This window comes from Strix aluco, chromosome 1 (genome assembly GCF_031877795.1).
Source record: "Strix aluco isolate bStrAlu1 chromosome 1, bStrAlu1.hap1, whole genome shotgun sequence".
NCBI lineage: Eukaryota > Metazoa > Chordata > Aves > Strigiformes > Strigidae > Strix > Strix aluco.
Window position 1 is genome coordinate 168,789,269 of NC_133931.1, and position 65,988 is coordinate 168,855,256.

The 65,988-nt window shown below is 58.2% G+C and overlaps 6 protein-coding genes across 13 annotated transcripts in view; 5 read left to right on the forward strand and 1 right to left on the reverse strand.

Moving 5' to 3' along the window:
* The window catches only part of LOC141931723 (uncharacterized), a 4,117-nt gene extending 342 nt beyond the window's left edge, over positions 1-3,775 (forward strand). Inside the window, exons 1-5 of one of the 4 annotated variants that reach the window (XM_074844262.1) lie at positions 347-481; positions 635-745; positions 1,300-1,413; positions 1,819-1,923; positions 2,215-3,775. In XM_074844262.1, coding sequence (XP_074700363.1) covers positions 718-745; positions 1,300-1,413; positions 1,819-1,923; positions 2,215-3,401 — 1,434 coding nt within the window. In that variant the 5' untranslated portion in view covers positions 347-481; positions 635-717 and the 3' untranslated portion in view covers positions 3,402-3,775. Of the gene's footprint in view, positions 1-81; positions 482-634; positions 746-1,299; positions 1,414-1,818; positions 1,924-2,214 lie in introns of those variants that run through there. The other 3 variants (XM_074844233.1, XM_074844243.1, XM_074844253.1) reach the window with 3 other exon arrangements.
* A 16,594-nt stretch (positions 3,776-20,369) lies between these two features.
* Positions 20,370-29,029, forward strand: LOC141931768 (uncharacterized). The gene is made up of 7 exons (XM_074844322.1): positions 20,370-20,419; positions 20,948-21,244; positions 21,504-21,630; positions 23,076-23,297; positions 24,419-24,772; positions 25,488-25,601; positions 26,070-29,029. Exons 1-7 carry the CDS (start codon positions 20,396-20,398, stop codon positions 27,134-27,136), a joined length of 2,205 nt encoding a protein of 734 aa, XP_074700423.1. The 5' UTR covers positions 20,370-20,395; the 3' UTR covers positions 27,137-29,029.
* A 1,273-nt stretch (positions 29,030-30,302) lies between these two features.
* LOC141921005 (uncharacterized) lies at positions 30,303-41,386 on the reverse strand. Its single transcript, XM_074818797.1, has 11 exons — positions 41,131-41,386; positions 40,479-40,605; positions 39,167-39,280; positions 38,729-38,857; positions 38,502-38,639; positions 37,069-37,979; positions 35,784-36,287; positions 34,023-34,152; positions 33,636-33,737; positions 33,136-33,255; positions 30,303-31,839 (listed from the first exon to the last, which is right to left on the reverse strand). Exons 1-11 carry the CDS (start codon positions 41,230-41,232, stop codon positions 30,779-30,781), a joined length of 3,438 nt encoding a protein of 1,145 aa, XP_074674898.1. The 5' UTR covers positions 41,233-41,386; the 3' UTR covers positions 30,303-30,778.
* Positions 41,387-41,641: 255 nt separating this feature from the next.
* Positions 41,642-48,507, forward strand: LOC141931796 (zinc finger protein 783-like). Of its 4 annotated transcripts, XR_012625668.1 has the most exons (7): positions 41,642-42,180; positions 42,747-42,873; positions 43,312-43,398; positions 43,579-43,680; positions 43,896-44,006; positions 46,364-48,000; positions 48,178-48,507. XR_012625668.1 is itself a non-coding variant. In XM_074844371.1 (6 exons), the coding sequence occupies exons 1-6, from the start codon at positions 41,800-41,802 to the stop codon at positions 47,281-47,283; spliced, it is 1,728 nt and encodes a 575-aa protein (XP_074700472.1). In that variant the 5' UTR covers positions 41,642-41,799; the 3' UTR covers positions 47,284-48,507. The 4 variants fall into 4 exon arrangements, 3 of the variants coding, with proteins under 3 accessions (XP_074700472.1, XP_074700484.1, XP_074700491.1); XM_074844371.1 differs by having other exon boundaries at positions 46,364-48,507; XM_074844383.1 differs by having other exon boundaries at positions 43,582-43,680; positions 46,364-48,507.
* Positions 48,508-53,281: 4,774 nt separating this feature from the next.
* Positions 53,282-59,822, forward strand: LOC141931783 (uncharacterized). Its single transcript, XM_074844345.1, has 6 exons — positions 53,282-53,645; positions 53,784-53,897; positions 54,824-54,919; positions 55,851-55,967; positions 56,134-56,244; positions 57,696-59,822. The coding sequence occupies exons 1-6, from the start codon at positions 53,282-53,284 to the stop codon at positions 58,706-58,708; spliced, it is 1,815 nt and encodes a 604-aa protein (XP_074700446.1). The 3' UTR covers positions 58,709-59,822.
* An 807-nt stretch (positions 59,823-60,629) lies between these two features.
* LOC141931815 (uncharacterized) overlaps positions 60,630-65,988 on the forward strand; it is a 7,796-nt gene continuing 2,437 nt past the window's right edge. Inside the window, exons 1-5 of one of the 2 annotated variants that reach the window (XM_074844403.1) lie at positions 60,630-60,681; positions 61,764-62,419; positions 63,590-63,710; positions 65,370-65,456; positions 65,684-65,988. The exon at positions 65,684-65,988 is cut by the window's right edge and continues 2,437 nt beyond it. In XM_074844403.1, coding sequence (XP_074700504.1) covers positions 62,051-62,419; positions 63,590-63,710; positions 65,370-65,456; positions 65,684-65,988 — 882 coding nt within the window. In that variant the 5' untranslated portion in view covers positions 60,630-60,681; positions 61,764-62,050. The remainder of the gene's footprint in view (positions 60,682-61,763; positions 62,420-63,589; positions 63,711-65,369; positions 65,457-65,683) is intronic. The other variant, XM_074844414.1, reaches the window with a different exon arrangement.

Sequence of the window (65,988 nt, forward strand, 5' to 3'; positions counted from 1 at the left end):
TTGTCCCCTGCAGCCCTCTGCGCTGCACCCCCCGGAGATGTTCCTCCCTCCAGCCACCCCTCTCGTCCCTCTCTTTGACAGCCACGTGGCGCCCTCAGGGCGTTGGTGGGACGTGTGGAGCCACTGTGGGCAGCCCAGAAAATACCCCCGAGCTCCGGGCACATCTCACCAAGACGTCATTCCCTGAAGAGCCGTGATTCCCCCCCATGGTGCACGGCCTCCTGGGGAGGCACTGTCCATCGGCGCTCTAAATTCCTAGGGGTGGAAATAGGACCTGGAAAATAAAAAGTATATGAAACCCTTCTCCCCTGTGGGCCTTCGCATGTGATGGAGGGTGCAATCCTTGTGTGGCAGGAACCGGTGACCTTCGAGGACATCGCTGTCTATCTGAGCCGCGCAGAGTGGGACGCCATTGCGGTGGAACAGAAGGGCCTGTACTGCAGCGTCATGCTGGACAACTACAAGCTCTTGACATCCCTAGGTAAACCTGCAATTTTAATGCCTGGGCTTGGATGTTGGCCCAAGGGGGGCACGGCTGGGGCGGGGGAGCTTCCGTCGTATTTGACTCTGTCAGAACCGTGCTGCTTCCAGCGCTTAGCAGGGCTGACCAGCGTGTTTTGAACTCTGGCTACAGGGCTGGGATAACTGCTCCGAGCACCTGCAGTCCTGGGGGAGTTTAGTGCTGGAAAAACGCAGGATTGGGGGCTCTTTGAGCTGATGGCTGCCTCTGAAAATGTAACCACAGGTGAGCGGCCTTCCCCGAGGTTAGGCAGGGGCCTGGCCATGGGCCAATGACGCTGTCCCCTCCCCTGGGTAGTCCGGCTGCAGTGGGGCAGGACTAGCAGCCCATACCTGACGAGGTGCAGGGGAGCGGACCTGTCAGATGACAGCAGAGTTCCCTGAACCAGCAAGGTCCCCTCAGAGGACTTGCCCACTGCCACCAGGACAGGATGGAGATCTCTGATTACCTGCATGAAGGGTCTGAGCCAGGCACCTGGGAGGAAATCCCACACCCAGGAGCTGCTCCTAGGCTGAGCAGCAGATAATCCCTCACTGGGAGAGCCTGCCAGCAGAGTTGGGAGTTGGTTCTGCCCTTGTCTTTGTGAATAAATTAATCTCTGGCAGCAGCTCCAATGTCTCCTTTGTTTTTTTCCATGTTTTGGTGTCATTTCTGCTTGGGGTCTTCTGGTCACGGAGAAGTGCAGCTTGGGGTGTCACAGAGAAGACCTTTATTTTCTCATGTTAACAATTTATTCCTACAGTTTGTATGTGAGTAACACACTCTGCTCCACCCCCCAGGTTACCCAGGCCCCAAACCTGACATTTTATACAGGCTGGAGCGTGGGGAAGAGCCATGGGTCTGCACACCGCAGAGCCCAGTGAGGTGGGATGGATCCGCCAGCCCTTCTCCAGGTGAGGAGGAACAATCTAACCCCTGTAGGACCAGTTACCTCGACGGGGAGTGGTAGCACGTTCCAAAGGCCAGCCCAAGCTCCTTCTCTGTAGCTGTGACCATATGTGTCTGGGGTTCCCACTTGCCCTCCTGTCCAAATCCCTCCCCTCCTCACTGCCTGTTTTGGGGCATCTCCCCCATTTCCCTCTGGCCCTACAGCCCTTCCCGCACAGAGCAGCAGCAATGTCAAAGGGAATCTGGAGGCTGTTGCTCATCCCCCTCAACCCACACAGAATCCTACCCCCATTCAGTCACCTGCAAGCAGGGTTGTGACTTTCTGGCTGCTGGGCAGCAGACAGGGCTTCCTCCTCCAGCCCCACGGCTTCCCCTGCCAGGAAGGTGACGTCCACCTGGTTTCCCTGCAGGACACGAGGGGGATGTGAGCTGGCAGGAGCAGCCTCTCTCAGGCTGGTGGCCTGGTGACGGCAGGTCCTGTGTGCTGGAGGAGAGGACGCAGACGCCCCGCCAAGGTGAGTCCTGGTCCCCCCCCTTCCTCACCGCCAGGCTCTGGAGCAAGGGCCCGAGGTGGGCTGCAGCCCCATCCCTGTCCCCAGCGTTGCGCCGTCATCACTGTCAGGGCTTCTCCCACCCCTGTGCAAGGCAGCATCTGCAGGCAGAGGTTGGGGTCCCCCTGAACTGGGGAGAATGGATTTTTCTTACTGTCAGCACCTCCCCAGTTCCTTCAGCACGGTCCCTCTCTCCCTGTCCCATCACAGCACCCCAGTTAGGAAGAAGGCAAACTCTTTCCAACCCTCTCTCAGCAGGAGGGCGGTGCATGCACTGGCGTCTCCGGTCTAGAAGACTGCTGAACAAGTTCAAGTGTCTCAGGGGTAGGAGCGAGATGCTGGCAGAGGCGGTCGGCAGAGGAATGGGGCCACTGGAAAGCCGAGACCAGGCACAAACGGTCTTCAGGCCCAGGAAGGGAGGAGAAGTAGAGAATAAACAAGGGGTCACGACAGACGTAACCCCACTTCATCCAGTGATGGGACAGCAGAACAAAGAGACAGATCCTCAGGAGCATCTGCATGGTGACCCTAGGAAGAAGTTTCAAATGACTGCCCAAAAAAGTCGACACACTTTGGGAGAAGTGACATTTCTCCAGGGAAATAGGAAAGTGTTTGTCAGGGATCTGAATGAGATCATTTTGGAAGAGCACTGTTACTGCACGATGGGTGAGACGCAACTCTTGCGTTACACCCAATGTCTGTGTCCTCTGACAGAACACAACTACTACAAGAACCAGGAGGTTGTCTTGGCACTTAAGGATCATGAATACTGTCAGATGCCAGGGTTACGTTATCAGGACAGAGTTAGTAAAATTGTTCGTCTTGCTCGTAAGGCTCGGACCACATTTCACAGGCTGGCAAAGCGAAAATCCCTAATAGGACGAATCATCAGGAAAGCCAAGCGAATTATGTGGCGTTTCCAGTCTTGCATCAGCAAGCGGTTGGAGTTTCCTCAGGGTTCCTCTAGCACCAGCTGTCTTTCTGAACCCGCCATCCCTCCTGCTAAGGCAGAAGATGGCCCCGCAAAGGGAACGTGTGGGGCGTTTTGTGCTCCTGCAGAGCAGGAGGCTGTGCCCCCCCAGCCTCAGACCAAGAGTGTGTCCCAAGGAGTGACATTAGCAGCACTTCACACCCCTGTGGCGTGTGTTGAACCCACAGCTGTACCCCCACCCTCAAATGCAGCAGCAGAGGTGAAGATGGAAGCGACGCACCTTGAGGTGTCCTTATGCCACAACGTGCAGAGGGCACAGCTGACCTGGAGCCCTCACACTGAGCGAAATGTTGAACTTCTTAATTCTAATCATGTTTCACTGCATGATGCGTATAAAATGGTGATGTGGACTGTCGACCAAATGTTGGACTCTGTATGCCAGAACTTGGAGCATGGTGGCTACTCTCAGTGTAAGGATGCTTGGCCCATCGTCGTTCAGATAGACAGCTGATCATCAGCAGAAGGTTGGCCGTGACTCTTCCGTCTGTCGAGGTGAACAGTCAGGACCTTCTTCCCTGCAGCAAAACCCACTGAAGAGAGAAGAAATGCTGTGAAAGGTGTGTGGAGGCAGATTAGTGTGTATAAAACTCAGCACGTGGTGCCTCCTGGGGAAACTGGGATTGTCTGGGAGGCTTCAGGGAAAATGCCAAGGGAAAGGGAAGGATCAGTGTGGAAAAAAGGAGGAAGCACAGGAAAACAGAGTGAAGGGGGACTGGCAGGCAGCCGCCTGTGAGCAGGCAGCTGGTCGGTGCGTTTTCTGGCAGGGCTGTGCTCGACCACTGCGATCTTTCCTGTCTTCTCATTAAACTGCTTTAAATTATTGTCCATGTTGTCACACCCTCTGGTCATCCATGTGTGGGCTGCGCTCGCAAACAAAGGAGCAGCCGCTCAGCGGGCCCAGGCAGGGAGGAATCCCCCAGGGTCTTCAAGGCACCGGACTCGGCTGCCCTTAGTGCTTTGTTCTGCCTGATGCAGGCAGTGTGCCCAGCTTTCTGGGTTTTCCCACTATTAATTTGAGCAGAGTGGATGGAGAAATTTTTAGGGTACAATATGAAAGGGGGACCTTGTTTTTGTGATGAAACTTTGCAGCTATCACTTATCAAAGGAGGTGGGGATGTACCATGCAGAACCCTGCAGCGTTCTCTTTCTAAAAATACTGAAAAAAAAGCACTGTTCAGCAGATCCCTGTAACGGGGACGTTGTTAGAGCTGTCAGTAGGACGTGGGTCCGTGGCTAGAGGTGAAGCTCCCTGAATTCAACCACAGGAGGTGCCAGGAGGAATTGGTGGGTGTGTGGGATGCCAGTGGGGGAAGCAGCTGCAGGAAACGCAGTGAGGGGGGCTGGGCTTCGCTGGTGTTCAGAGGGGAGCTGAATCCCCCAGGTGAGGAAAGCAGGGACTGGGACCTCCTGGAGAGAAGAGTCTTGCAGGACCAACACTGGCCAGGGAACCACAACACTCATTCCAGACAAGGCTGAGGTGCTTCTGGTAGTGAAATGGGGAGTAAAAATAGGAAATTGAAATAAAATATAGAAGATAGACATTTAGTAAATAAAACTTAGGAATTGGAGATCTAGTAGTTAAAGGATGACCCAGTTAGAATGGGGTAGCAAGATAGGAAGATAGCCCTGGAAACTGTTTGAAAGCAGCCCTGTGGTTTAGACTAAGCCCAGGAGGCTGCAGAGACTGCGCAGGAAACAGAGGTGAAAAGCTCAACAGTGAGGAAGAGGAGATACTTCATCTCTGAGACCTGTGCCCACGACCACCAGGAGACACTGCGCAGGTGTAACTAGGAGGAGACCAGGGCGGAGCATATGGAAATGACTTCTTAGAACTCATTATAATAAAACCCGCCTTTTCATGGAAAGATTATGTACAGGCGTTTTTGAAACTATCATGAATATGTAACACTTCGTTGTGTAAAGCCAAGACAAATTACCACGGTGGGTGCGCACGCTTGCGGCGGAGAGATCCCCCGTGTGCCTCAGCGCTGAATAAACACACCATAACCCTACAGGTTGTGCAGTCGTGATCCCGCAGGCCAGTACTGTCAGAAAAGCCAAATCTGGGTATAAGTGTAGCAAAACTGGGATTAATTTGTAATATTTTGTATCAGCAGTAGCGTGACCAGCAGGGACAGGGAAGGGATCTCACCCCTGTGCTCGGCACTGGTGAGGCCGCCCCTCGATGAGTGGGTAAGGCCATTGAATGACTCGAGCGTGTCCAGAGAAGGGCAACGGAGCTGGTGCAGGGTCTGGAGCACAGGTCTGATGGGGAGCAGCTGAGGGAACTGGGGGGGTTGAGTCTGGAGAAGAGGAGGCTGAGGGGAGACCTCATGGCCCTCTCCAACTCCCTGAAAGGAGGGTGCAGAGAGGGGGGAGGAGTCTCTTGAGCCAAGGAACCAGCGCCAGGCCAAGAGGGAATGGCCTCAAGCTGCGCCAGGGCAGGGTCAGACTGGCTCTTAGGAAGTATTTCTTTGCAGAAGGGGTTGTTGGGCGTTGGAATGGGCTGCCCAGGGCAGGGGGGGGAGTCCCCATCCCTGGAGGGGTTGAAGGACATGCAGGTGTGGCGCTGAGGGACAGGGTTTAGTGCTGGGGTAACGGTTGGGCTCGGTGACCTCAAGGGCCTTTGCCAACCCAGATGAAATGAAAAATGACGCTGTTCCACGCGCCGCCTCCTGCTGCCCCTGGCACCGCAGCGACGCTCGCCGCGTACAGGGGCGCGGGAGGGGACGAGGCGGGTGTGGGGCTGCCGGAGTCCCTGAGGGCGGGCCGAGGTCCGGGATAAGGGCGGTGCCCCCCGGGGGCCGCGCTTGGCGCTCTCGGCCCTGCGCCCCCCCCGCCCCCGCTCCCGTCCCATCGCGGCCTGGCCGGCGGGCGGCCCCACCCCTGCCCAATGGCAGAGCGCCCTCGAGGTCACGTGCTGCGCGGAGCCAATGGCGGGGGCCGCCGCGGGCAGGCCGGGGCCCCGCGGGCCGAGCGCGGCTGCCACAAAATGGCGCGCCCCCCCCCCCGCGAGAGCAGCCAATGGCGGGGCCGGCCGGCGTCACGTGGTGCGGGAGCGCAGGGAGCGGTGCGGCAGCGGCGCCACTTCCGGGTCAGGGCAGCGGGAGCTGCCTCGCGCGGGGGGCGGGGCGCGGTCCTGCCGGAAGTGCGTCACCGGATGTTTACTCGTGGGAGCGCGCCCCTGCCCCCGCGGTTGCCGTGGTAACGCGGGACGCGGCCCCCCCGCAGTGCTCCTTCCCTGATGCGGTGTGCTTCAGTCCGCCAGAGCTGCGGGCACCGCCCCTGTGGAGCGGTGACAAACCCGTAACAGATGTGAAATGCACCTCTCGAGAGCCCTGACCTTGCGAGCGTACGGAAACCAGTAACGCTATTTTCATTTTTGTGTGCAATTGTAGCACTGAGGGGTCTGGGGGAGTTGGGAACGGTCGGTGTGAGGTTCATGGCTGGGCTGGAGGAGCTTCAAGGACTTTTCCAGCCTCGATGATTCTGGGATTCTGTAACTTCATTCATATTCTTTTCCAAGCCCACCCCCTGTAGTCTTACCCGTTTGTAAAATATCTCCAAACCTGTAACCCCTGGCCTAGCGGAGATCAGACAGGCCTTGGACAGTCCGGCAAACTCCCTGAGTGCATCCGTGATAACAGGGACCCAAAAATGCCAGACCAGCGCCTGAGGAGACGCCAGTGTCGAGGTAAGCGACTGGAAGTTTAAACCAACCCCCTCGGAACAACCAGGAGCTGAAGGAGGATGAGCTCACGCCGTAACCGTGTACGGACACGGGGAGCCCAAAGTCCAACCAGCAGACAGCGCGAGGAGGACAATCTAAACCCCCAGGAGAGGGGGAAGACCCTCACTCTATTTTTAATACTCCTCAAGACTATGTAAATTAATTCCATTAGCATAAGACGACCTTTTCTGGGAAATCTGATGAATATGTATGTTCTTTTGTGAATATTAGTCAGAGCGTTTTGTTAGTAGTTGGAGCACTCATGGTGGCGTGATCCCCAGTGCTGCCCGGCGCTGCACTAAAGGATAGCTGCTTAGCACTTATGTTGGCTTCTGTCTAGTTAACCTCTTTGTTCCAAATAGGCTTTGATCTCCAAACCCTAGAAAATAGGCAGAACGTCCTGGGCCATAAAGAGAACGTCTGGGCTTTGCTGAGGATGAGTTATTGGACAGCCTGGCAAAGGGACTATTCGCTTACTTGGCAATGAAATGAACTTCTGAGTGTCCTTAAAGTGAACTGCCTTCATCATAATCCTAAACCAGGTATGTTCATTGTAATACCAAAACCCACAGGTCAAAGAGACCCTGCCCAGGTTAAGACCCTTCCCCTGCGCAAGGGTAATAATTATTATGTAAGCCATGTTATAATTGTATGTTAATCCCTAAGCAATTGTATCTAATAGGCGTGTCTGGAAAAAGACTAACCTCTGGTTTTTGTGTATAGAAGCAAGAAAACCTGCTGTTGGTGCTTGATTTGTGGAAAAGTCCACTGAGCACCCAGGCCTGAATAAATACAGCATCTCTCCTGAGCGTGTTAAGACGGGTTTAGTGCACGCCAGGCACAAATCCGCTTCTCAGATAACACCCGCAGGGCTCTCCCAGCCCCCCGGCTGCCCCCACCTCGCTCCTCCCCGGCCATGCACAGCCTGGGCTGCCCCACGGACCCCGCAGCTGCTGGGTCGGTGCCAGCCCCAGGCCCCACCACGCAGCGCCGGGGCCGGTGGGGATCAGCAGCGGAGCGGGACTGCGGCAGGTGATGCCCCGCTGGGGTGCGAGGCCATCGCCATTGCTGGCACCCCGCTCGCCCTCTTATGTGTGAGCCCAACCCAGCCTGTCCCCGGCCTATTCACTGCCTGTCTCTGCCTGTCCTGCCCGGAGCAGCGGGTCCCACCGAACTCAGCTCCCCCGCGGCTCTGGGACTCCACCGGTGGTGCCTCTTTGGTGGGAGCTGGTGTCCCTCAAGGTCTCTCTGAGCCGCGCGAGGGGATCGTTGTCGCAGAGGGAGCTGTACCAGAGTGTCATGGAGGATGATGGGGGACAATGACAAGCTCTTGACACCGCTGGGTAACGGGCAGATTCAAGTCCCAGGTGCGGGACAGCCATGGTGGGGGCTCCCTTGCTGTTTGAATCTGTCGGGACCAAGCTGCCTCCAGCTCGTACAGGGTGACTGGTGTGTTACAAATGGCTTTGGGGTTGGGATAACTGCGCCCAGCACCCCGGGGGAGTTTTGTGCTGGGAAAACACAGGATTTGGGTCTCTCTGAGCCAATGGCCACCTCTGAAAATGTGACTGAGGTCAGGCAGGGAGCTGGCAGGGAGTCCTGGCCTGGCCCTCCTGGACATCGGGCAGTGACGCTGCTCTCCTGTGCAAGAGGTAGTTGTGTCCTGGGGTTTGGGGTTTTTTTCCTCCACCTTAACTAGAAACAAAAGCAGTTGAATGTTTAATGGTGCCGGGAAAGCTGCTAATACTGAAACGGGAAGAAACAGCAGAAGCGCTAGTGGAAACCCGGCTGTTCTCTGTGCGCACAACGGACGGGGGGTGCAGGCAGAGATCCGCAGAGGTGTCAGCCTGACCTGCTCATGCCTCACCAACCCCTTTTATTGTCTTTATTCTCTCTTCCTTCTGTTTTCCCATCCTTCTTCCACTTGTTCCTTTGGGACACATTGCGTGCAATGGAACCACTTGGCATCTTGACTTCTCCTGTTGTTGCCAAACTTAAATCTCAAATCACGTCACACTCCCACAATTATGAGGTTGAGTGCAAAGATATTAGTTCAAAAATGAAGAGCATTCTTCGTTTCTTTTATGTGCTGTTTGGTTTTGAACCTTCGTGGTGCACTTCACTCATGTTTTTAGACTTTTTACCATGATTGTAAAGACTAATTTTTTTAGTAAATGTCCTGGTTTCGGCTGGGATAGAGCTACTTTTCCTCGTAGTAGCACAAATCGTGCTGTGTTTGGGATTCAGTGAGGGATCTGGTATGAGAAGGATGTTGAGAACACACTGATTTTTCAGTTGTTGCTGAGAAATCAACTCCCCGTGCTGTGCCCGTGTGCAGGGGCACAAGGAGCTGGGAGGGGGCAGAGCCAGAGCACCAGACCCAAACAGGCCACTGGAATATTCCAGGTCAGACAGCGTCATGCTCAGTGCATGGAGGAGGGTTGGCTGGGAAGCTCGCTCTGGCTTCTGGGGTTGCAGTTTGGGGATTTTCTCTGGGATCACTGGCCTTGAACAGGCTGGGCATGAGTCAGTGGATGGTGAGCAATCACCTTGTCTATTACTATTATCATTGTTATTTCAATTTTTATTTCATTTCAATCATTAAATAGTTTTTATCTCAGCCTGCAAGTCTCCTTACCTTTACACCCCAGTTCTCTGGGGCGGGGGGAGGCTGAGCGAGCGGCTGTGTGGCGTTTGGCCACCGGCTGGGTTTAAACCGTGACAGTAGAGCAGGGGGTTGGGCTCGATGATCCTTATGGGTCCCTTCCAACTTGAGATACGCTGTGGTTCTACGATTCCCTGCCCCTGGGCCTTCCCCTAAACATCCCACGGTAAATCTCCCGCCACCTCAGAATGGTCTTGTAGCCAGTCACCCCCATTGGTGCCATCTCGGTGGGGTCCCCCTTTGGTAGCCCAGGGAGTCACTGAGTTGGGGTGCTCCCTTCGCACTGCCGAGGTGGCGGGGTTCCTCCACCTGTCTTTGTTCCTCTGCCCCTTCGTGTTTGTGGAGGTTAGCCTTTAATCACACAATCTCACAGTAAATATTTCTGGAAATTGGGAAATCTAGGTGATGAGGAGTACCGGGCCAGGAAGGCCTGGCTACAATCACCCAGCTGCAGCTGTAAACCTCTGTGAGACCCAAAACTCAAAGTAATAAATTTGAATGAGGTCAGGGGAGATGTGTGCAGGGTCCAGCCCTCTGGGGGTAGGCACAAGTGACGTGGGACGATGTCCCATATCAAGAGATGCTCTCCTAGAGTTTGGGAAGTGGGGAGATGACATCCCTTACAGATGTCAGCGCTCTGTGTATTTATCTGAATAAACAATTATAGACATCAACTACAAAGAACCAAGAATAAGTCTGGAAATAACTTCCTTTGCCTGAGTCAGTGCTTTAACGTCTCCCAGGTTTTGATTAAAATGGCACATAAGCAATAAAATCTCCTTTCCTGAGGCAGCTGAACACGCTGCAGCCTCCTTTTAATCTAAAAGGTAGTTGATGCTCCTGATAATCATGAAATCTACGGTTTCTAACTACAGATAATCTTAGATCTAATGCAGCGAGACCTCCAGGCTCAGGGGGTTTTCTAACTTATTTTCCCGGTTCCGCAGCGTCGTGCACTGAGGCCGGTGCTCGTGTTTCCCAGCTGGTCTCTCGGCAGCCCTCTATGCCGGCTTCTCTTCTCTGGATTTCTTTGTTTTCTTTACTAAAGGTCTCATGTCTCCCATGTGTGGTTCCTCCTTCATTCAATTCTCTTTTCCACGATGCTGGGTGAGTTGTTCTCTCAGTTTATCCTCTCTTTAATTCCCCTTGCTGGTACTTTTTGTTCTGCCTGTAGCATTCCCATCCCAGCACCAGCAAGCGCAGAGCAGTTTTTTGGGGAGCTTGAGGCTGCACCGAGACCTGGGTTGTTGGATGGATTGCAGGTGGGATGAAGAGGTGGATAGAGGAAGAGGAAGGTGCCCCAAGACACCAGTTTTGGGGATATGTTTCCTCCAACCCAACCTTTGGGATCGCAGAGGGGGATCTGCCACATCCCTTGTCCAGAAGGGACGGTGCTGCCCATCCCTCCATCCCCACCGAGCTCCCTCGCGCTCCCTGGTGTCCTGCAGCAACAGCTCGTGCTGATCGACCGCGGTGGGCAGCCGGACACCGGGCTGGGTGCCCCAGAGCAGCCTCCGCTGCTGACATCAGGGGCCAAGGTCCAGGCAGGAGAGCCTGCGGCAGCACCGGGACAGCCTGAGCAGGGTGGCCGTGCCCCCACACAGCGCCATGAGGCTGTGGCTGCTCTGCAGCTTGGCTGCTGCCGTGGCCCTCGTGGCTGTGGCCACGGCCGACCACGGCGACTCGAAGAAGGTCGCACGGGGGAGAGAGGTTGGTCATGTGCGGAGAGGGGTTAAAGCTGGGGAATAACAGGGCCAGAAGCGGGGAGAGCACCATGGGGAGGGGGAAACTGCACGGCTCTGGCAACGCGGGAAGTAAATGTTGTCCCCAGGGGACACCAGCTGCTCTGTCACCAGCACCCTGCACCAAGCCCCCAGGACGGCTGCAGGCCAAATCCCGGGAGAGCAGCTTTTCCCTCCCTATTCCCTGTGCCGCTCCGGCTGCCAGTGGGGCTGAGGAGGGGCTCGGCGTACTGAGGTCCGGCCAAGCCCTTCACCCCTGAGGACCGACAGGGTGAGGCGGCTGCGCTCTGTGGGCATGCCGGGGGCCGTGTGCTCTGCCAGGGCCCCTCTTGCAGCTGTGGCTCTTGCACAATCAGCAAATATTTCATCAGGGGGGTGGCGAGGGGCTGAGCGGGGGGAGGAGGGAGGCGGCGGCGACCGCCGGTGGTCTGGGCACTGCACAGGGGGATGGGGGCTGCAGGGTGGGATGGTGGCTTGACTGCGCCGACGGAAAGCAGGGGAAAGAGGGTGGGAGCACACTGTTCAGCCCAGAACATGGCCAGGGACTGGGTGCCTGAGCAGGGACAGACCAGGAGGAGCTGGGGAAGGCCTGGGCACTGCTGGAGACAGCAGCAGTCCTGTCCCCATCCCGGCCTGCCAGCAAAGGGAGCTTGCTGGCCATTTCCCCCTCAGCCTCTGCTCCCCAGGGTGCTCCCTGCCCGCACCTTCCTGCCTGCACCTCCCTGCCCAGACTTGGGGGTGCTTATGCAGGTACCAAAGTGACCCTGGGCAGCAGCAGGCTCTGGCAGAGCCAGTAACGACCCTTCCCTCTGCAGGGGACGAGCAGCGGGGGCCGGCGCCAGCCCCACAGACCCTGCTCGGGGTGCTTCTCTGTGCTGAGTGAGGTGAGCGGGTAGCGCCAGGCCAAGGCGGCCGCCGTGGGGGCCTGGGGAAGCGGCGTGTGGGGAAAGGAGGAAACGTGGTGCCGCTGACTCCTCGGTGTCACCCCGACGGTGTCCGACGGCCCCGTGGTGACACTGGCCGCTCCCACACCCGCGTCTCTTCCTGCAGGAGTCGCGGTCCATGTCCTGGCATGGCGGTGAGGATGACGAGGTTCAGCCGGGCAGGCGGGTGCGTACAGAGCCAGCGACGGAGGGTGAAAGGTCCGGAGGTGCCATAACACACCAGGCAGTGCCGGGGGGGTGGTCATCCCACCCAGCCCTGCCCGCAGGCAGCCCCTGGCCATGTCCCCCTCCCCGGGCCAGGCTGGCCCCAGGCCTCCCCATCACCCGAGGCTTGGAGTGACGCTGTGCTCGCTCCCACAGGAGAGAGCCAGGAGGGAGCCCAAGGAACCGGCACAGCCCGCGAGACGCCCCGGCAGCGTCCCACTGCCGCAACAGGTAATGGCGGAGCCCCGGCGGGATCCCCAGCCCTGTCTGCTGGCAGCAGCGAGACCCAGGGACGGGGACCCTGACGATCACGGGGACCCCCCAGCAGACCCCGCTGTGTCTTGCAGGAGGTGCTGAGCGCCCGGACGGCGCGGCGAGGAGCGGTGCCAGCAGCCGGGCACAGCCCCACGCCAGGAGAGAGCCGCGGTCCCGGCCGCCCTCAGGATATGCCGTGGGGCCCAGCTGCCCCCTCCCAGCCCTGAGGCAGCCAAGGGGGGGCCTGCACACCACCCCCCCCAGGGCATAAATGAGCCTGTGCCCATGCAAGCTCAGCCCCACTGCCCCCCTCCACGCACCCCCAAACTGCTTCTCAGGGCAGCTGCCCCCCCACTTTGCCAAGCCACCAAATAAAGCCAGCGAGGCAGAGGATGTGGTGCGTTTGGGTGGGGGGACACAGTGGGTGGCCCTCTGACAAGGCCACCCTGGTGCTGGGGATGCTGCTCCCTCGACGGCCCAGCCCACCCTGCACCCCTCTCCTCCCAGGGGATCCCCTCGTCAGTGCAGCCAGGACCCAGCCTGAGCTCGTGCCCCACCAGCACCAGCACACAAGGCTGCAAATGCACAGCACCCCAGGGAGAGGGGATGAGGGGGACATGCAGGGGCAGGGGAGCACTGTCCGTGTGTCCTGGCCGTGTGTCCCTCGGATCAGCAGGTTGAACCTGCAACAGGAAAGGCCCCCCGCTGGGGCAGAGACCCTGGGCACTGGGCACTGGGCTGGGCCCCAGCAGCTGGGCAGGAGCATCCTGGCTGGGGCAGCTGGTGACAGCGGCTCCTGACATCCCGTAAGAGCAGCCAAGGGGCTGTTGACTCTGACTGATCCCGTCCCTGTCCCTGTCCCTGTCCCCACCATGGGCCAGGGAGCTCCCGCCGGCAGCTGTGGGGTGCAGTGTGGTGGTGCTGGCGGCGGGGGGGACCACCATCAGCCCAGGGGAACACATGGGAAAGGCCACCGTGTCACTCGTCAGCGAGGGCTCGGTGCTGACGTGCCAGGCAGTGCCACAGGCCCCAGGGTGGGGACAGGGATGGGGACAGGGATGGAGGCAGTGGCTCCGCGGCTCCACGGCTTCCCAGTCCTCCCCAGGGTCACCGGCCACCTGAGCCAGCGAGGAGATGGCGGCAGCATCACCATCACTGTTTTACTGGAGAGTGTGGGCTGGGGGGAGGCGGGGGGGGGCTGAGCTCCACAGCCACGAGCAGGGGGTGCAGGAGGCATCACCCCAGGAAGGCTGGGCTCTGCCAGGCTGGGCTCTGCAGAGCAGCCCGCAGCGGCGCTGGCCCCGTTGTCCTTCAACAAGCGTTTGTGACCCGATGGGCAAAAGCCAATGTCACTGAGACATCGCCGAGGGATCACAGAGGGATCAGGTTTATTCCATAGCTGCGCAAAGGTGGGTGCTGGGGGTTAATTCCACAACGCTGGCACACCGCACAGAAGAGCTTCAAGTATTGATACACTCCAAACCTCATGATTGCGTATTTACTATAATGATTATTGGTTAGTTACTTATCTCTTCTATCCCTCATTGGTCAGTAACTTGTTCGCTTTGGTTTAAAGTTACAGTGGGTTTTTAATCTTCTGCACATGCTCAAGGGGTGAAGGTCTTATTGGGGCGGGGGCCTTCAAAGCAGTGGGTGTGATTTTTCCTATTATAATGAGGATAGTTCTTCCAAAGGACCCTTTAATCTCTGATTAAACTGATTTATGTTAAACAATTTTAACAAGCTTCCATGTTCCAGGATGTTTCTCTTCTTCAAGGACGGTAACTCCTGATTAGAAGTTCCTTACTAATTATTGTTGATGGTTTGAAGAACGGACTGACCTAGCTGATGCGTCCAATCTGTCCTTGTATTTCATGAGAAACACTTGTATGGACAATAATACATCCCACGTGTCCTTGGGTGTGATGAGAAACATTTGTGCGGCCTGCAGTGTGTGATGAGAAGGTCATGTGGCCTACAATTCCCCACTTTGAGACTACCTAGAGAACTTAAATTCATCTAGATAAGTCTCATCCTCGTTCACCCATACATGAGCAGCAGGTCCATGTACGATGGATGAGTACATAAAGACGTACAAACACAATTATAATCGTAACTGAAATTCCTAAGAGTTTCTTTATCCATAGACTCAAATCAGGGAACCGGGAAGTCATCCATTAGCACGTTTCTTTGCATCCATAACAAGTGTCGTCTTTTTGTATTTCATGAAGCACTTGAGTCTGTTTCCAAATTTCATTTAAATCAGTGGAAATCCTTCCTCTCTGATCTACATGTACACGGCAGCTCGTATCTAAAACTGTCCATGCTCGTCCTTGAGAGGTCAACATCATATCAAGAGCCGTTCTATTTTGTAAAGCGATTTTAGTTAATTCTGACACTTCTTCTTGCAGGGCCTTTATAGCATCGTAAGTCTCTGGGTTTGTGTGGCGGGGTTTTCGGTAGCAGGGGAGGGGACGACGCGGGTGGCCCCTGTGAGAAGTTTCTTGAAGCTCCCCCGGCTCTGAGACAGACCCGCCTCTGGCCAAGGCTCGGCCATTGGTGATGGTGGCCACGGCCCTGTGATAATGTGTTTAAGAAGGGGAATCTGAGAGGGGGTTGGGACTTTGAGGAGGAGTTATGAGAAAGACACCTATGTGAACACCGAGGTCAGTGGAAGGAAGGAGGAGAAGGGGGGGACCTGTGCCGGAGCAGAGACCCTCCCTGTATCCCGTGGTGAGACGGCAGGGCTGCCCCCGCCGCCCATGGAGGGCACTGGAGGAGCAGAGATTCACCTGCGGCCTGTGGAGGGGCCCCAGGACTCTGTGGGAAGAAGAAGTCTTTTTAGACTGGATATTAGGAGGTATTTCTGTCCAGAAGGGGTTGTTGGGCGTTGGAATGGGCTGCCCAGGGCAGGGGGGGAGTCCCCATCCCTGGAGGGGTTGAAGAGTCGGGTTGACCCAGCGCTGAGGGATCTGGTGGAGTTGGGAACGGTCAGGGTGAGGTTCATGGTTGGGCTGGAGGAGCTTCAAGGGCTTTTCCAACCTGGATGATTCTGTGATTCTGCGAGGTCCCTACTGTTGTCATTCAGCACTGGGGGGAGCAACACGTGGAGGCGACCCACACCAGAGCATCTTGAGAAGAATGCATCCATGGGGAGGACTCGCGGCGGAGAGTTTGTGGAGGACTGTCTGCTGTGAGAGGGAGCCCCATGGAGCAGGAGAAGAGCGCAGAGGGGTGCTTACCCCTGCTTTTGCGGGAAGAAGCGGCGGGACTGACCGCACCCCCCATCCCCTGTCCCTGTGCCGCTGGGGGAGGACGTGGGTATATGGGGAACAAAACTGAGCCCAGGAAGAAGGGAGGAGTGGGGGAAGGTGTTTTTAAGATATGGTAACACTTCTCACTGCCCCATTCTCTCTGTTAAGTGTTGTTGTCGTTAGTGTTTTGAATTAAAGTGACGTCCTTTATCTTCCCCTAATGGGTGAGTGACCCCTTCATGTCCTTATCTCCATTCCTGAGCCTTTGGGTTCGTTTTCCTCCTTCCCAAGGAGTTTCAGAACTCCATGTTGAACCCCATACAAAATTAATCGCTGATTATCTAACAATTTACATCTTTTTCCTTATTTTGTGATTATTCCACAACATGAAAAACAAATCAACATGCGGTACTTCACCCCACTTATCCATCCTTCTACAGAACAACATCATTTGCAAAATACTGTTACAGTTCAAGGACCCATATCCCTTTCGTCATACGTCGGCCACCACTGTCCACAGGATTTGAGTAATTCTTCTTTTGTTGGAGATCCCCACCAAATTTATTCCAATGTCTAAGGATGCATCCTAAAGGGGTACAAGGGGGTGTCTCAGCGGAGGAAGCTGAACCCATACTGAAATTATTTCCTAGGAAAAACTTTTTTAACCACGGTTTTCCTCCAGCGCTGCGAAGGGAAAAATGAATCAAACGAATTAACAAAGCTGGGGAAGGGCCTGGAGAATAAATCCTGTGAGGAGCGATTGAGGGAGCTGGGAGTGTTCAGTGTGAGGAGGAGAAGGCTGAGGGGAGACCTCATCACTCTCTACAGCTCCCTGAAAGGACATTGTAGAGAGGTTGGTGCTGGTCTCTTCTCACAGGTCATTAGTGACAGAACAAGAGGGAACGGCTTTAAACTGCAACAGGGGAGGTTCAGACTGGACATGAGGAGAAAATGTTTCCCAGAAAGAGTGGTCAGACAGTGGAATAGGCTGCCCAGGGAGGGGGTGGAGTCACCATCCCTGGATGTGTTTAAGAGTTGTTTAGATGAGCTGTGGGGGGATGTGGGGTAGGGGAGAACTTTGTAGTGTAGGGCTGAGGGTTGGACTCGATGATCCCGAGGGGCTTTTCCAACCTGAATGATTCTGTGATTCTGTAAAAGGCTCAGGAGTGGAGATAAGGACAGAAAGGGGTGTCTCACCCATTAGCAGTCAGAGGCAAAAGACAGACTCGTTAGGGGAAGAAAAAGAACATCAATTTAATTCAAACACTAACAAAACCAACACTTAACAGAGTGGATAGTGAGAAGTGTTACAATATCTTAAAACCGCTTTCCCCCCACACCGCCCTTCTTCCCAGGCTCAGTGTTGTTCCCAGTATCTCTACCTCCTCCACCCCTTGACAGTGCAGGGGGCAGGGGATGGGGTTACAGCAGTCCGATGCTCCTTTCTCCTCAGGGGGAGGTCCCCTCGCGTTCCCCTGCTCTGGCGTGGTGCCCCTCTCATGGAGACATTCCTCCATGACCTTTCTTGGGCGTGACTCCTTCCCATGGGATGCACTTTCCCCCCTCCCACACTGCCCCCGGCCCAGTGCCAGCCCCCTGGTACCTTTCTCTCGGTTGCCATCCCCACGGGGCTGCAGGGGGGCACCACCAGAGCCGTCACCCCTGGGAAGTGGCCTAACACCCCGTCAGTGGGGGCAGCCACCCGAAACCTCCCTGCCCGGCAGTGCTGCCCGTCCCTGGGTGCTGGCGCAGCGTGTCCCCAGTGCCAGGGGACGAGGGGCCACTGTGCCCGCCAGGTTGGGGCGATGCCGGGGCCCGGTCACTGCTCTGCTCTGCACCGTGGGGCCCACGGGAGGGGGGACGTGCGGCCATGCCGTGCCACACCTCTGAGTGAGCATCTCCCAGCAGAGACTGGGGACGGCCGGGGTCTCCCCGCTGCCTTTCCACAGGGGTGCGGGAGCCGCTCACGGCAGGGCCAGGGGGGTGGACCCCCTCACCACCAGCTCCTCCAGGCACTTCTCCAGGCTGCAGAGCGGGGAGGGCTCCAGCGGTGCCTCCAGTTTAACTGTAAAAGCAAATTCCAGTCCCCGGCCCCCCAGCAGCTGGGACCAGTGGTCAGGGGACCTCCAAGATCCCCGGTACCAGACACCCGCACCCCCTCACCCCCGCGCCAGGGTCCCCGCCGCCGTGGCTCACCCACTGCACGCACCATCCCCAGCTCCACCGCGAGGCTCCGGCAGCCCCTCGGTCCCCACAGCAGCCAGGGTCTGCTGGGGTCTCATCCTGTGGGCCGGCAGGCCAGCCCCGGGGAGACCCCCCCCTCTGTCCCCCCCCTGTGCTGGCGTTAGCAGAAAGCCCTGCTCGGGGCTGGGTGCTCCCAGGGTGCCGGTGCCAGACCCCTGCCCGGCCCTTACCAGGCACAGCCGGGGGGTGCAGCCCCCACCATGTCACGGCTCAGCGCTTGGCTCCCCTGGACCCCACACACCCGCAGGACTCACCCAGGTCCCCGATGGCGCTGCTGGGGCTGGCGGGGTCCCCTCTATCACCTGCTGGTGCAGGTCTTACTGCCATTCCTCCAGCAGCTCCCATTCCCCCACCAAGAACCGGGCCACCACGTCTTCGAGCGTCACCGGTGCCTGCAGGGACACAAGCAGGGGGTCCCTGCCCACCTCCTGCCAGGGCAGCAGGGCCAGAAATAAACCACATGTGTCTGTGGGGCACCAGGACACGCTTGCTGATGCTGTGGGGACACACTGTGGGGCTGGGGAGCAGAGCCAGCCTCCCAGGGGAGAGGGAGAGCAGAAGGTGGTGGGTGCCGGTGACACAACGAAGCTACAGTCCCCAGGAGCACCCAGAACACCCCAGCTCCCTGCAGAGCCGTGCCAGGCGGCGGCAGGACCCCCGGCTGGGCCTGAGGTGTGTGGGGACGGCGGGTGCGAGCAACCATGCTGGGCTCCGAGGCTGGCACATGGCTGGGACAGGGCGTGCTGCTGCGCCCATCCCGCGCGGGCACGGAGGCAAAGGATCCTGACATGCTCCCCGGCAGGTCCCTGCACGCTTCACACCCCGTCAGGGACGGCGTGAGAGAACATGCCCCAACCCCCTGGGCTTTGCAGCAGGAGTCACTTCATCCAATCCCTCCGTCCCCTCACCTGGCGGGGGGGCCGATGCCACGTGCAGTGGTCATTACCGGCTTCGTGCCACCGTACCCATCCCGCTGACATCAACCGTGCAGGGAGACCTCATGGCCCTCTACAACTCCCTGAAAGGAGGGTGCAGAGAGGGGGGATGAGTCTCTTGAGCCAAGGAACCAGCGCCAGGCCAAGAGGGAATGGCCTCAAGCTGCGCCAGGGCAGGGTCAGACTGGCTCTTAGGAAGGATTTCTTTGCAGAAGGGGTTGTTGGGTGTTGGAATGGGCTGCCCAGGGCAGGGGGGGAGTCCCCATCCCTGGAGGGGTTGAAGAGTCGGGTTGACCCAGCGCTGAGGGATCTGGTGGAGTTGGGAACGGTCAGGGTGAGGTTCATGGTTGGGCTGGAGGAGCTTCAAGGGCTTTTTCAGCCTAGATGATTCTGGGATTCTGTGGGGTTTGCCAAGACAAGGTCACACTGAGCGGTGCTGGAGGGAGATGGTTCACAGCCCCCCTGCGGTGTTTGCCCCCATCCCGCTCCCAGCCCCTCTCCCCAGGGATGGGGACACCCGCTCCCCACATCCTCCAACAGGAGGTGTGAGCGGCCGTGGGCAAAGCTGGGCTTTGCTGCCAGTGCCCCCGTCAGCTCGGCAAAACCGGGCTCAGCACACGCACAGACTATTCACGTGGGGGTGCTTAATGCCCCCCAGCCTGGGGAGGGGACCCTCGGGGGGGCTGGGGCTCCCCTGGAGCTCCTGGGGGGACACACCCAACACAGACCTGGGGGTGAGGGCCAGCCCCTAAATCACAGCACCCCCCAAGTCTGGGGGTGCCTCCCTGTCACCCGGTCACAGCCTGGCAGCGCCCCGTGTCCCGTGGCAGCGTGTGGTCCCGGCTCCTCGGGGGGGCCCCGCTCCCACCCTGCCCAGGGCCACCCTGGTGGGTCGGTGCCCCCCGGGACAGGCAGCCCCGGGCAGAGCTGTCAGCGCCCCAGCCCCACGCCGCCGGCTGGACCCTCTCCCAAAACTGCTCCCGTGGTGCTCCCCTCCCGGCTGCCACCCATCCCGGTGCTCCCCCATCCCGGTGCTCTCCCGGTCCTGCTTGCCGAGGCGCGGCCACGGCTCGGTGCCACGGGTCCGGTGCCCGCTCCAGGCAGCTCCCGGCTCCCGGCACGGCTCGGAGCGGGACCTCAGCGCCGGCAGCCCCGGCCCGGCGACCCCGCTCCGCCCCGCCGCGGGGGCTCACCCCGACCCCGAAGCCAAACCCGAGGCCCCCGGGCAGCCCCGCGGGGACACCATGGCAGCGGCGGACTGGGGGGGTGTGGGGCACCGGACGAACCGGGACAGTCAATGGCGGGGGGGGGGGGGCACCGGGGAGGCCCGTCCCGCCCCGGGATCACGGCCCGGCCCCGCCGCCTCCTCCCGACCGCCAGGGGACGCTCTGCCCCCGCCAGGCCCCGCCTCCTGCTGGCCCGGGGGCGGCGCTGCCGCAGGGCGCGCGGGGCCGGTGGCGGCGGTGGCGGCCATGTCCCGCCGGGGGCCCGCTCAGGTGAGGGCCGCGCCGCGCCGCGCCGGGCCGGGTCGAGCCCAGCCCAGCCGAGCCGGGCCCAGCCGAGCCGGGCCCAGTCGGGCCGAGCCGGGCCGGGCCGGGCCAGGCCCCGAGCAACGCCAAGGGCCCGGGCTGGGCCAGGGCCTGGAGAACGCAAGATCCCGCCGGCCGGACCCGCCCGGGCCCAGCGCCACTGCGACCCGCGCCGGCCCCACAGCCCGGGGGGGCCTGGGGGTGGGGGGATCCCCTGGGGTGCCGGTGCCGGGGGATGGGGTGGTCCCCAGCGGGGCCAGTTCACGGGGAGGGGCCCCGGGGATGCTGGTCGCCGGGGTGGGGGGGCGGGGGGGCGACCCTTGGGGTGCCGGTCCTGAGGGATGGAGGAGTCCGGGGCGGGGAGGAGCAGCCAGGGCCTGGCGGGTCGGGTTGTGGGTGCTGGGGGAGTCCCTTGGGGGTGCTGGGGGGACCCACAAGTGGGTCCCCAGGGCTGGGGTCTCCGCTGCTGCCCCTCACCTATCCCCCCCCCCCCAGGACTCGGGCACCCCCAGGCGCAAGGCGGGGCAGGCCATGGGGCCGCGGGCCGCGGCGGGTCAGGCGAGGGCCCAGCAGCTGCAGGAGCTGTGGAGCCGGACGGAGAGGGCGGAACGGAGGCTGCTGGCCTGCGAAAACCTGGTCGGGGAGCTGGGCAGCAACCTGGCCGCCCTGGGCAGCCTCCTCCAGGACTACGGGCACCTCCAGCAGCGGCTGGACAACGTGGAGAATCTCCTGAAGAACAGAAATTTCTGGATCCTGCGGCTGCCCCCCAGCTCGCAGGGCGAGGTCCCCAAGGTAACGGCGTGCAGCTCGGCCCCTGGAAGCGCTGGTGCCACCGCCGTGGCTGTGGAGGGGGTTTAGGAAATGCTGGAGCGGTCTCAGCAGTGGGCTCGGGGGCTGAGCACCTGTGAGTCCTGGACTTGCCACTCACAAGCCCTGATCTGTGCCTGCCCTGAGCGCCGGCAGCCAAAGCCAAGCGCTTCCTTGCGCGTGTGTGATTTCCAGTTACCAAATCGCATCAGAAGTCACCAAGCACTTAAACCTGTGATTCCAGGTACCGGTCACGTTCGATGACATTTCAGTGTACTTCAATGAGCAGGAGTGGGAGAGGCTGGACCGGTGGCAAAAGGATCTCTACAGGGCTGTGATGAGGGGGAACTATGAGATGCTCATCTCCCTGGGTAAGGCACAGGGTTTGCACCTCCGGGTGAGCTTCTCTTGCGGGTGGGCTGGATGGACGGCTTCCCCCCGCCGAAATGGAGGGGCTGGAGCACCCCCCTGTGAGGATGGGAGAGTTGGGGGGGTTCAGCTGGAGACGAGAAGGCTCCGGGGAGACCTTGGAGCGGCCTCCCAGGACTGAAAGGGGCTACAGGAAAGGGGGGAGGGACTCTTGATCAGGGGGTGTAGGGATGGGATGAGGGGTAACGGTTTTAAACTGACAGAGGGCAGATTTAGATTAGATGTAAGGAAGAAATTCTCCCCTGTGAGGGTGGTGAGGCCCTGGCACAGGTTGCCCAGAGCAGCTGTGGCTGCCCCCTCCCTGGAAGGGTTCAAGGCCAGGTTGGACGGGGCTTTGGGCAACCTGGGCTAGTGGAAGGTGTCCCTGCCCGGGGCAGGGGGGTGGGACTGGGTGACCTTTAACGTCCTTCCCAACCCAAACCATCCCATGATTCTGTGCAGCCCAACATCAGTTGGGTCTGGCTGGGTGGGGCTGGATGCCTGTAGCTAACAGCCTCTCCTGGGCAGTCAGACCCACGTGTCCTCCCTCCTTCCTGCTTGTAAGCAATGAACAACATCTGCAAGAGATCTGTAGTAAATAATAGTAGCAATAATAATACCAGCAGTATCAATTATAAATATCCATGTGACATGCTGTTCCTAGTGACCACGTAAGTGGATTTCAGGGTCAGGAACCATCATGATCTTCCAGCACAGTTTAGGAATTAATCTGGATGAAGTTTGATAATTGCACCTTAAACTAGTTCTTGCTTTCTGTCTGTTGAGCCCCTATGTAAAGTGACAGGGACATTTCCATCTGCCTTGGTAAAGAACTTGGTAAAGAATCATGCTCGGTGTTTCTAAGGACACGCAGTGTGTTCTTGGCGGACTTGGGCTGTAAGATATTCCCCACGAAAAGCTGCGTCTTGGGCATGGCTAGTAACATGCGGCTCTGTGCAGCTACTGAAGTTGAGGCTTTGCTTTTCTCAGTAATATTCTGTAGAAACAGAACAAACTTGTTCCTCTTGTCCATCTGACACAGACATCTCTACAAAGCAGGAAGTTTTCTGTCCCTGTACCAGAACGATAGCTCAGAAGAAGTGACTGCTAAAGTTGAAATGGGAGGAAAATGTTAAAGACAAAGCCTTTCCCTCTCCTTTGAGATTTTCGTTCATGTTCTCCTATTTAGATTCTCTCTGTCCTTGAGCCACAGCTGTGCTCAGGGTGGATCCTGCCACAGGCCAAGCAAGCAGCACCACCTTCTCGTTAGAGCGTGGATAATATATTTGTGTGTGTCTGTCCTGCCTGCTGGCTCTGGGCTTAGGGAGAGAAGGGTCATGCAGAGTTTGACAGAATCAAGGTGTAGCCAGTTCCTAATAAAACCCGCTGTCCTCTGTCCCATGCGCAGACTACGCTGTGTCCAAGCCTGACATCCTCTCCCGCATCGAGAGGGACGAGGAGTTCTGTGTCCAGGATGGTCAGGAGGCCCCGCAGACACACATCCGAGATGGTCAGGAGCCCCCCCGGGTGTGTACCAGCGAAGAGCAGGAGCCCCCGCAGTCACCAGAAGAGATGGACCAGACGGAAGAGGCTTTGGGAGAAGATGAAGTCCCCATGGAAGCTGACACAGGTGGGTTAGGTGGGTGCCAGGAGGAGGCAGTTCCTGTCCCAGCTCTGTCAGGACATGGCCCAGCAGTGTCTTTGTTAGAAGTGAACAACTCTGAGGGGCTGTTGACTACTGACTAAGCCTCCACGGAGTACACTGGATCTTTCTTCCAGTGTTTGTGCTTAGTCACATGAATCCCGTGGAGAAAGACAGACAAGGCCTGTCAGGAGGGGCTGGGGTGGAGTCTGAAGCGGTGGGGCAGACCTCTCGTGATGCCTTTCAGTCCTGTTTCTGGGCAGTTTGGCAATCCTTTGTCACCTGACTGTGTGCATGAGCCCTCTGGCTTCCAGAGACAGTCCTGCTTGCCTGGGTGAGGGAGGAGGCGTGGTGGGAAGTGAGGAACCTGGGAAGCTGCAGCGCAAGGAGGAGGAGGCTGGAGCAGCTCTGCTGGTGCTGGGGAGAGCAGAAGCGGGCAGGAGAGCCTTGGGCCATGGCATGGGAGTGTTAGAAAAATCAATCGTTAAAGAGTGCAGAGGTTGGGCAAGAAGGTAGGAGACACTGGAAAGGGAGAGGCAGACCCTGACAGAGCCAGGAGAAGAAGAAATATGTGGGCAGAGCTTGATTGAGAGCTCTTCCCTGCAGGACTGAGGAGCTGGGGGCTCAAGAAACCCCAGGAGAGCCTGGGTGAGCACTGGCAGGGGCAGAGGGCACGGCAGGCTCTGTCCTTAGGGGAGTGTTACCCACAAGTGACAGGAGCCCCGAGTGTGTGTTTGGGGGTTGGCTTCATAGAATTGTAGAATACCAGCTTGGAAGGGACCTCAGGGATCATCTCGCCCATGTCAAGTGCTCCTGGGAAGAGAGGAAAAGGATGTTACATAGAGGCTCTCCCTCTCCTTCGAGATTTTTGTTCATGTTCTCCTATTTAGATTCTCTCTGTCCTTGAGCCACAGCTGTGCTCAGGGTGGATCCTGCCACAGGCCAAGCAAGCAGCACCACCTTCTCGTTAGAGCGTGGATAATATATTTGTGTGTGTCTGTCCTGCCTGCTGGCTTTGGGCTTAGGGAGAGAAGGGTCATGCAGAGTTTGACAGAATCAAGGTGTAGCCAGTTCCTAATAAAACCCGCTGTCCTCTGTCCCATGCGCAGACTACGCTGTGTCCAAGCCTGACATCCTCTCCCGCATCGAGAGGGATGAAGAGTTCTGTGTCCAGGATGGTCAGGAGACCCCGCAGATACATGCTGGAGATGGTCAGAAGCCCCCGCAGACAGACATCCCAGATGCTCAGAAGCCCCCGCAGATACACATCGGAGGTGATCAGAAGCCCCCGCAGACAGACATCCCAGATGCTCAGAAGCCCCCGCAGACCAGCATCCCGGATGCTCAGAAGTCCACACAGACCAATGTCCCAGACAGTCAGGAGCCCCCACAGGCACCGGAAAAGATGGACCAGAAGGATGAGGCTTTGGGAGATGATAAAGTCCCGACGGAAGCTGGCGCAGGTAGGTTGCGTGGGTGCAACCCACGGGGTAGGACTTACTTCCCTGGGCTGTTCCTGTCCCAGCAGCATCTGTGGGACAGGGCATGGAAAGTCACCGTGCTTAGAGGAGCGTCAGCAGGGAAAGGCAGAAGTCCTGGGGTGTGTTGTTAAGGGGTTTGAGGGCCTGAACAGAAGGAAATAAGGGGATACTACCTGTAGAGTGGGTGGGAGGATTCTGGATGGATGAGGTTGCTCTGCAGAGATGACAGCACACGGCACCTTGGTGTCTTTCCTCCCAGCCCTTCCTCTGCTCTTGGTCCTTGTGAGTAGCTTCACTCCAGTTCCTTCCAGCACCTCACGTGCTCTCCATAGAATCACAGAATCATTTCAGTTGGAAAAGGCCTTTAGGATCATCGAGTCCAACCATTAACCCAACCCACGTCCACCACTAAACCGTGTCCCTCAGCGCCACAGCTACATCTGTTAAATACTTCCAGGGTTGGTAACTCAACCCCTCCCTGGGCAGCCTGTTCCAGTGTTTGATAACCCTTTCAGTGAAGAAATTTTTCCTAATATCCAATCTAAACCTCCCCTGGCACAACATGTCATAGCTTTTTGAGCCGCAGCTTTCTCTGGCTCTTCAGCATGCTCCCAACACATCTCCGGTTAGTGTCACACCAAAGCAGGAAGATGTGAGCTCTCCACAGGTCTTTAAAATCGCTCTTCTCTGCAAACAGAACTCCCCATCCTGGTGATGAATGTCATGTCCCTGAGCGCGCAAAAACAGAAGCTGCACAGGGAAGACCGTCCTGAGACAGAGATGGAAGAGGACCCGGCTGAGTCCCACGCCGGTGAGTAACCCTGTGCAGGGGAGACACGGGGAAGCAGCTCCCAGCTCACTAACGTGCTTGAAGTGGGGAGGGATAAGAAAGTTCCAGGCCTCTTTCAGGCCCGAGGCTGATGGAAGTGAAGAGCTTGGAGTACCGCAGGCTGCTGCTCTTCAACAGTCTTTTTTCCTGCTACATCTTGTGGCTGTTGGTGGTGTCGTGGTTTTAGAGGTGGATCCCTTCGTGCCACCAGCCCTGACGGTGCTGCAGCAGACCACAGCCTGGTTCTTCCTGGGAGCAAGATTTGCCCCCTGAGACTGCGTTGGGTTGTTTGGGGCAGGACACTGGTGGCACCTGCACCTTTCCAAACCATGTTCTCAGATTTGGTAGCTCCGTTATTGCTAAAAGCCTGCTCAGAGCTTCGGGGCTTAACCACAGCCTGGGTTTGTCCTGGGAGCGCGAACGACCAACGCCTGTGTTGTTCCATTTCAGGTGAAGATAAAATGGCGTGCGAAGGGGCTTCTCCTGAAAACGCCAAAGTGAAGGAAGAGGAGCCTGCGGCGCTGCAAGAGGTTTCTGCACCCTCTCCCAGCCCAGAAATCCAGAAGTGCCCCAAAAGCGAGCAGGCCAAGGCCAAGAGCAAGAAGAAGCCGAGCAGATGCGCGAGCAGCAGCCTGCTGATGGGCAACTGTCGGCGCGGCTACGTGCGCGAGTGGGCACACCCCTGCACCGAGTGCGGGAAGCGTTTCCGTCTGAAAATCAACCTCATCATCCACCAGCGGAGCCACGCCAAAGAGGGGCCCTACGAATGCGCCATGTGCGAGATCAGCTTCGCGGACAAACGCCACCTGGACCTTCACCAGAGCATCCACATAAAAGACAGGGCCTTCGGGGCCAAGGTCTGGGGGAACGTCCACCCCGAGCTGAGGATCCGGCCGAGGAGGAAGCTCTGCGGGACTCTCTGCGGCGGTGCCCACGGCCTGGGCAACGGGACGTACACTGGGGGGTCCTGGCTGGGCCGGGCCAACGAGGAGCTGGACAGAGGGAGCCTGTCCAGCGCGTGTCTTTCCCGACAGCAGAGCCCCAAGTCTCGTCGGAAGTCTGTACCGAAATGCAGTTACTGCAAAAAGAGTCTCTCTTGCTTCTCTTCCCTTCAGCGGCACATGCAGACCCACTTGCAGGACAGACCCTACTGCTGCGCTGCCTGCAAGAAATGCTTCACCCGCAGAACTCACCTCTTGCGCCATGAGAAAATACACGACCGCCAGAAAGCCCTGGCTGCGCTCCAGGAGCCCGCGATGGCGACGGCCCAGCCCGCCGCCGTCTTGCCAACGCCCCAGAGAGTCCCGGAGGCAACTGCGGGCGGGAGCGTTCCTCGCTCACCAGCCCAGGCATCCGAGAGAAACGTTAGCCCTGCGGCCACCGCAGCCAAAGCGGCTCCTGCAAACGTGCTCCTGATGGGGCCTGTGGAACTGGGACCGGCGGGCAAGAGCTGCCAGGCCCACGGCTCGGCTAGACTAGGAAACGGGGCAGCGGTTTCGGGGGCGATGGAGAAATGACAGCGGGAGAGATCTGAACTGCTTGTGTCCCTGGAGAGAAACTGCGTGAGCGTTGATTTTGCACGTGGTGGAGCACTGGGGTTGTGAACCATCTGGCCACTGGATTTTAGCAGCTTTCCTGAATTATAGAAGGAATCACAAGCTTGGATAGCACTACAGAGAGCATACTAGAGAAGCTTCCAGTGATCCAAAATGCTTTACCATTCCTCAGACTCTCGTGTCTGCTGGCTGATACACAAAATTTTCCCAAGCTGAGCTCACCCATTACTTGATGCTGGAGCCAACCCCTCCTGTTCAGAATCACAATTACACGGTGAAGAGGACAGAGAGAAGGGAATCAAGCTGGTGAGCCAGGCAGGATCCCCAAGGAGCTCTTTGCTTCACTGACCGTTTCTTGACCAAGACGCTGGATGAAGAGAGCGTGGCATCTCCGAGACCCCCTCGCGTCCTGGCCACGCTTCTTTAATAACCCACCCTGGTGAGGAAACCTGCTGACCCCTCGATCAGGTTGGGAACGCCCGAGCGTTGTGTTAGATCTGTAGAACAACTCAAACCACAATATTTTTCTGCTTGTGAGGGTGCTGCGGGTGTTTTGAGGTCCCAGCAGCACCCCTTCCTTCAGCTCGCCAGAGCCAGAAACACCCACGAGAGTTCATTCCCTCAGGACCAGCCTGCACAGATGGAGAGTCACTTTAGAAATTCTTCACGGGTAAGATGAACCCTGCGCTGCGGCAGCAGTCCCCGCCAGGACCCGCCTCGGGGCTCAGGGGCATCGGCTGCTGCACGTCGACGCTGGCTGGTGCGCGGGAGCGGCCCCGCTGCGGCAGGAGGCCCCCGTTCTCAGAACTGCAGGTCGTCTCCGTTTAGTCATGTGCGAAATCCCACCCTAACTGTGGAAGAGTAGTTCTGCTAGCTACCTCAAATGTCCTGGGGAGCGGGACCTGCCCAGAGGGATACTGGAGCCCGGTAAGCGATGAAAACCAGGCCAGGGGTGGCTCCGGCATCCCCAGGAATTGCTGGACCCGCGCGCGTCCACGGCCAGAGCCCTGTGTGCGTCACCCGCGCTGCTGGGACACATGAATTATGTACAGGGAGAGGAGACCGGTCCTGGCGGCACCGCTGTGCAGAGCAAACAGAGCAGCTGTCGGGACGCTTTGAGTTTAGTTTTCCAGGTGGTTTTTTTTTTTCATTGTTTGATGTAATTATTTGACATTGTTAAGTCCCTGTCCCTCTCTGGGCAGGGAGCGTGCGGAACCCATTTGCTTATCCCACGTTTCATTCCTGGCCACTCACAAGCTCTGGCGGGCAGCGGGGGCGCTGCTGTGGGCCGCGTGCTTTGTGCACCGAGGAAATGGCCGCATCCTGCCATCATCCTCGGCGCTGAGCGAGGGACAGCCGTGTCCGAGCTGCTCCCGGGGCACAACATCCCGCTGCTCCTCTGGGCTGGCTTCACTCAGTTCCTGTCCCCTGGGATTGCAGTGCAGAGCGTGCCCGGACATGGTGTGAGAGGGTGACAGTGGCAGCCCCGTGTCCCCGAAGGGACGGCGTTGCCTGCCGCCAAGGATACAGGGGCGGTTGATGCCTTACGGTGGCGGTGACGAGCCATGTTCTGGCACAGGCTGCAGTGACCGAGCTGGTTATCCCTGCCTGGGTAGAGATCCCAGTGACCCCCAGTTGATCCCAGTGACAGGAAGCGGCTGGTGTGACGGTCTTGCCGGTGGGCAACACCTCTGAGGCCGGCGTGGGTGGCGTGGAGGGGCCGGCCTCTCCCTCGGGGTGACTGCCCCAACCAGGGCGTTTCTTGTAAGGCTCTTGTGACGGGGACCAGTGTTTCCTGTGAAATCCCAGATCCCTTTCTCAGGCTGTGGAATCAATAAAGTATTTGTACATCCGCTTGCTTGTGGGGGGGCTGAGCTGGCACGCCTGCGCGCTGTCGGTGAAGGGGTAACCCGTATCGGCTCAGGCAGAGGGCAGCTTCGGCCTGGGGGGGCCGTGGGGGTCACTGCCACAGCACCATCACCCTGTTCTGCCTGCGGTGGCCAGCCAAGACCCTGGGGAATGTCCCAAGGGTGAACGTGGCGCTGTCACCCACCATTGCGCCTGGGCTGGGAGGGCAGCAGGGCTCCCCCGGAGTGGGGCTGTGCCTGGGGCAACCAGACCACGAAGCCCTGTAGCCTCCAGGAGAGCCTGGGCCCGACCTCTGTGCTCCCTCCTGGCCCTCTGAGGAGCCCCTGAGACACCTCTGTGGCCACACAGGACCATGTGGGGAAACACTCTGGCCCTTTGCCACCATCCGGGGCCTTGCTGGACACCCCCACCCAGTACAGCCCAGTCCCTTGGTGTGTGCCCCAGGGCTGGACAGAGGGGCAGGATCCCCCCGCCCCCAGCAGCCACAGTGCTGTGCCCAGGGCAGCCCAGGGCCCCCCCCAACTCCCACCACCCCCGAGGCTGCACTGCCAGCACTTGACATGGCTGCCGAAGCTGGGGGGGTGCCCTCAGTGGATATGGCCTCCATGTGAGGGTGGAGCTGGAGGCAGGGGCGTCCCCGGGGTGTTGTCACGCACCTCATATCACCCTGGGTGTCACCCACGCACCCCAGGGATGTCATCACCAAAAGCGAGGGGATGCGAGCGCACCAGCGGGAGGATGAGTGGCCAAGGGGACTGGGGAAGGGCGGGCGATGGAGTGGCCCTGACCACCTTGGGCAGGGCTGCAGGCAGGAGGGGGGTATCACTGTCCTGCTAACGCGCCCTCAGCGCTGCCAGGGAGTCCCATGGGGCCCGGGTCCTGCAGAGTGGGGCTGTGATGGGCAGCTCCACCTTCCTGTGGGGAGGCTCCACGTCCTCCTCGAGGCTGAGACTCACCAACACTCAGGCTCCCGGTTTGCATTAATTACGAGGACTCGTCCCCAGGGCATCTGATGCCACCAGGGAACGGGAAGCAGCGGGTGACCCCAGCGGGTGACGGCAGGGACGTGGGGCAGCTGCCTGTGGCGTGCCGAGCGGGAGCTGCATGTCGGACTGCACCCACGGGAGACGCCTAAATTGTAACTTTTGGGCCCGCGCTCCCAAGCTCCCTTCGCCCGGTGGAGGCGGTGCAGAGCCCAGCCCCCCCACCCTGCCCCTCGCCGACACCCCAGAGCGCAACAAGAGACCACGTCAGCCCGGTGTTTTATCCGAGTCTCTTCCCGGCTCGTCTGACAACCCCGGCTGCTGCCCGGCCACAACAGCCCCTCCCCGGGCCACCGACCGCCCCCACGCCACCTCCACACTGGTTGTGTTTAAATAACCCTGAGTTCGACCGCTCCGCGTACCCGACACAGCTCTGCCTCGGCCCAATCCCCCTTCCACGGGGCAGCGGCACAACCCGGCTCGGCTCCGGCCGCCAAACCTCCTCCGCTGCCTCTTGGGCCAGTCTCCTCACCCGCCCGCGCAGCACATCAGCCTGCCTCCATCCTCCTCCTCCTCCTCCTGGAGACCCCAGCCGTGCAGAGCCGCACGGCAGCGCAGAGAGCCCAGCGGCGGTGCCACGAGCCCCGCGGCGTTGCGGACAGCCCCGTGGCGACACGGCGTGTGCCGTCCTCGCAGGCCACTGCACCTCTGCCTGGAGAAACGCCGCCCCTTCCCTTCTCCAGCCCTCGCGCTACCGATTATCCTGGGTCAAAGCCTTGCAGGAGCTGGTCTCCAGCTCCCGGTCGCGGTTCGGCAAGCCGACAGCAGGAGAGCTGGCCACGGTGTGGACCTTCTGGTGGTGGTTCAGAGATTGCCGGTGCCGGAAACTCTTGCTGCAGCCATTGCACTGGAAGGGCCGCTGCTGGGTGTGCCGGCGCTGGTGCTCCTCCAGCGAGGCTTTCTGGGGGAAGCTCTCGGCGCACTCGATGCAGCGGTAGAGCCGCTCGCCGGCGGCGCTGGCCCGCGCGGGCCGGCCCGTCCACCCGCCCCGCAGCTGCACCCCGTGGATGCGCTGGTGTTTCTGGAGGTGGTGCTTCTGGATGAAGCCCTTGCCGCAGGCCGGGCAGCGGTAGGGACGCTCCCCAGTGTGGATGCGGTAGTGTTTGTTGAGGTTGGACTTCTCGTTGAAGCTCTTCCCGCAGGCGGGGCACTGGAAGGGCCGCTCGCCCGTGTGCAGGCGCTGGTGCCGCAGCAGCGCGGCGTGGTGGGCCAGGCTCTTCCCGCAGGCCGTGCAGATGAAGGAGCCGTTGCTCTTCCTCGCCTGGCTCTGCTGCCGCGCCAGGAGGTTGCGCTTCAGCCGGACGCTCTTCCAGCCCAGCGGGAGCGCGCGGGGCTCTTCCCCCACGGCGCAGGGACGGTGCTCCTCTGTGCCGGGCTGCGACGAGGCCGTCTCGGCAGCGGTGTCTTCTCCCAGCGGCATTCCCTGGGGCAGGGCGAAGGGCTGGTCAGTCCCCACGCCGAGCACATGCTCTGTTGGGAAAGGCAAGCCCGGGGCAGGGTGAGCTTCCACCGGCACCACCACGGGCTTAAATTCGGGCTGGGCGGTCCCGTGTTTGCAGAAGTCCCCTAAGGCCTCTCCTGCTGCCTTCTGCTCGCCCAAGCCAGCGTGGCTCTCCCAGGGCACCGCCTGCTCCTGGCTCAGGGGAACCTCCTCTTCCAGCCTCACTGCAGGCACCTGCGGCAGAGCCAGGATTTCAGATCCTTCCTCCGGGGGCTGCTGCTCTTCTGTCTTGATCACAATCTTCTCACCTGCTGAGAGACAGAGATTCATTCCCGGCAAGGGACGCTCCCCCAGGCCCGCAGCCCCAGCGCAGGAGCAGGAGCTGAATTCCCCTGCAGCACGGTGGGGAGACGAACCAGAAAATGTGCCATTAGAAAGGGAGCAGGAAGGTTTTTACAGAGAACAGTGCGGGAGAAGGACACATGAGGTGGAGGACACATCTGACAGACTGACGGTACTGATAAAAAAACAAAACAGGGGAAAGGTGAAGCCAAAGCTGAGGCTGCAGAGTCCTCTGTCCTGGAAGGAACTTTGTCAGGAATGGCTGAGTTTAGGTGGGTGAATCTGGGGAAAAGGATCACAGAATCATCTGGGCCGGAAAAGCCCTTGAAGCTCCTCCAGTCCAACCATGAACCTCACCCTGACCGTTCCCAACTCCACCAGATCCCTCAGCGCTGGGTCAACCCGACTCTTCAACCCCTCCAGGGATGGGGACTCCCCCCCTGCCCTGGGCAGCCCATTCCAACGCCCAACAACCCCTTCTGGAAAGAAATACTTCCTAAGAGCCAGTCTGACCCTGCCCTGGCGCAGCTTGAGGCCATTCCCTCTTGGCCTGGCGCTGGTTCCTTGGCTCAAGAGACTCATCCCCCCTCTCTGCACCCTCCTTTCAGGGAGTTGGAGAGGGCCATGAGGTCTCCCCTCAGCCTCCTCTTCTCCACACTAAACCCCCCCAGTTCCCTCAGCCGCTCCCCATCAGACCTGTGCTCCAGACCCTGCACCAGCTCCATTGCCCTTCTCTGGACACGCTCGAGTCATTCAATGGCCTTTTTGGAGTGAGGGGCCCAAAACTGAACCCACTCATCGAGGGGCGGCCTCACCAGTGCCGAGCACAGGGGTGAGATCCCTTCCCTGTCCCTGCTGGCCACGCTAGTGCTGATACAAAGCAAAACCTTCCAGGAGCAGGAGGGAGCGTGTCTGCAGGCACACAGCTGCAGAGCCACCCTCGCACTAAGCCTTGCTCTTTTTGTTCCAGGGAGCTCTTCCAGGCTAGAAAGATTTGGTCTTAAAAGTTGTAAGGAGGCCCCAATCACACAGCTTAAATTCCCGACAGCTTCTGACCCCCTGCAAGGCTGGAGACGCTCCCTGCAGGGACGCGATGGGCTCGGCCAGCCCTGTCTCTAGCGGGAGCGGCAGGGGCAGGCTCCAAGCCCCCTCGCTTTGTGGGCAGCGGCATGTGGGCAGCGTGCCCAACACAGCCCCTGCCCAGCCCAGGCGTGTCGTTAGTGCTCGTCCTCAGCCTTCGCTGCCAAGCGGCCGCTCTGACTCACCGCCACTGAGGTGTCCCAACACCGCTCCCTTCTCCGGCAGCCCGTGGCTCCTCACACCCGAATCCTCCCCGTCCTCCGGGGGCGGCAGCAGAGTGGGTTTGGAGCTGGTGTCCCCGGGCCCTGGGGAGGAGGAAGCAGTGGTACGAACTGCTGACGCTTGGGGACCAGCACGTGTCCCCTCGATAAAAGGCTGCTCTCGCACAGCGGGAGCTGTGGGGTGTCCGGAGGGGTCCTGGGCTCCCATAGCAGCAGCTCAGGTTTCCCAGGACCATCCCAGCAAGCAGGCTGGTGTCAGCCAAATTATTTGTTACCCCAAGATGAAGTGACTGCCAGGCACTCAGCCTTTAAAATTTCAGCCCAAAATAATTAGCGCTAAAATTTAGGACTGTCTGCAGCAAATCCCTCCAGGGTGATACACGCACAACCCACGTCCTGGCAAAAATCAGTGTGGGAGTGCAGGTTGCAGGACACAGCATGAGCACGTCACCTGAAATCCCCACCTCGTCCTGTCCTGACGGCGTGAGGAGGCCTTTCCTCTGCTCCCGCAGGCACCGGGCTGAGCTCCGGGGCTCCAGCGGACGCCCGCTCCTCCTGCAGTGCTCCTGCTCACGGGGCAAAGCCCAGCAGGGCCCGTCAGGGCTGACAGATGGCCTGAGTGCCCCCGCTGCCAGCACTGCTGTGGCGGTGAGACAAGGTGTTCTTCGGACCCGCAGGGCGTGAGCGAAGCACAGTTGTCACCCACAATTTAAACGTGTAAAGGCGTCACCTCTCGCTACCCGTTCTCCTCCAAACGCCCAGCCACCGCAGCAGCGCGCGAGCGGCCGTACGCTGGATCCGGCCCAGGGGATAATAATGTGTCTGACACACGGGTAGAGACTGAGCCTCACCGAGAGAAACCACCACAGCCTCGTAACTGCCCTTCATGGCGATCCTGTAGAGCTCCTTCTGCCGGCTCTCCAAGCTCCCCCACTCCTGCTCCGGCAAACTGGCCGCGTCATCCTCGCACGCCGCCGGCACCTGAAAGCAGAGGAGCCACCGCCTTGGCGCTTCCCCAGCCCCACCGCTGCCGCGGGGAAAGCAGACTGCAGGGCAAGGCAGCGCGGGCCCAGAGCCCCCAAGGAAAGGAGCCGCGTCACGGCCTGAACCCAGGGAACAACTTCGAGACGGCCCAGCGAGGCTCCCTCGCTCCCCCCCGCCCACAACCAGGTTCACAAGCACCTCTCCTTCCCTTGATCCACACCAGCGGCCTGAAGCAGCCAGGTGAGCAGTGACCCCCTCACACGGGGAGCAGGACGAGTGGGACGGCACTGTCCCACTGCTGAGGTGACCGGTAGGACCCAACAAGGCTGAAAATGCTCGCGGGAGTTGTGTTCTGCTCCCGCGTTTCACCGGGGACAGGGAAGAGCAGGAAAGCTCTGACTGCTGCCCTGGCGTGCTGGCTCTTGAGGTGGAAGCCGCGTCCCTACTGCTCTGCGCAGCTCCCCACGAGCCAGTCTCACATCTCACCGGCCGCACCCCGTTGCCTTGGGCACATTCCCGTTAGCTGGGGCTTGTCCCCATTTGTCACCTTGGGCATGTCCCTATCAGTTGGTGCTTGTCCCCATTACCTTGGGCTCATCCTTGTTACCTTGGGGACATCCCCATTAGCTGGGGCTCGTCCCTGTCACCTCGGGCACCTCCCTGTTAGCTGGGACTTGTATCTGTTCATCACCACGGGCATGTCCTCCTTAGCTGGGGACTGTCCCTGTTCATCACGTCCCCATTAGTTGGGGTTTATTCCTGTCATCTTGGCCACATCCTTGTTAGCTGGGGCTCGTCCCTGTTAGCAGGGTCTTGTCCTTGTTACCCTGGGCACATCCTCATTGCTGGGTCATGTCCCCATTAGCTGGGGCTTGTCCCTGTTCGTCAACTTGGGCACGTCCCCATCAGCTGGGGCTCATCTTCCTTACCAGGGGCTTGTCCCCGTCACCTTGGACACATCCCCATTAGCTGGGACTTGTCCCTGTCACCTCAGGCTCATCCCTGTCACCTCAGGCACACTGCTGTTAGCTGGGGCTCATCCTTGTCATCTTGGGCATGTCCCCATTAGCTGGGGCTTGTCCCTGTCACCTTGGGCATGTCCCCGTTAGTTGGGGCTCATCCCTGTCACCTCGGGCACATCCCTGTTACCTTGGGCACATCCCTGTTAGCTGGGGCTTGTCCCTGTCACCTGGGGCACGTCCCCATTAGCTGGGGCTCATCCCTGTCACCTCGGGCATGTTCCCATTCCCCGGGGCTCGTCCCTGTCACCTTGGGCACATCCCCATCAGCTGGGGCTCGTCCCTGTCACCTCGGGCATGTCCCTATTACCCGAGGCTCATACCTGTCACCTCAGGCACATCCCCGTTACCCGAGGCTCGTCCCTGTCACCTGGGGCATGTCCCCATTAGCTGAAGCTTGTCCCTGTCATCTCGGGCATGTTCCTGTTACCCAAGGCTCGTCCCTGTCACCTTGGGCACGTCCCCATTAGCTGGGGCTCGTCCCTGTCACCTCGGGCACATCCCCGTTACCGGAGGCTCGTCCCTGTCACCTGGGGCACGTCCCCATTAGCTGGAGCTCATCCCTGTCCCCTCGGGCTCGTCCCCGTTCCCGGGGCTCGCCCCTGTTACCTGGGGCTCGTCCCCGCCGGGGCCGGGCCCGGGGGCCCCGCGGCCGCGGTGCTGGAGCTGCCGCTCGACGTGCTCCAGGCGCCGCGCGTTGTCCCGCAGCAGCGCGGCCAGGGCCGCCCACTTGCGCTCCAGGCGGCTGCCGAAGTCCAGCACGGCCTTCTCCAGCCCCGACACCTTCCTCTCGGTCGTCTCGGCTCTCCCCTCCAGGCTCAGCAGCCTCAGGGCCTGCGACTCCACCTTCCTCTCCACCGCCTGCACCGCCGCCACCACCGTCCACAGCGAGATCTCGGGCACCGCCGGCGGCTTCTCCCCCTCGGGGCCGCGGGGCTGCGGCGGCAGCGGCTGCCAGGCCTCGGGCCCCCACTCGGGCTCCTGCTGCGGGAGGAGGGAGGCGATGAGGGGCTGCCCGGGGCGGGGGGGGGATGTTGTGTGAGGCCGCGGTACCGGCGGGCCCGGCCCCTCCCGCCCCCCCGGCCCGGCCGCTCCCCCGCGCGGCGCCGCGGGCTGACGCCGAGACTCGCCGGTTCCTGCGCGCGGTGCCCGCGGCGGCGGAGGCGGGGGGGGGGTTGAGGGCGCCGCCGCCGCCGCCTCCCGCTGCCCCCCCGCCCCGTACCTGCGCGGGGCCCCAGCGGGCCATGGCCGCCCGCGCTGCCGCTCCGTCGCGCCACAGCGCCCCCCGCCGGCCCGCCCGCGGCACCGCCCCGCGCCCGCCCCCCCGCCCCAGCCTCCCCTCCCCCCATCCCTCCCCCTCCCCCTCCCCCACCCCAGCCCCGCCATCTCCATCCCAACCCCCCTCCCCACGCCTCCTGCTCGGTATTTCCAGTGTTCCCTCACCACGCGCCCCGGGAGGTCCCCACCGGTACCCCCCGCCCGGCCCCAGCCCCCCCCAGGGCCGGGCAGCCAGGCCCCCCCCCGCCCCCCCCTCCCCCCCACCGAAGGAAGCCGCATCCATCACCCTCATTTTTACAGCATCTATTGGCGCCTCCAGAAAAGGGACGAGCCCACCACCACCGTCACCACCACCCAGTCCCGCTCACGGGGTCCCACACGCCCCGGCCACCCCCCCCCCGGGGCTGAGGAACACGGAGCGACCCCCCCCACGTAGGGTCTGCAGGGCCGGGGCTGGGCACCCCATGTCCAGGCAGGAGGATCGGGGCGACGCTGCCCACCTCCAGCCTCCACCCGACCCGCGCGCGTCCCGCGGTCAACGAGGGAGAGAGGGGAAAAAAATTAAAAATGGGAGAGCAGCCTCCGACCCCTCCCGGCTTCCCGCCGCAGCTTAAACAGGCGCCGCGGGTACGGGCAGCTGGCTGCCTGCGCAGGGGTACGGCTCCTCCCGCCGCACGTGGATCTTCTGGTGCACGACCAGGTGGTAGTGCCGCTTGAAAGTCTTCTGGCACACGCCGCACTGGTAGGGCCGCTCGCCCGCGTGGGTCCGGTGGTGCCGGACAAAGTCCGAGGACCACGCGAAGCTCCTGTTGCAGCAGGGGCAGAGGATGAGGTCGTGGTTAGTGTGTTGCCGCTGGTGCACGATCAGAAAGCTCTGGCTGGAGAAGTTCTCCATGCATTCGTTGCACGTGTATGTCATTTTCCCAGGCGACAGCGGGCATCTGCTGGGGCTGGGCTTCCCCCACACCATGCTGCAGGCCCTGTGCGGCGACTGGGGCTGGGAGGCGGCGCACGGGGCCTGGCTGGAGCATTCCTCCGCCCCCAGGGGCTGGCAAAACCCCTTGGCCGCCCAGGCCCGGAGGTGGCAGCGGATCTTCTTCTTGGACATGAAGCTCCGGTCGCAGTGTGGGCAGATGTAGGGCTCCCAGTTGCTGTGGCTCCGCTGGTGAATGACGAGGTTGATCTTCAGCAGAAAGTTTTTCCTGCACACGGGGCAGGAGTAGAATTTCTCCCGGGTGGAGTTGCGCTGGCAGGCCGCAGTCCGGCCCACGCAGGAGCCTTCCACCAGCTCTGCTGGGGCGGCCGCCGGGCAGCTGGGCTCTGCCTGCGCCGCCGCTCTGCAGACGTCAGGCATCGGCTCCTTCGCCGGTTCTTCGGGGACGTCTGCGGCCAGACCTTGGCCATCATCCCCCGAATCCTTCACGTCCTCCTCTTCCAGACCCTTCGAGGGCATTTCAGGCACGGCCGGCTCCTCCGCAGCGACCTCCTCCTGCGGCACCTCTGTTGGGATCCCCACCTCTGCATCTGCTGGAAATTTTTCACAACCCAAACATCACTCTTTCTACGTGGTTTTGAGGACAAGGCATAAACAGCCCTCCCTCCCACCCCCGCCTCACCTCCCACACCCTCCCCAGCCAGCAGGCAGCACAAATCTCAGCCCCACTCTCGTCTCCCAGCCCCCAGACTGCCTAAACGCTGGGCACAGCTCCCCCTCATCCCTGCAGACACCCCAAGGGTGGTGTGAGATGACCAACGTCACCTAGGTAGGATGGGGGGAGTCTAACAGAAACATCAGGGCCCGTCCTTCGAAGTGAATCGACTGGGCGGCTGGTTCGCACCACGCTGGGCCTCGTCCTTTACGGTTTCAAGGCCGGCAACAGGATTTACTGCCAGAATCCTTTCTTGGCCTGATTCGTGTAAAATCCTGTCTGGAAAGCCCCAAGCCCAGAGAGAGCCCTGTGCAAACCTCCTGCTGCTCTCCGAGCGCGCCAGTGGCTCCTCGAGGCCGCCGGCCCCGTCACGGAGGGCTGAAGGGCTCTGTCCCAGTACCTGCCGCAGCGGGAGGCAGCGGAGACCGGTCCAGATTCACTGTTTCCCGACAGCACGCGGAGAGAGGGCAGGAAGGGGACGGGATCGGCTGGCTGAGATCTGCTGGGACAGCAGTGGCTTCCGGAGGGACGTGCGCTGCTGCGAAGGCGAGAGGGGTGATGATGAGGCGGCGTGAGCGCAGCCAGGCCCGGGATCCCGCGCATCAGCCGGCTTCGCCAGCCACTCACATGCACTGCAGCTCGCTGCTGCCACCAGGCTCCGGCCGTCCTCCGGCTCCCTACAGTTCCCCTCGCAGGAGTCCTTTGTCTCCATCTCCAGCGCACCATCATCGCTTGTGCAGCTCAGGAGGTCCGGCTCTGGGGAGGAGAACGGCTTTACTGGCTGAGCTGGGAGCTCAGAGCAGCGAGCGCAGGGGTGGGGGTCCCCCCCTCTCAGGCCCACAGGGCATCAGATCTCTGCAGCAGACAGCAGCTGCTGGGTCAGGGGAGGGTGTCCATGCTACCGCTGTGTCCCACCACATTCCCCGTGTCCTCTCCCGGCACAAACTGTCCCCAGCCATCGCAGGAGACACCTCAGTCCCCGGGGCTGAGGGCAGGGACCGCAATCATCCCGGGAAGAGGCCGGGAGCCAGGATCCTGGCACAGAAGAAACCCAGTGTCACAGACCTACGGCTGGTGCCGGCGACATGTCTGCTCCCTCCAGGTCTGACTCGTCCAGCATGTCCAGCTCTTCTCCTCTTTCCATCCGAGATAAGAGTTCAGGTGTGGAGAGGGCACAATCTGTTCGAGGGCAAGACAGACATCAGAAGCAAGATGCGGCAGCGTCTTTGCGGGTGCACCCACAGACTGTCCAACCAGAGCCGGTCCCAGCCTGGAAAAACTTCAACCAGGGCAGCATCAGTACCGGCACACCGGGAGTTACGGACACGGACAGGGACCAGCAGGCAGCACGTGTAGGGGGGAATCTGAAAAGCACCTTCTGGCATGTCTGACAACCCCTCCCAGCAACAAGCACAAGAAAATCCATCCCTGCTCCATGGGGGGGGTGGCAAATCCCTGCTCTACAAACACCCCCGTTGTCCCAGAAATTCAGCTTGCAGATAGGAAGATACCCTGAAGCGCAGGAAGAAAGAGCAGGGCTCTCGACTGACCCTCCTGGCCTGCCTCGCTGCCTGTATCTGCTCCAGGCCACCCCGTCTCGGTACCGCTGCTCCTCATCAGCCAGGAGCTCAGCCAGCGCGAGCGCGCAGCGAGGAGGAACGGCCGACTCGCCCCCCCGCGACAAGAGGCAGTGCTGGGGCAAGGCAGGATTCCTCTGCCCTGCTCTGGGACTACGCTCGCCCCGCACCCCAGCACTATTGCTCTGGCTCCTCGGGCAAGAGGGGGCAGCCCCGGCTGGGATGTCCATCACCTGAGTGCTGGAAAGAATTAATTATGAGCACAAGACCCTGGCTGGGCTAGGCAAGGAGAATCATTTAAGATGGAAAGGGCCTTTAAGATCAAGCCCAACCAGCCTTTCTGGAAAGCTCATTTCCAGCTGCGAGGGCCACGCTTTGGAAAACCCAGCCCGAAGCACCCCCAAAGGCAGCCCATGAGATCTTCTCCCCTGCCTAGCTCCCACCCTGCACCGAGGGAGCATGACCAGCCCCGCTCCCCACGCCAGGACAAACGGACAGCACATCCGCCACGCTGACGAGAAACCACATGAGGATCTAGACAGACGTGGACGTGGGAATTTCTGTGACGAAAAGAGGGAATTTCTGTAATGACAACCCAGGGAGCTCGGCGCACCTGTACGCCGCGAGGAGAAGACACTAAGCGTGTACCTGCCAACCTCCAACCACTGCCAGAGGGGATGGGGAACTGGGATCATTTGGGAGCTGGAGCTCCCAGTGAAACGCCAAGAGGCAGAAAAGTAACCCCGAGAGAGCTCCCCAGCCAGCGCCGCAGCTGCCAAACCAGCGCAAACAGAGCCTACACAGGGACACCAGCATCTCGTAGTTGCCCTCCATCACGGTCCTGTAGAGCTCCTTCTGCCCGTCGTCCAGGCTGGCCCACTCCTCCCTGCTGAAGTGAATCGCCACGTCCTCGAAAGTCACCGGCGCCTTGGAGCACAGGGGCTGGGCTGTAGGAGGGGCAGCTCCCCCCCGACCGCTCCCAGCCCCCCCAGCTCTTCAACAGCCCCCAAAAGCAGCTCCCCGAAAGCCCCCCCGTCAGGAGTCCCACATGCTCGCTCCCAGCCCCTCCACAAAGCCCCCCCCAGCCCAGACCCCCAGGAGCCCACCAGAGCCACCCACAGCCTCCTGAAAGCCACCTCAGCCACCCCCCCAGCCGCTCAGCGACCCCAGGCTCCCTCTCAGCCCCAAGCACTCCACAACCCCCTAAGTGGCCCCACAGCCTCACCCCCAGCCCCACAAGCCACCCCCCAGCCCCACAGCCTCACCCCCAGCCCCACAAGACACCCCCCAGCCCCACAACGGCCCCGTAAGTGACCCCCAGCCCACTCCCAGCCCCCCCCGCCCCCTCAGTGGCCCCATGGCTCGCTACCAGCCCCCACACCCCCCTCAGCCCCACAATGGCTCCACAAGCAACACGCCGCCCTCCCCCCCGCGATCCCCGGGGCTCCGCACCTCGGTGAACCGCAGCGCCCAGAGGGGCCCCTCCCGCAGCGTCGCCTCCACCCGCTGCAGCCGCCGCTCCAACGCCCCGAGGCGGGCGTGCGGCTCCGCCATGGCCCCCACCTGCACCGCGGGCACGGGCGGGGCGAGGGCAGCCCCCGGCCTCCCGCCGCCGGGCCGAGCGCCGCCCCCCACCGGCGCACAGCGCCCCCGCCTGGCGGCCGCCGGGCCGGGCTCCTCCCCCGTGCCCACGGCGCCTCCGGAGCCACCGGCGGGGAAGCGCCGCCGCGGCGGGGGGTGGGAGCTGGGCGGGACCTTTCCTCCCAGCTGGCTGCCTCCTCAGACCCGCCGCTTCTCGGTGATTGACAGCTGTCAATCACTCCCGCGGCGGCCGCCCCCGGCGGGCCTCCGGCCGGTAGGGGGCGCTCTGCGGCGAGAGGGGCGCCCCCTGGCGGCAAGGCGGGGCCGCGGGGCGGGGAGCGGGGCCGGGCCGGGGCGGCGGAACCCCTGTGCGGGCGGGGAAGGAGCGGGCCCGGCGTGCGGCGGCCTGGCCCGGCTGCCCTGCCGTCCCCCAGCAGCGAGCAGCCCCGACGGCGGGGGCACCGGGGGAGGCCCGGCGGCGCGCTCGGCGCTGCCCGGCCCTGCGCTCCGGCTCTCCGCAGCGGTGCGAGAGGAGCGGGAATGGAGACCCCGCACCCGGCGCGCTCCTTCTTCCCCGCGGGTCCCCCGCCAGCACCGGCCAGAGCCCCGCGGCCGAGCGACGCCAACATCTCGCTGTGGACGGTGGTGGCGGCCGTGCAGGCGGTGGAACGGAGCGTGGACGTCCACGCCGAGCGGCTGCTCAACCTGGAGCGCCGGACGGTGACCACCGAGAAGAAGTACTTCGACTGCGAGAAAACGGTGGTGGATTTCAGGAACCAGCTGGAGAGCAAGCTGGCGGCGCTGGGCACCCTCATCCGGGAGTACGGGCAGCTCCAGCGGCGCCTGGAGAACATGGAGAACCTGCTGAAGAACAGGAACTTCTGGATCCTGCGGCTGCCCCCCGGGGACGAGGTCCCCAAGGTAACACATGGTCCGTTAAGGGCTGGGCGGGAGGGCTGGGGACACGCCACGCGCCACACGCAGCTCCAACAGTCCTCCCCTTCACCCGGCAGCCATCTCCCGCGAGGCCTGAAACGTTGGGCTTAAGCGTCAGGTTTAAGCGGGAGCAGCTTCGCTTGCGGTCGCTTCCGTTGCCCGTGCCAGGCCGGGCGCGATGGCTCAGGGTACGTGTTTAGATTGAGCCGTACCTCGCTGCAAAAGGTTGTTGCATTTGTCAGGATAAAACGGTAGGTCCTTCCCCACGCTGAGGTCCACCAGCCGCCTGCGTCGTGGGCTCAGGCTTGGCACAGGGCGGGATAAGAATATTGTGGAATTCGCAGTTCTCCAAGAATTAGCAAAGTTCCTTAAACTGAGCTCTAAATTACTTTCTCTGTGTCGTGGGGATGCCCAAGGCAGGATTTTTTTTTTGCCTTTCGGTACTTGACACGCAGCAGCCGTAATAAATAGAAAGAGGATGTTTCCTAAGGATGTCTCAGCGGCTCCAGGTTCCGGACCCGGTGCCAAGCGTGTCGCTTTTGTGATTGCAGGCCCCGGTGGTGTTGGAAAGCAACACCGCTTACTTTTCCGCTCAAGAGTGGGAGAGTCTGGAGGAATGGCAGAAGGAGCTGTACAAAAACGTGCTGAGAGGGAAGAACGAATCTCTGATCTCTCTGGGTAGGTATCACTGCTTCGGTCACTTATCGGTGCTTCCAGACTAGCTCCATTTTGGGGACTTTTTCCCACACCTGGGAAGCAGATTTGTAGAAACGCGGAGAAGTCGATGCCCGTTGCTGCAGGCAGCGCGCGTCCCGTCCAGTCCCACCGTCACCAGCTGGGTGTGGGCGCTGCCCGCAGTCACCCCCGCGTCACGGCCCGCGCCCTGCGGTGCCCAGTGCCAGCACAGCCCGCAGGCTGCTTTCCTCGGCTCGTGGGGTTTTTCCCCAGAAGCCGCCATCTCCCGGTGCGCTGTGCCGAGGGCTCTCCGTGCTGCCGGGCGGTGTGTGGTGGCCAACGGAGCGGGTTTGGAGGGCGCAGCTGAGCGTGTTTGACCCCCTGGACACAGCGGGCATTTTGATGCAGCGCGGAAGCATTCGTATCTCTGTTCCTCAACAGATTATGCAATCTCCAAACCTGATCTCCTGTCCCAGCTCCAGAAAGGAGAAGCGGTTTCGAGGGAGATTCCAGCAGAACCAAGTGCAGGCAAGAGATGAATTACAGCTTTATTCTCAGGTGTAATGTTTGCGCGTTGTTGTCTCCAGACAGAGGACGATAGTCCTGGTTTGCTGCCGAGGGAACTCCTCGGATCTCAAGAGGAGCGGGTTCAGGTAGAGCAACAGCGCGTTAGAAAAAAAACGTAATGGATTTGATCTTTCTCGTTAGCAGAGGCTCTGCTCTTTAGACTTGATGCGAGCAACCAGGACAGCGGAGAAGGAGCGCAGGAAAGCCGGGAGGGAAGCGCCGAGCTGGCTGAACCTGGAGCTGGTGAGCACCGTCCTGAAAGGGCGTGCTTGGGCACAAGGGCAGGGAGGACACTCCTGAAACGGGGGGCAAAGGGGGGAACCCCTTCTCTGCAGGGCAGAGGAAAAGCTCCCAGAGGTTGCCTGTGAAAGCAGGGTGGCTGGGAGCAAACCTGGGTGCAGCGAGGGGACAGCCGTGCTGTGCTAACCAGTAAAGCAGTTTCCTCTTTTCCTGAGCAGAGTACGGCGTTCCAGAGCCGAGCTTTGCGGGCGTCGTGAAGCAAGAGGAAGAGCCGTGCGCGGAGGAGCAGGGAGCTGCGGAGGATGTGGAGTTTGCTGAGCTCAGTGTGGGTGAGTTCCCAGTGGTCCCACAGTGCACTATGCAGCTGGAGGCACGGGGAGTCCCCGACGTTCCCGCTGTGGGATGTGGGGACTGAGGAGAGGCAGGCGGGGCGGGGCGGGGAGAGCAAGGGCCACGCTGAGGTTGGGAAAGGGGACAGAAAGCATATGGGCAGCGTTACTAGTAGGAAGATGAAAGCGCCGGGTAGACGAGGCACTGCACATGAGGAGATAGGCATCCCTGGAATAAATCAAACGGAATACAAGGAATGATGCAAGACCCATTCTCAAGGTCTGCTCCAAAGATGGTGTTACGCCAAAGTAACTGAGTGAAGGTCTGCTCGCTTAAAAGGAGCACAGCAGCCAGGGACACGGCCCAGAGCAGAGCAGCGAGGTGGGGGGTTTCCGTGTCGGGAGAGAGTGGACACAGCAGGGCCCCTCAGCCTGAGGAAGGTGCGGCAGAGAGGGGGATGCCCCACGCGTCTGTGCCTGGGTGAGCGGTGCGCAGCGGGAGCTGAAGGAATGAACCTTCGCTCTTTCTCACTGCCTGAGATCCAGGCAGCTCTTGGTGAAATGAGCAGATGTTTGCTGTAAACCAAGCAGAGCAAACTCTGTTACCATACATGTGCAAGCTGTAGATCCTCCTGCCACAGGGCACGGCAATGGCTGAAAGCAAAGCCGGCTTAGAAGGGGTTTGGGCAAGTTCCCAGATGGAATAGCACCTCCGGCTCCCATCCTGCTGCAGGGAGGCCGTCCCCAGAGCTTGGCGCTTCCCGGCAGTCCCTGGGCTTCTTGGCACCCAGCCCAGAACGTTCCACTCCCCCTTGTGGGTCTTGTCTTGCATCCTCCAGAGCACATCTGCTGCCCTTCTGGAATATCTTCTGCTTGGTGGCTGATCCTCAGAATCACAGAACCATCCAGGTTGGAAAAGCCCTTGAGGCTCCTCCAGCCCCACCATGAACCTCACCCTGACCGTTCCCAACTCCACCAGATCCCTCAGCGCTGGGTCAACCCGACTCTTCAACCCCTCCAGGGATGGGGACTCCCCCCCTGCCCTGGGCAGCCCATTCCAACGCCCAACAACCCCTTCTGCAAAGAAGTACAGAAGAGGGAGCTGTGCTCCAGAGCAGTGCCTCAGTGGCTACCTAGCGGCTAGGGAAGGGATGGCTCTGTATTCCCAATAATAATGCAATATTTACTTGATTAGTAGACTGTCCCCAGCTCACCAATCACTTGCTCACCCTCAGTCCTGATCTCTGCTTTTTCTCCTTGTGCCACATCAGAGGCGTCAGGGGGCTTGCTCAGTTTTTGATGGTATTTACCCTGCTGTGACTAAACCTTAGATGGTCTTTCTCATGCCGCTTGTGTCATGTTGTCACCTCTCCGCTGTCAGTCGCTGCACAGCACTGGTAAACTGGGGAGTGACACTCCAGACAGGAGGCTGATCCCTGCTTAGGTTTTGCTCTCACACTGTCGACAACTTTAAAAATCGTTGTGTGTTGGCAGTTTCCATCCTTGACCTTTAGTTGGTTTTCCACCAATGGGTCATATTCATATCCAGGTCAACTAAAATTAAATGTTCAGGTAGGAATGAGAGTTGAGAGAAAGTTTGAGACAGGCGTAGCATGCATAGAAAACCCCAGGCACCTAGCTCAGAGATGAAAAGCAATAAACCCTCGTAGAAAATGTAGTTGTACTGCCTCGGTGAGGACTCCAGAGGAGACTTCCTCGTTCCATACGTATCCTGAGCAGCAGCACGTATGTCTTGAGTCAAAACCAGCCCATGTTCATGTGTCCCCTTTCAAGAAGGGGGCTACACCGGTGGGTCACCACGTCCTGGGAGTGGATCTCAGGCAATGAGCTGGTGCTCTCTGAAGGTATTTCTCTTGGAAATACCGACCGAGTCACTGGTGTGGGGAGGGGGACAGATGTGCTGGTGAGGGAAGCAAAGGGCTGCCAGGTCTGTGATATCTTAGTGCTTAGAAGAAGAGTGTGAGGAAGGCCCCGCTACACAGCATGTAGGCTGTGCAGGCTCATGGAGGAGGTAGGAGAGGAGAGAGTCTCTGCTGCTCAGCTGGAGATGATCCTGGAAACTGCTGAACTCTGCTGTCTTGGAAGGCAGCGCTTCCCTCTACCCCCTCCTGGCTGCTCACACTGGCTGCTCAGCCAGCTGAGAGCGAAGCGTTCCTGTGCTTTTCACTTGTGCTCTCTCTCTCGGTCCTTCAGCTGGCTGTTCTGGGAGCACAGCTGCCCTTCGCGCTCCCTGTGTGAGACTGTTTGATTCACGGGTGGCGGGCGAAGGAGTGAGGGGCATTTCAGAAGCGTCTTGTGTCTCGCCCCGGTGAATGTCCCTTTGTTGTTCTTGTCAGTTCCAGCAGATGAGGTGATAACATTCAAACTGGAGCAGCTGGACTCAGAGGAATGCACCCAAAGCTCAGAGCCCCCCGCAACTTTATCCAGGCAGTCAGAGGAGCTGCTTTTCCAGGGTCCCAGCGAGGCGCTGCCCTTTGATGGTCAGTACGGCTCTCCTGTGCAGCCAGGAAACCGGAGCGTGTGCAGGCTGGTGCCATCCGCTCCGCGGGAAGAGGGTCTGAGCGAAGGCAACGCTGTCACCGTCTACGGGCAAAACTGTCCCAGCAAGAGGCCTCACTCGTGTGTTATGTGTGGGAAGGGCTTCTGTCTGAAGAAGATGCTGCCGACTCACCAGGAGAGCCAGGGCACACAGTGCAGCAGTGAGCACGCGGGAGACAAGGATGGCTTCCTCTGTCAGCAGCACCAGCAGACCCACGTGGAAGACGACAGGACCCACGTGGAAGACAGGATCCACGTGGCCACAGAGCGGTTCAAGCAGAACCAGAATGCAAAAGCCCACGCCAGCATGGCAGCCACGGACAAGGTGTACGACAATCCCAGGTGCGTGAAAAGCATCAACGCCAACGGCAGCTGCCAGCCAGGTCAGAGGGACCACGTGCGGGGGAGGCCTTACAAGTGCAACAAGTGTCAGGAGTGCTTCTCCCAAAAGAAAACGCTCATCATCCACCAGCGTATGCACTCGGGCCGGAGCGCGGGGGTCCGGTGGTGCCCATACTGTGGGAAGACCTTCAGCCATCCCTCCACTCTGATCCGGCATCAGAGGATCCACACGGGGGAGAGGCCGTACCAATGCAACGAGTGCCCAAAGCGCTTCACCCAGAAGCAGCACCTCCTCCAGCACGAGAAGATCCACCTGCGCGAGAGGAACTGTGTGGTCACGCAGAGTGTGAGGAAGGCCCCGCTACACAGCTTGTAGGCCGTGCAGGCTCATGCAGCCCTACAGCCCCAGAGGACGGAGGAGAGGAGAGAGTCTCTGCTGCTCAGCGTTAAAGGCTCTCTGACAATTTATCCCAAAGATCCGAGTCAAGCAGAATTAGGATTCACCTTAGTACCACTGCCCTTTTCTTTGTGGTGGTGATGGCATGCCACAGTACCTCATAGCCTGCCCAAAAATCTCTCCAGAATAAAGGTGTTTTGGGCTTCTCCACGTTGGAGTCAGTTGTTTGAACTGGTTCGAACAAGCAAGGTTGAGTTTTTTGAAGCTGCTCTTCACTTGGCTTTTCCCTGGCTGCTCTTCTTGACCACGTTCTGCTGTTCTCAGTTTCGTGGGCGACATTGAGTTGCACGTTCGCAAAAGACTCCTGGCAACTAAACACGTGGAGAGAGCGAGGCCTCGCTGACGGCTTGTACAGATGCCCCTTTGCCCAGGAGGGGCAGCCAGTCAAACCAGCTCTCTCCGTGCCTCAGCGCAGGCCAAATGATGTTTTTACAGTTGCTTCTGCTCAGGAGGCTAGCTGGAAAAGACAAGCTCAGTCCCTTCGCTAGAGCTTGAAATCAGTTTTAGTTTGCTGTAAATGATAACGATAGGGCCGTGTTCTGCTTGGAGTTCTTCTGACGTGCGCTGGGACCCGCTTCGCTGGAGACTGGGATTGCACAGCAGGAAGCATCTTCAACCGCTGCAGGTGTTTGCCTGGTGAGCGACTGTCTGCCACCTTTCCTCATCCTAGTGCTGCTGAGGGCTTTGGTTTCACGGCTCCTGACGTGGGTCTGTGTGCGGTCAGCCCCTCTCTGTGCACATAATCCTTTTTTTTTTTTTTTTTTTTCCAAATAAGAATGAGGACAGAGGGTTTCGTGTTTTGTCACTTCTCAGAGTTCGGTGACCAGTTGCTACCATAAAGCAGTGAACACAGACTGGGTTCTCTCCACTGTTTGACATGCTGAAGGAGTCTGGCAGTTAGAAATATGGGGCATTTGGTACCCAGACAAGCCGTTTGGGTCTTCTCCAGTTAAACAGGTAAACTAATCAGTTCAGTGGTTTCCTACCAACTCCGATTAAACTTCTTATGTTTTACACTTTTGTTACTTAGACTGTGAGCCTTCAAGGCAGGGAACTTGTTTCTATCTGTAAAATACATTAAATTTGCAGCAGTAGATACTTGATTTTTAATAACATTAAACTTGAACAGATTAAGGCTGTGAAGTTCTAAATGCTTCTCTTTTTTTTGTCTTTTTTTTTTTTTTTAAATCATTTTACCTGCTGATAAATGTAAGTTTGTAGTATCGTACCTTACTGATGGAGAGACAAAAGTCTCCCTTGAATGAGAAAAAAGAATGGAGTGGGTTTTCATTTTTTTTTCTTTTTTCGATATTGCGGTGCAACCTGAGCAGGATAATTGTATTCCCTGTGTGTATCTGATGTCCAAGCAGGGCCTGACTGGTAAGAGTATCTAAAAGTAGGCTGTAAATAAATTCCCTATACAATTCTCGTCCTGCAGGCAGATCACATCGATCCTGCTGCCGGCAAAAAGTTCTCAGCATCCGCAGCGTTGCAGTCGTTCTCAGTTTAGCCCAGCTGAGCCCAGGAAGAGCAGGATGTATTCTGGGACAAAGGTGGCATGAAGCAGCGGAGGGGCACTTGTCACTGATTCCCCGGTGGCCAGAGGATCCTGAATCTTAGTCAGGATCACTTCAGATTATTCTACAACTACAGGTGCTTTTTCTGGGCTGTTTCTGTGTCTTAAAAAAGGACAATAACAAACGTCAAAGTTCTGCCATGTTGCCATCTCTCCTCCCTGTTGCAGTATTGTCGTGTATGTTCTAGTGCTGACCTCCTACCACTTCATTATTATTAGACATTTTAGTTTTAAACATGAAAGAAAATGAAGCAGCTGCCTGACATCTGATGTTCACAGCTGAGAGATGTCTCCGTAGCTGCAACTGTGAAAGAATCGGCGTTAGGAGAGCGAAAAGATGGGGCGTTCCAGATGCGTGAGCTGGGGAGGGTTACGCTGTCGCAGCAGCGCTCTCCTGTTTTTCACTGGGAGTTTCATACGCTAGCCGCTGTCTGAGCACCAGAAGCGTTTGATGTGCTCCGTGTTTCATCACTTCTTGATGCTGCCTTTGATAACACAGATGAAGCAGCGTTTTGCACAGTGAGTCATAGTTTCCCTATTCTAGCCCAGCTCCCCTGTGTTTCATAGACAAATATGTATATTTATAACAAATCTCAGAACTATTTTGAGATTCAGGCTGCTTAAACTGCAAAAATTCAACCCTGAATCCAAGAAGAAATGTCAAGTGACACAGAAGTGCGCTGCTTTTCCAAGACCAAGAAGAGAAATCCTCCCCGTGCACAGAGTGATGCTTACAGGAAAGCACAGCAGCCACAGGGGAAGGCGAGCGTAGATGTGATGGGGAGGAAGCGAGTTTTCCTACACCCACCCTGAGATGCGTCATGGAGTCTCCGCATCTTCCATGACCAAGCGCTGAGCTTTCATCAAGCGTTTCTCAGCGTGCAACTTTTTCCTGATCTTCCATTAGTTAGGCTGGAGTAGGACAGCAGCCTGCACTGCAAATCCAGCTACGCAGGCTGAGATATTCTGCACAAAAGAGGGCAAAGTCATGCACAGAAAAACAGGAAAAAAAACAACTGACCCAGGTGCACTCAGGACAGCAACGTCTTATTGGATTCTCACATTCTGGCAAATGCAAACTACTTTGCTTAAAAGCAGCTCAAGCTTTTTTTGTTCATTTTGCAAGTACTCGATGTTGTTAGAGCAACTCTCTGTTTATTGCTGCTTTATGACTTCAGATTTTTGTGTCTTGCCACAAAAGATCTCTGTGTCTTACCACGCGGAGGTGGGAATTCTTTGTCCCCCACAGGACAGAGCGGTTTTGATCACCTCTGATGGGAAGAGAGGTCCCGTCTTGCGTAGCTGATGGCCGGACAGTTCAGCAAATTTACCAGATGAGGACGATAAGGTAAAGTGGTGATTCCAAGTAGCCTGTGGGTCACACAGCGGCTGTCAGTCATAGAGGGAAGGCCTGGGCGTGAACTCCTCTGAGGTGGGTGTACCCTGTTGTCCTGGTTTGAGTCAGTGGTGGGGTTTTTGGTAGCAGGGCAGGGGGATATAGCAGTGGCCCCTGTGAGAAGCTTCTGGAAGCTCCCCCAGCTCCATGTCGGGCCCACCTTTGCACCAAGGCCGGGCCAATTAGCTGCGTCTCTGTGATAATGTCTTTAAGAAAAGGAACGTGGGAGGAGTTGGGGGAGCGGTAAGAAGTTGCAAGGAGAACATCTGTACAAACACCGATGAAAAAGAAGGAGAAGGGGGGGAGGTGTGCCAGAGCAGAGACTCCTCTGTATCCCATGGTGAGAGGGAAGGGCCACCCCCCTGCCACCCGTGGGGGTCTGTGGTGGAGCAGATGGCGATTTGCAGTCTGTGGGGGGCCCCATGCCGTGACTGTGCCTGAAGAAGGCCGGGACCCCATGGGAAGAAGCCCCCGTGGTTGTAGTTTTACAGAATTAGAATCCCAGAATCATCTGGGTTGGAAAAGCCCTTGAAGCTCCTCCAGTCCAACCATGAGCCTCACCCTGACCGTTCCCAACTCCACCAGATCCCTCAGCGCTGGGTCAACCCGACTCTTCAACCCCTCCAGGGATGGGGACTCCCCCCCTGCCCTGGGCAGCCCATTCCAACGCCCAACAACCCCTTCTGCAAAGAAATCCTTCCTAAGAGCCAGTCTGACCCTGCCCTGGCGCAGCTTGAGGCCATTCCCTCTTGGCCTGGCGCTGGGTCCTTGGCTCAAGAGACTCATCCCCCCTCTCTGCACCCTCCTTTCAGGGAGTTGTAGAGGGCCATGAGGTCTCCCCTCAGCCTCCTCTTCTCCAGACTCAACCCCCCCAGTTCCCTCAGCCACTCCCCATCAGACCTGTGCTCCAGACCCTGCACCAGCTCCGTTGCCCTTCTCTGGACACGCTCGAGTCATTCAATGGCCTTTTTGGAGTGAGGGGCCCAAAACTGAACCCACTCATCGAGGGGCGGCCTCACCAGTGCCGAGCACAGGGGTGAGATCCCTTCCCTGTCCCTGCTGGCCACGCTAGTGCTATACAAGCCAGGATGCCATCACCATAGTTTGGCGTTGGGAGGATTGCAATACACAGGGGTGACCCACACGCCCGTGGGAGTGACTCATGCCAGAGAGAGTTTGTGGAGGTCTGTCTCCTGTGAGAGGGGACCACGCTGGAGAAGAGGAGGAATGTCAGAAGTTCCCACCTCCCCAAGGTGGAAGAACAGCGGGACTGACCACACCCCCCATTCCCTGTTCCCTGTGCCACTGGAGGGAGGAGGTAGAGAAATTGGGAGCAAAGCTGAGCCCAGGAAGAAGGGAGGGGTGGGGGAAGGTGTTTTCAGGATGTGGTAATGCTTCTCATGGCCCTACTCTGTTATGCGATGTTGTTAGTGTCTGTATTAAATTTTATGTTCTTTTTTTTACTTCCCCCAATGAGTCTGTCTTTTGCCTGTGCCTTAAAGGATGAGATCATCCCTCTCTGTCCTTACCTCAAGTTGCTGGATCTTTGCTTCCCTCCTTCTCAGCACTGGGGGGGGATGAGGGGCGCGAGCGCTGCGTGGTGCTCAGTCCCCTCTGAGCTCAAACCACACCACCTGCGCACAGGAGCAAATAAAGGCTTCCAACCACTTCAGCTTTGTGTTCGTTTGCGCAACCTGCCTGAGACATGAGCTCTTCCTGATACTTGTGCAGACCAGGAGAGCTGGGGGCTGCTGCCACTGCAGGTGGGGCCATTAAGGAGGGCACCTCCCCAGGCAGCTCCTCCTCAGCCAGCCGGCCGAGCCGGAGTGGGGCTGTGCAGGCCCAGGGCCCGGCTGACGGCACGGCTCTCCCCACCCAGTCCCAGGGCCCGGCTGATGGCACGGCTCTCCCCATCCAGTCCCAGGGCCATGGCGGCACCTGGAGCCGCGCTGAGAGGAACCACAGAGACCCTGCACTGCACCCCGACGTGGTGGGCCAGGACAGGTCTTGGGCTCAGAGGGGATCCTGCACCCTCGTGGCTCTGAGAGGACACAAAAAGGACTGAGGCGATCCTGAGCCTCCATGGTTCTGAGGACATGCTGGTCCATCACAGCTCTGAGGGGACTCTGATCCCGCATAACTCTCAGGGGGGCCCTGAGCCCCCACAGCTCTCAGGGCATCTTGTGGCTGATGGCTGGCCAGTTCAGCAAATTTACCAGATGAGGAGGATAAGGTAAGGCGGCGATCCCAAGCAGACTGTGGGTCACACAGCAGCTGTCAGTCATGACTCATGGCTCTGCGGATACCTTGATCCCTCGTTGTTTGGAGGATCCTGTGCGGTCACAGCTCTGTGGGAAACCAATCCCGCATGGCTCAGAGAGGGTCCTGAGTGCCCACAGCTCTAAGGAGGTGCTGGTCCCTCCCGGCTCCGAGAGGATCCTGGTCCCTCATGGCACTGAGGAGACCCTGGTCACTCGCGGCTCTGAGAGGATCCTCGATCTCTCCCGGCTCTGAGGGTCCCCCAGTCCCCCCCGGCTCTGAGGGTCCCCGGTCCCCCCGGCTCTGAGGGTCCCCGGTCCCCCCCGGCTCTGAGGGTCCTCGGTTCCCCCCCGCTCTGAGGGTCCCCGGTTCCCCCCGGCTCTGAGGGTCCTCGGTTCCCCCCCGCTCTGAGGGTCCCCGCTCCCTCCCAGCTCTGAGGGGCCCCGGTCCCCCCCGGCTCTGAGGTTCCCCGGTCCCCCCGGCTCTGAGGGTCCCCGGTCCCCCCCGGCTCTGAGGGGCCCCGGTCCCCCCGGCTCTGCGGTGCCGCAGCCCCGCGCTCCCCGAGCCCTCCCGGCGGGGGGCGCCGCAGTGGCGTGGCGGGGCGGCGGCAGGGGGCGCTGCGGGGCCGGCGGCGGAGCGCGGCGGAGCGGGCCGGTATCGGCGGGCCGGTATCGGCGGCGGCGGCCATGGCCGGTCCCCGGGCCGGGCGAGCGGAGGCGGTGGCGGCGCGGCTGCTCCGCCTGGAGACCCGCCTGGCGCGGGCGGAGCGGCAGCTCCGGGCCGCGCTGGCTCTGCGCGGCCGCCTCCAGGCGCTGGAGCGGCGGCTGGAGACCGGCGGCGGCGGCGGGGCCCTTCGGGGGCCGGCGAGGCGCGGGGCGGCCGGCGGCGGCCGGCGGGAGGCGACGCGTCCCCGGGCCCCGCGGCTGCCGGTGAGGCTGGAGGACGTGTGGGTGCAGTTCAGCGAGCGGGAGTGGCGGGCGCTGCGCGGCTGGCAGCGGGCCCTGCACCGCGCCGTCACGAGGAGCAACTACCACATGCTGCTCGCCCTCGGTAAGGGCCCGCCGCCGCCCGCCACCGCGAGGAGGGCACGTGCGGAGGGGCCCGAGCGGGAGGCGGGCAGGCGGCGGGTCCCCGCCATCCCCCCGACGGTGGGACCCCCGCCCGCGCCTCACCTCACACCTCCCGCAGAGCCGGACGCTCCCAGACGCGACGCCCAGGCCCGGTCGGAAGGTGGGAACCAGCCGTGTGGTCCGAGCTGCGAGGACGAGGACGGCGGAGGTGACCCTGCGGACACCGACACTGGTGAGTGGCGTCAGGACGACCGGGCCGGCGGGACGTGGAGCACCAAAAACGCACCAACCGGGCTCTTTTTGGGACATCGGCCTCTCGCCAAGGCTCTTGCTGTGTTGAGCGTGGTCTTCCAAACGCGGCTGTTGGGCATCTCATCCCTGCTAGTCTTGCCGGAACATGACATCAAACCACTTATTCTCGGTCTCCCGGTTGCTGTGCTGCCTGCGGTTGCACGTCTCAGACCCGCGGTCCCCTGGCAGTTAGGCCATGTCTGCGTTGCCAAAGCGGGATGACGTTCGGTTTTCCAGTCTGAAGGCTGGTCGTCAAGACGACTTGCTATTCCGTGTGCACAAACGTGCACAATGTAGTTGGTTTTACACGTGTAAAGTGTTCCTCCAATTCGCTGGTTGTGTTACAGAGGTACAAAGGTAACGTATAGAGCATTAACCCATCAGCTTTTCCTTATTTACTTCACAGACTTTTTTTTTTCCTTTTATCAATCAGTTTCATTCACAATTCTCACTGGTGTTTTTCTGATGGGTTAGATGTGGTGTGCGTTTTACCACAAGTGACTGAAAAGGCAATGGCATAACTCTGGCAGAGCCCAAAGAGAAACAAACCTCGAAAACAAGAATTGAAGTGGCAGTCTCCTCTCCCAGGGCCAGAGAATGTGTTTGCATTTGCTAACGGGCGCTGCAACAAAACGGACATTACACTTGCATGAAACTTTTGTGTGTTTCTGTGGCTTAAACATTTGCTGAGGGTTTTGTGACAAGTATTTTAGGTCTGTTTAAGAGACCTTGATCAGCAAGAACTAGAACTGAAGTGAGGTTTTCTCTAGAATGTGAGCTAGAACAGAGCTGCTGTGCCTGGGATGGGATGAGAATTGGAATTGATTTGGTGTATGGAATTAAGATAACATTGGTTCCTATTAACAGAAGACAGCATAATCCATATTAAGCAAGAGGAAGAGTTGTGTGCTGCAGATCAGCAGGAGGAGGAGGCTGGAGAAGCTCCTGAAGAGCCCTGCCCAGGTGAGTAACTGCATACCTTGGAGGAAAAACGAAACAGAGGTACTAATTTCCAAGGATTTTTTTTTTTTTTCACTCTTCTCATGTATTCCAAATCTTTTATAAAAAACTCACAAGTTTTGAACAGACTTGCCTCCAGTCCTGACGGGTAAGGGCTGGTATTTCGTCTTTCCCTTCTCACGGCCATTTTGGACAAGTTTGCGGAGTACGTGGCTGGTTTTCATCCAAGCAGTGCAGTGCGGAATAGGAAATGTTTTTGCTTCCCTCAGGTTGATAGCTCTAAGCTGGTTAAATACCCAGTGCAAAATGGGCCACTAGTCACTTTTTGGGGCCAATGGGTTAACTTGGAGGAGGCAAAAACCAGTGCCAGAATGAGGTCTGTGATTGGTGCCGTCGGGGCTGCGGCTGTGTGGAGGCAGGACTGTGTGCGCTGCGGCAGCTCCTCAGCTCCACGTCCCCTCCAGCCTTCACTTGCAGGGCCGCAGTGTCCGTCCTCCTGCATATCCAGAGGCTTCAGGCTGCCTTTTCCCTCCTCTTCCGTGGTTTCTGTGGTTTCTGCATACGCAAGCGAGCGCGCCGACTCCTCGGTAGTGCTGTTGCTGCGCGGGGAAGCTGCGCAGCCCGGGGACCTGTTTCTTGCCTGCTCACTTGGTGGTATCTCTTTGCGTTACAAATAAACTATTCTGCTTTGGAGCTTGGCTCTTCTTACTCTCTACAGCTCTACCTGTTGGCTCCACTGTAATTTTATTGGCTTCCGGTGTACGTAGCAAACAGGGATGGTTTTAGACCTTTCCATCAGGTTTCGTTAAGAAAGTGGGCTTATGGGAGCTTGGCTTGGGGAAGAATAAAAAACCAAGACCAGAGCAGGTTTCACCCTTGTGAAATCCTGAGCTTACACAGTCATGATACGCTTGTCTTGAATTTTCTCCTTTAGCAGAACAAGCGTTTTATGAGCCTGAGGCTTCAAATCAGACCAAGCAAGGCAAAGAGGCACGTGCCAGGGAGCTGCCAGGCGCAGAGGGTGAGGACCTCTCCCGAGACCCTGACGCAGGTGAGGATTCCCCCGGCAAAAACTCCCACTGCAGGGATTACCCCTCGGGTGGTTCTTCCCCGAGGCTTTGTCAGCACTTTTCTTATCTTTGTGAGTTCACAAGTCTTCCCTGCTTTGCATCTTTCTCCGGTGTTTCTCAATTGTGTCAATTCTCCCCAATGAGCAGGGCTTCAGACTTATGCAACTGATGTTTTATCGTGGATTAAGCAAGAGGAGGAGCCACGCTGCCCTGAACGACAAGGCTTGGAGAAAGAAATCTCTACAGATCCAAGTACAGGTCAGTGATGGATTTCAGCTGTGATTTCTGGGACAGTAAATCTAGAGTATTTTTTTATACTATATTAAACATCACGACCTTAGAACGTAAGCCATGAAAGAACTGGAACAAACCTCAGTCTGCTAGTTAATATTTGTTCACAAAAATTTCAGGTTCCGTCAGCTGAAGAGGCTCCTTCCTCCTTCAGCCGGCCTAAAGCTACCTTAGGCGCTGTCTTGGGTTTCTGTTTAGGCAAACAGTGATGTGCTCAGGCCTTTGGGATCACGTTTGTGCTTCCAGCTGGCTCGATGGTGTCTAAACCTGGTACCAATGAACATGGAGCCCTGCCTTTGCGTTCCCAAGCAGCAGAGCCATCCTGCAGCAAAAGAGAAGGCAGCTTTAATGCAAAACAATCTGAGGATGTGCTGTTTGGAGACGTACATGCTAACATTCATTTGGAGTTTTTGTGCAGCGCGCACGTGGGGTGTGGATCATGCTTGAGGTGCAGTTAACAGAGGGAGATTTCTTTGGATCAAGGCTTAACCTCAGGGAATGGGTGTGCAAATTTGGATGGGGATAATAATTAAATACAATCTCCTGGGCCGTGACCAGGGACCGCTCGGTATAGCTCTCAAAGTGGTAACCGAGGAGGGAGTGCAGAGGAATATTTTGTGTAGAAATCAGTTGGTAGCCTGGAATTCCTTTGCTTTATTTAAACATTCATGGCGCATTACAAAGTTACTATCAAGTAAATCAAGGGATAAACTCTCAGTATGCCAGGAACCACGTGGGAATGGCTGACGTGAATGATTTTGCCCCACTGAAGAAGGTCATACAGATTATTTCCCTGGTGCAAGGCTGGACGGGCTCCACCTAACTCCTTCCTGAGGGAGACCTGTTCCAACGGCTCTGAGAGAGCTCTTGGGGTGGGCTTCCCAGCCAGCTCAGTCTGTGCTTACACTGGGGTGAGAGGACATGCTTAGACAATTACTGTAGAGCAACCAGTGCCTTTTACGTTCACGCTTTAGCTTGGCCTGTGGTAACATGTTTGTGCGCTGGTGTCCCGGTTGAGGCAGAGAAATGAGAGCTGAGGATGTTTGTGCAGCACAGATAACGCTGGACTCAGCTGGTTGACACTGCTGAGAGACCCGTGGTCCTTCACGATGCTCAGAGGAGTCTTTTTGTAGCAACTCGCAGCTGTTGAAAGGGTCACAGGTCTCAGAGGACAGGAAAATCAGGGAGCGTTAGTGGTTTTTGCATAGATTTAAAAAAAAAAAAAAAATTGCAAAAAGCTCCTCTATTTTCCCAGAGGTTTTGTTTCAGTGGAACACTGGTACTTGCTCCCCCCCTCAGTATTAAAACCTCCCATCTTATTTACTTGGTCTGTCCATTAGCATGACCTACCTGTAGGCTTGGAGGGGTATCTTACGAGGATTCCTTAATTGAAAGACTCTGCCATCTCTCTGTTTCAGTGCACGGTGAAAACACAAAGAGGGACCCTCCAGATTGCTTTGAAAGCACGGTGTGTGACTCGGAGGTACCAGGAAGACCTGGAGAGAAGTTTTCCAAGGATCCTAGCCCCAGAGTGACATGGGACAGCCAGTGGAATTCAGAAATGATGGAAACAACCACCACTGGGAATGGCCTGGAGGGTGATGCTCGGTACGACCGAGGGTTTGGTGAGCACTTAGATTTCTTTAGCCCTCAGGAAAACAGTGTTGGAAAGCAACCGTGCACGTACAACAAATGTGAGAGAAATTCCAGCCAGCAGGAACATCTTCAGACTCCCCAGGGTGCCCAAGAAGGGGAGCTGTTTCCAGGCCCCACATGCGAGAAGAGTCTCAACGAAAGGGTGTTCCATCTGCTGCCCTCGCAGCCGTGCGTGAAAGACACAGGGCGGGGGGCTGCTCCCACCTCCTGTGAGGCGACGGCCCGCGCCGAGCGCGGACAGAACCCTGCAGGTGGAACCGGGCTTCGTGACCACGACGGCCTCGGCGGAGAGGAGCAGCCGAGCGCGGAAAGCGAGGAGGGCTTCCTGGCAGAAAACCCGTTAGCCAGCCCCTGCTGGGACCACCCGCAGGACAAGTCGGAGGGCTGCACCAGGTGCAGGCAGCACTTCGCGCCCCGGGGCAGCCCGGCAAGCCAGCAGCAGAGCCAGGGCAGGGGCAAGTCCTACATTTGCAGCGACTGTGGGAAAAGCTTCGTTTGCCATTCGTGGCTCGTTAGACACCAGATGACACACACGGGAGAGAGGCCCTACAAGTGCTCCGAGTGTGACAAAAGCTACAGGAGAAAGGATTATCTTCTAAACCACCAGCGCCGGCACTCGGGAGAGGGCCTCTTCCAGTGTCCCCTCTGCAGGAAGAGATTCGTGCTCAGGAGGAGTTTCATGAAGCATCAGGAAAGTCACATGCAAGAAACACACCTGACGTTGGCCGGTTGGCCCTGCGCGGAGATCAGGGGGTCTGTAATGCATTCCATATAAAAAATCCTGTCCCGCCGCAGGTTTTGCAGCCCCCTGGGCTGTCACCGTTGCTGGGCAGGAGGCAGGGCTGTGGCAGGATCCCCCACCTCCGTGCTGGACCGTGGCGGGAGGAGGAGGCTGTCAAAGGGCCATCCTGAGCCCTCTCCCAGGCAAGGGGAGAAGACTGGGGGGGTTATTTTCCACAGACCGCGTTGAAATGGTCTGTGGAGCTGTTTCACAGCTTTCACTGGTGCCTGTAGCTGTTGGGGACGTGTTGGAGCCGGGTAGAAGGTCTGCGGTGCTCAGTTACTGCTAGCCGTGAATCCCGCACGGGAGAGAAATCACATCAACACACAGAACAATTTGTAACGCTTCAGACTGGAGAATATGAAATGTTATCCCTAGGCTGCTGGGAGTCCGGAGTCCAGGGCCTGGGCTGAGTTAATTGTCCACCAAACAAGTGAAACGGTGTCAGAAAACACCCACTTGTGTGAAATGCTTTGAGAAAGGAAGTGTTGACCCTGTGGCTGTTTGAAAGCCTGTTCAGGAAGTGGCGGCTAGACAGAGGGGAGCAGAGCCTGAGCGGCAGCTCGTTCCCACAGTTAAATCACGGAGCTCTGGGGCTCTGTGCTGCTGAACCCCCAGAGAGGATTCCTGAGGGCTGGGGTCTTCCCCTGGAGCTGTAAAACGACCAGGGAGCCTGGAATATGGTTTTAATTTTTCATAGCCTTAAAGTTGTGTTGCACTTACTTTACCACGTTGTTACAGGTCTTCTGTTTGTTCAATTTTGTGAATCCTATGAAAACAGAACATTTAGATGCTCGTTAAACATTTCCAAAATTGTATTTTAGCTCATATTCAGTGTCTCTTCAGGGGAGAGCGCTGCTGAGAGTCTGACGTGTTGTGACACTGCGAGGACGCAATTCGTTCCTTTTAGTAATTAAGGAGCCTGGATATGTCATCTGTCACCTTGTTGTTGATGGCATTGAGCCTTGTGGGAAAAAAATACAGAAGCAGCAGCACTGGCTGGGTCAGGCGAGAGCCCATTTTGGTTCAGGGCTCCTGCACTGTCAGACGGTTGTGACAAATTTTGTTAAACGGGTTTTTTTATGTGCATGTTTCTGCTTAAGTTTTGTTCGGGTGCTTTCTTGGATGGAAATTTCTCATTTAAATTAAAATTGTTAGAGAAATGCCATGCGTTATTCTACTGGGAGTGGAGGAGATGAGCGAGGTTGAAGCCGAAGGAGAAACCCTGGGCCTGCCGTCCCCCACACCCCCATTTTCAAGGCAAATCTCTGCTTTAGAAGGTGTGGAAATAACCGACAGCAGAGAAGGGGAAGAGCAGGTTCCTCCCGGGCTGAGCAAGGCCTCCCTGCCGGAACGGGGCTCGTCCCCGGGATCCGCCTGCCCTCCAGGCGGGGGTCCCCAAACGCGCCCCCATCCCCGGGCCAGCGCGCCCCCCTTCCCGCCGCCGCCCCTCCGTGAGGAGGCCCCGGGCCTGCGGCCCCTCCTCCTCCTCCTGCGGGCAGCCGGACACGGGGCTTCGCCGCTTCCCGGGAGCCGCCCCGGGCCTCTACCGGCGCCTCACCGACCCGCCGCGGCGGGACGCGGCCCGGGCCCGGCCCCGCTCCAGCCGCCGCCGCTCCGCCGTTGCTATGACAACGCCCCCTCCCTTCCCGGTGAGGTCACGTTTGCCTCGCCCAATCAGCGTCCTGTTTCTCCCTACACTGGCCAATGGGAATGAACGTGGCTGCCCAACCCTCCTCGTGGAGGCCGCGCCGCGCGTGCCCGTGGTGATTGGCTGTGGCGGGGCAGCGCGCGCCGGCGGGGAGGCGGGGCCAAGATGCGGCCGGCCAATAGCGAGGGGAAGCGGCCCGGCCCGCCCCGCCCCAGGCTGGCTGCGCGTGGCGGCCGGCGCGCCACCCGATTGGCTGCTGCCCCAGCGAGGGGCGGGGCGGGGCGGCGCGGAGGAAGATGGCGGCCCGGCGCGCGTGGTGAGCGGCGTGGGCTCCGGGCTGGGGGGGGCCGTTGACCGGCCCGCGGGGCGCGGGGAGGCCGCAGCGTTCCCCGCGCGGGGCCGCCCGGGGGAGGCCCTTGTTCCCCCTCGGCACCAGTGGAGTGAGGCGGGGAGGCTGCGCCTGTCGCGGGGTCGGGGGGGGGGGCCCTGTCCCCATGCGGTGTCCCCGGCGCCGGAACGGCCTTTGCAGACCACCGGGGCCCCCGGGCCGTGTCCCGCCTCCCGCTGCTACGCACACGCTGCCCCAGGCGCGTGTCCTCGGGGCCCCGGGCCGGGCCGACCCCGCACTCGAGGAGGGGAGCGCTGATACGCGCTTCCCCCGCCCCGCGCTGCGGGCCCTGGGGATGCGGCGCGGCCGGTGCCTCAGGAGAAGCGAGAGGTGCCAGTTTGCCTCCGGTGTCAGCTTAACGGAGCTCGGTGTCGGCCCAGAGGGGAATAACGACCTCGGCCAGCCCCGCCGGCGCAGGGGAGCGGGTCCGCAGCAGGGCTCCAAGTGGGCGGCAAACGCCGAGGCAGAGCTGCCCCATCTCCTGCGGCCCGTCCCGGAGTGGGGGCTGTGAACCGCACCTGTGCCCAGAAGCGCAGCGTGAGGGTCAGGGTGGGTTTGGAGCAGCGTTTCCCGGGTGCTCTGCAGAGCCCTTTCGCTTCTGGGTTCTTTCTGTGGGGGCGCACCCCGATGATTTCCATCATCATCCTTTTCTAACAGTGCCTCTTTGTGGTTTTCTCCTTTTTCCAACGCGCCTGTTCAAAGATCTCTCCAACTGACATCCTTGAGACTGGCCTCCTCCGGCACGCGGCCAATACGATGGGGAAGTCCTTGTTCAGACCCCACGTATAAACCCAAATCTTCATTTTTTGGAAGCTATTTGGTTACCGTGCTTTAGTTGCTGCCTTCTGAATAACTCTGTGATAAGCTTTGCTGTGGAGCGTGGGAGGATTCCTCATGGGTACACAAATTAGTGAAGTGCATATGTATGTGTACCTAGCAGAAGTTACTTTAAATGTAAATCTGTCTAGTAATGGTCCATTAAACTGATCTTAAAGATTTCTGCCTTCCAGATTGCGTGCTGGCTGGTGCCTTTACGCGGGGAAGCCGCTTGCTGCGAAAGGGGAGCTGGCTTCTCCTCTCCGTGTGCCGCAGACGTCGCCTGCAGCGAGCTCCGTGTCTCCGGCAGCGAAGTTCAGGGCTGTGTTTCGCTTCTTCGTGACCTCAGGTCTTTCTGCCTTTCAAAACCATGGGGTTTTTTTGAGAAGTTTTGGCCCATTTAATACTGAAGTTGATTAGAAACTCTTTCAACCCTCCTCCCGGCACGTTATTTTTTGGATTTGTCTCTGTTTCTGGTTTTATGATGGTTTATTGCTCGGCGTTGAACTGTCAGAATGCCACCAGCGGGGTGTACAAGAACAGTACTGTTACTTTCTATGGCTTTCCTTTACGAAATAAACCTCTCCTGAAGCAGTGGATTCACAACATGGGCCGGGACATCGGAACACCTTCCAAGTATCAGCGACTGTGTTCGAAGCATTTTGAGGACAGTTCTTTTGTAATTGACCCCTTAAAAATTAGAAAAAACAGACGCCTGCTGAAAGAAGCTGTTCCCAAAAAATTCATTTTGGGGGAAGATGGAAACTGGCTCGTTGGCACACCTCAAAGTTTCTGTGGTAGGATGAGTAATAAAATGCGAAAACGAATCCGGAATCCTGAGCACTCGAGGGTAATTAAGATGTTTGCCATTGTGTTTCCCTTAAAGGAAGATTTGCATGTAAAGCACTTCAAGGAAGCCGCAATCCGTGACACATGTTATGCAGCAGTAAAATGCTGCCAGCGAAGCAGCGGGTTTCATTTTTCTCCCTGATATTGCAGAGTGTGGAGGTGGCACTGGGAAGTCGGTGACTGGGGAAATTAAAGGCATTGTGGTGCTCTTTGTGCCCGAATTCCAGTTTTCTCCCTAAACGTTAGGGAGAAAAATCTGCTATTTGTTGGAAACGTAGTCCCACTTTGCGCTGTAAAGTGGATTTGCTCCCTGCAGACCTCTACTTGTACATGATAGTTCTCATGCTTGGAAAAATTTCCTTTAGAGCCACTGAGATGATTTGTCAGTGGCGCAGTGCCCACGGTGTGGGTGTTTGGTGAGACAAAGGCTTAACTTCTGCTCAGCCTTCTCCCCTGGGTAATTTGGATTGCGATCCCATCGAGTGACAAATTAATGAAACTTAATTATTTCTCTTGGCAGCAGATTTGTACAACTGAGTTTATACATGATGCAAGCTGCAAAACGTTTGAACCAGTGAGATGTGCATTAGATTGAAAGGGAAATTAAAACATATTCAAAGGCAAGCACGTACAAACACGGTACTCTGTAGATGTAAAGAACAGATACAGAGTATGTACACAGTACGTACATCTGCATTGCAAAATAATGCAGTCTTCATCTCTTGGTATTCCCGGGGCTTAATTATTCGTTTCTGTTAACTTTTATTAGGGAAGAATTCTCACAGCCAGATCTGGCAGACTGTGGCACTGCCTTGGGCCTTATTTAAAATACACCCTGGAGTATTTTCTGTTTTTCAGTGAGAGGAAGACCCAGATTCCCTGATGGGGCTGGGTATCAATGGTGTCCACAGATTATTTTTTTTTTACGACTACTTTTTCACCCAGTCATTATAGGAAGTCATTGTTTCAGTTGAGTCACATTATTTTTAAGTAATTTTACCCATTCTGAGCTACTGTTATTTCTGCAGAAATAATAGTAGAAGATTCGTCTGCAGGGGTTGTTGTTGTAAACAGTTGGCTGGTGACAGCTTGTTTAGTACAGTTTGAAAAAGAGACCTTTCAAGGATATGCGACTCACCCACAGCACTGACTATTGAACACTTTGTTTTAGGTCCCTGGGACATTTGATAACGCTGCAGCACGTGCGGGGAAGGGCGTGGAAGATTGGCAGGAAGAATTTTACAAGAAACTGATAAAGGAGAATTATGAATCTTTAAGCACGTTGAGTAAAGGTTGGTTTTCCTGTTCTTGCTGAAGGCTAACAGATCTGTGCAGTTTCTGGCCTGGCTCTTGTCTAACAGTCACTCCTCAAATCCCTTCGTTTCTAGTGATTTAATCTTTAGACACTTCTGAATCTCTGTGAGAGGCGCTAAGCTCCACAAGCTTTTCTTTAAAAACTGAAGGACAGTCGCTCCTGTAATGCCTCCCCATGCTCTGTCGGTGTCAGGTGCTCTCTCTGTGCGTGTGGGTGATCCCTCGTCTGCACGATACGGGTAGAAGAGCGGAGAGGGAAGGGGTCTCCCCTGGCAGAGGGGTTTAGGATCTCTGACGGTGCTCCTGGTAACACACATGCAGCTGAAACAAGTCGGGAAGAGGTTTAGAGACACGAGCTCAGGAGCGGCAGCGACATACGGTGTCATGCATCCTGTGGACCTGTTAATTATAGTTAAGTGGCGAGTATTCTCATCATCCCCAGATCCTGATGTAGGTTGGGTTTTGTGATTTGCTAAAGAGTACTGATCTATTCTGATGCAAAAACAGTTAAATAACACGAATGATGCCCTAGAAAATGAAGAAGTCTTACTGGTTAGTTTTGAGTGCCCAACTATACATTTGTTTAAAGTCAGTTTTTTCAAGTTTGCAGATGTGAGCCCTCACTGGCTCCTCGGCTTTCAGGTGATTCCTTGGATTAACAGGGGCTAAAAGTGCTTTTACTTGTCATCTGGACTGGAGGAGCAGAAATGCTGCGAGTTCCAGGAGCCTCAGTTGTCACCTACTCTGTTTGCGCTTTGTGACACCCTTCAGTTCTGTTTAAGAAACGCCGATTTAGCCTAACCTCATTCTGTTGCTACTTCTGCACCTTCCAGTTTGAAATTACATGAAATAATGAGACAATGTAATTCCACTTTTTTTTTTTTAATTCTTTACATACCTTCTGTTTTTTACAGTAGAAAAGCTAGAGTCTGCAGACAGCTGCCTCTATTTTTTGTACAGCTCTGATCTGTTAAAAAAGTATGTGCTGTGCATTGCACGAGGAGGGATTAGCTGGGGGAAAATAAGTTCGTGTATCAGAAAGGCAGTTAGGGCTGAACCAGAACACACAGCACCAGGCAGCTGAGTTACCCTCCTATGGCTGTAATCAGTTCGAGACCTTCCACCTCTGAGCATTTTCACTTTTCAACCTTTTGGATATAATTTCTGGAATATTTTAAAAATTGGAAAACAAACATTGCTCCCCTGCTTCCCAGCCGCCCTCTCTAGATGCCAGAGCAGCTGCATGTGCTGTTACAGCTTTGCTGGACCTTTCCCCAGAGTAAAAGAGACAGTGGGTTATGCAGGTATTTGTTAGAAAAGAGCATCACAGAGTCTTTTCTTACAGCTCTAGGAACAGCTAGAAAAATGTTCTTTGAGAAAGCAAAAGGCAGTGTTTTTCATGTAAATTAACAAAAATGAGCCGTGTTACAAAGCAAGGGCATAAATATAAACTACAGGGCTCGGAGAGGTGTAGTGAACAGGCTGACACAAAGCTGTCTTTGGCACCGGTCTTTGTGCAACGTATCCTTTGTCTACATCAACACGATTAAAGTAGGTTAGGAAATATCTTTGTGATCATGGGGAAAAAATCAGAGGAAAATAATAACCGTCATTTCCATGTTCTGTTCCTGGTGCAGACTATCCCGTTCCCAAAAGCAGTATCCAGGCAAGAGGAGCGCTGCGTGTCAAGGAGGAAAGGGAGATTCCTGCAAGTCTTAGCGCAGGTGTGTGGTGGCCCAAAACTTGCCAGAAATTCAGTTGGCAACACGTTGAAACTGCACGGGCTTGTAGGATTGCAGGGAGGGGGGATTCTAGTGCATCCCTTCTTTTTTACCCCAAACTCGTTTTCTTTGTATGGATGTAGCCATGGTGAATCAGGAATTATTGTTCTTAGGAGATCTGTGTTATATCGCATCAGATAAAGGGAACATTTGGAATCTTTTTGTTCCAGGCTGCGGTGGTGCTGTCATCAGATCTGAGCTGCAGACTCACACAAGGAGTGCAGAAAATACAGAACCGTATGGATCATTCTCGGGAGGATCCCGAGACCCGAGTCGCCAAATTTCGGACAAGGGGGGGACATCTGAGAGGCATCTGAATTCAGCAACAGATCAGGCAAATCCAATGGGAAACAGAAAAGGTAACAGCTCTCTTGAGGAAGGAGAACCCGATAAATTCAAAGAGATCCTTTTGTATCAGCAAAGCCGTGCAGGAGAAAGACTGTATCTGTGCACAGAATGTCAGAAGACTTTTAAA

What these genes read in the sequence shown, in the direction of transcription:
- LOC141931768 (XM_074844322.1), top strand. Translation starts at nt 20,396, where the DNA reads ATGTCCCGCCGGGGGCCCGCTCAG. An exon ending in TGAGATGCTCATCTCCCTGG is followed by an intron (nt 21,631 to 23,075) that starts GTAAGGCACAGG and finishes TCCCATGCGCAG; the next exon opens with ACTACGCTGTGTCCAAGCCT. An exon ending in CCCCATGGAAGCTGACACAG is followed by an intron (nt 23,298 to 24,418) that starts GTGGGTTAGGTG and finishes TCCCATGCGCAG; the next exon opens with ACTACGCTGTGTCCAAGCCT.
- LOC141921005 (XM_074818797.1), bottom strand. Translation starts at nt 41,232, where the DNA reads ATGGCGGAGCCGCACGCCCGCCTCGGGGCGTTGGAGCGGCGGCTGCAG. An exon ending in TGCCCGTACCCGCGGCGCCT is followed by an intron (nt 36,288 to 37,068) that starts GTTTAAGCTGCG and finishes TCTCGGCGTCAG; the next exon opens with CCCGCGGCGCCGCGCGGGGG. An exon ending in CCGGCGGGGACGAGCCCCAG is followed by an intron (nt 34,153 to 35,783) that starts GTAACAGGGGCG and finishes CTCTGCTTTCAG; the next exon opens with GTGCCGGCGGCGTGCGAGGA.
- LOC141931796 (XM_074844371.1), top strand. Translation starts at nt 41,800, where the DNA reads ATGGAGACCCCGCACCCGGCGCGCTCCTTCTTCCCCGCGGGTCCCCCG. An exon ending in CGAATCTCTGATCTCTCTGG is followed by an intron (nt 42,874 to 43,311) that starts GTAGGTATCACT and finishes GTTCCTCAACAG; the next exon opens with ATTATGCAATCTCCAAACCT. An exon ending in GTTTGCTGAGCTCAGTGTGG is followed by an intron (nt 44,007 to 46,363) that starts GTGAGTTCCCAG and finishes TGTTCTTGTCAG; the next exon opens with TTCCAGCAGATGAGGTGATA.
- LOC141931783 (XM_074844345.1), top strand. Translation starts at nt 53,282, where the DNA reads ATGGCCGGTCCCCGGGCCGGGCGAGCGGAGGCGGTGGCGGCGCGGCTG. An exon ending in CCACATGCTGCTCGCCCTCG is followed by an intron (nt 53,646 to 53,783) that starts GTAAGGGCCCGC and finishes CACCTCCCGCAG; the next exon opens with AGCCGGACGCTCCCAGACGC. An exon ending in CTCCCGAGACCCTGACGCAG is followed by an intron (nt 55,968 to 56,133) that starts GTGAGGATTCCC and finishes CCCAATGAGCAG; the next exon opens with GGCTTCAGACTTATGCAACT.